This window comes from Oryza glaberrima, chromosome 6, assembly GCF_000147395.1.
Source record: "Oryza glaberrima chromosome 6, OglaRS2, whole genome shotgun sequence".
Classification (NCBI taxonomy): domain Eukaryota; kingdom Viridiplantae; phylum Streptophyta; class Magnoliopsida; order Poales; family Poaceae; genus Oryza; species Oryza glaberrima.
This window is the reverse complement of record NC_068331.1, coordinates 19,144,770-19,216,858: the sequence shown is the minus strand read 5'-3', so window position 1 is coordinate 19,216,858 and position 72,089 is coordinate 19,144,770. Positions and strand designations below refer to the sequence as shown.

Here is a 72,089-nt window from a genome sequence, read left to right as displayed (position 1 = left end):
CCCCCGCCTGCCCCCCGCTGCCGCCGCTGGCCGCCTGCTCACCCGCGCTGGCCACCCCCGTCTGTCCGCTGCCGCCGCCGCTGGCCGCCTGCTCGCTCGCGCCGGCCGCCACAAACCGCCTGCCCGCGCTCGCCCGCGCTGGCCGCCGCCCGGCCCCCTGCTCGGTGCTCGCCCGTGTCGGCCTCCGCCGGCTGCCTGCCCGCGCCGGCCGCCGCCCGGCCCGCCGCTCGCCCGCGCTGGTTGCCGCCGGCCGCCGCCCGGCCCGCCGCTCGGCGCTCGCCTGCGCCGGTCGCCTCTCGGCCCGCCGCTCGTCCGCGCAGAGGGAGAAGGGGGAGTAGAGGGAAGGAGGAGGAAGGGAAGAAGGGGAGGAGGAAGACCGAGATCGGATCTGAGGGGAGGAGGAGATCGAGGACTTAACTGATCTTATTTAGGACTTAACCGATTAGAGATGGGAGAGAAATATTTACTCCCGGTTAGAATTACCAACCGGGACTAAAGATAAATCTTTACTCCCGGTTGGTACTACCAACTGGGACTAGAGATCTAAACGATCTTTACTCTCGGATGATACTATCAACTGGGACTAAAGTGGTATTCTTTAGTCCTGGTTGGTAGTATCAACCGGGACTAAAGATTCTCGGTCCCCTGGCAGGCTTCTGACAGAGGGTGAACCGGCACTAAAGATCATTTTATTCCCGGTTGGTGTTACTAACCGGGACTAAAGATCAATATTTTTTTAACCGGGACTAAAAATAATCTTTAGTCCTGGTTCTTATTATAACCGGGACAATTGTGGGAATCACTCGACCCTCCAAATATCATTTCTCCAGTAGTGTCTGTACAACCGTTTTTGCCGGGCTATTTTTTTTCCTGTTTTAGTTAATTTTTACCTAGCTAGCTAGTATAAAAGTATTTGTCGAGCTAGCTGCTGATCATCACTCTACTGACTACTGGGTCTACAACTCTGAAAGTAAATTGCGCCGACTAAGAGCTTTTTAATTACGCATATAGATCGACAAAAAAAAGTTTAGGATGCATGGTTTCAATTAACAAGCTGGTAGCCCGGCCGGTTCCTTAGCCTGCTTTGCCTGGATTAGATTATTAATTATATTATTGTATCTTGATTGGAGGCCGGTGCTGCAGAGGTGCTTCGCATCTGCGCTCTGCGGGTACGCTCTCTCCGCTTAGCATGATGATGATCCATCTTTAGACTTTATAATCTTTACAACAACGCCTATTTTGTCCTTACTGTGCGTACCTACGTCGTGCATCCGACAATGTTTCTATTTTCAATTTTTTAATTAAGATTTACTGATTTAGAAAATCAGTGTCTGGTAAATAGTTTTCAGGAATAAAACCTTTTCTGTGGCAAGATCATTGTCGGGCCATGGCACATCTTTTCAGGCATGGCAAAAGGTTTATCTTGACAATGGTCAAACGATTTATTTCTATATAAATGGGGGTGTTTATTTTGTATTTTTTATGAGTAGAGTGTTTATATTTCTTATACTTTTGTTAGGAGTTGTTCCATGTTTTTTAAAAAAAACAAAACACTCTACTTACTAAATCCATATATCAGAGTGCAATATGCTATGCAGATTGATCAGACTCTGTATGCTCTGTTAGTTGCTGACACATGCCAAAAGGTTCACACTGTTTAGCACATGGTTGTTTAATTCATCTTCAGTTACCACGAGCATTAATCCAGGAGGTAACGTAGTGAGGAAAATTTTGACCCGGCTTAATTAGCTACCTACCAGCAATATTAGCCTTTGATTTCTAGCATAATGTAGGAAACAGGAAGGAAAAGGGCTGAGTAAACTCTGCGCCTTTTGTCGTTAGAATTGCACTTCAACTTAGACTAGGGTCAGAAAAGCGAGAGTGATATGAGCTAGGATTCCCTTCTAATTAATATAGATTAGTTAATCTTCTACATGCTTATTTTGTGGCCACCAATTTCTGACTGGGAAAGGAAGTGTTTACCGTGATTGACCGATGGATCGTCTCAGTCCACCCAGAGTTTAGTCACTTCTGGCAAAGGAAAATTTGTGGAAAAGAGTGGCATTAAATTAGCGGGATCTTACTTTGACCTAGCCATATTTCCCTTTGCACAATTGATGCACAAATTGTATTTTTCTGTGGGAAAATTCGATCCTAATCAACCCAGTTCTAAACAGGTAATTGAACTTAGCTAATTCTCATTTTTCGTTAACACTTTTTTCAAAACTGCTAAAAACGCATTGGTATGTTTTATGCGGAAACTTTCTTGTTTTACGTGCAGCTAATCAGCTAAAATTTATGGACCGAATAGAACATACCTTAGGCTATGTTCGGGAGCCGGCACGTAAAACGAATCAGCGTTTAGCACGTGATTAATTAAGTGTTAACTATTTTTTTTTCAAAAATGATTAATATAATTTTTTAAACAACTTTTGTATAGAAACTTTTTGCAAAAAAACGCACTGTTTAGCAGTTTGAAAAGCGTGCACGCAGAAAACAAGAAGGAGGAGTTGGGAATAGCTGGTAACAAATACAGCCTTAGAATGTTCCGAATTATGATTGTCCTAAGGATATTGAAATGGTGTTCTTCCTCACCCGCACAAGGAATTTTGTTTGCAGAATAGAAGAATATCATTTCTGCACAACAAAAAGTTAAAACAGAGAGCTCTATGCGGAACAAACTTCATGCGAATGCGAGTAAGAGTAGCCCTTCAAGTATCACGAGGTACTAAAAATTTACCTAAAATTTCAACAACTCTCAATCGATTAGCCATAAAATCTCTCTGTATACAAACAAGATACTCTCGACCAGTTCATCTTTTTCGCTGAGTCTTATTCAAGTCAATTTCGATCGAGCTGTCGCCTCTGAACTCGATCTCCACTGCATCTTTTGCTTGGCTTAAGCCTTAAGAGTTGCATTTGTTTTTCTTTTTCTCTCGCTTTGTGAACCTAGCTGCCATGTCTCAGCTTACATGCATGCATATGCCCAGCCTGCAATTGTGGGCACCTTGTGCATATGGCCTAGCTCGATATCGATCGCCCTTCACAATCTAATACTCCCTCCGTTTCAAAATATTTGACACCGTTGACTTTTTAGTACGTGTTTGACCATTCGTCTTATTCACAAAATTTAAGTAATTATTTATTCTTTTCATATCATTTGATTCATTGTTATATACTTTCATGTACACATATAGTTTTACATATTTCATAAATTTTTTTAATAAGACGAACGGTCAAACATGTGCTAAAAAGTTAACGGTGTCAAATATTTTGAAACGGAGGGAGTATATAAGTACAAAAGAAGCTACGGTTTTGTGCCTGTCCATACCATGATATATTAATTAATTAAAGTAAACAGCAAACATGCTGCTGATGAAGGCATAAGCATGAATGTGATGGATGAATCTTCTTTACATTTGCAAGCTGTGACGCACACATATCAACTGGACCATATTCATGCATGATCTGTGTTTGTTGCTAAGGGTGCTTTTTTGGTTGCTTATAAACAGTTAAATACTAATGATCAGAAATCGCAGCGATGAGCTGAGAGACATTAGAGGACAGTGGTAGTCGCCAGGAACATGGCCATATGCACTACGAAGAAGATGGATGATTGGATATACTTTGTTAATTGGAAAGGTTATGGTATATGCTATCTGTTCCCTTTTTTTTTTTCTTAGATGCTATTTGTGCCTTTTTAATCTTCAGTGGATCGATCGAGCTAAGTAATCCTGTGTGCAGCTTGCTTCGCACGGCCTGAACTTTTGTCATTGGACGATGCAGACACCAACTTTTGCAAGAATTTCAAGAGTTGCTCGTTCGGAACTTCGGAATGCATAAATTTAATTTTTTCCCTCTATTTCCTACCCTGTTTTCCCATAAAACACAGCTATAGAAAACATTATTAGTGTTGATTGAAAAGACTCATCAGTGTTTCCAAACCGGCATTAAACTTTTGGCACTGACGAATAAGGGTCATGCCAGTTTTAAAGCCGGCACTGATGAGTGGCATTGGTAAGGACTAATTAGTGACAGTTAAAATATAGCCGACACTAATATAGTCAGGGTCATCAGTGCTGAGTCGTAAGAATACTCGGCAGTTATGTGAGTGGCATCAATATCGGGTATTCTTATGATCCGATACTGATGAGTTTTTCGGCCAACAGGTTAGCCCATCCTACTTCAATCAGCTATAACCGGTACTAATTGGTTAATTATAAGTGTCGGTATTCTTATAAATCAGCGCTGATTGTAAGCTCAACAATCAGTGCCAATTGTTAGTATGATCCAGAACTGATGCCTTCTCACCCTGGATTTTTCACAATTTGGTCCGTTTTCAAAAACTTATTTCATAAATAGACCCCTAGAAAAACTTAACCCATAAATGGTCCTTTTTGGGGCGCCAGAGTCGCTGGCGCCGCCCTCCTGCCCACCATGGCGGCCAGAAACTGATGTCGTAGGGGGATAAGTTTTTCCACAGGTATATTTGTAATAAGTTTTTAAAAAGGACCAAATTGTGAAAAATCCAGCCTTCTCACCAGTGCTGGTTCTTGTCTCTGCGTAGCACGAGAGTATTTTCTGGGACGTAAAACTATCGTTACTGATGTGTTTTGTTGACACTGATAATAACGACACTGATATGATGTTCTGTAGTAGTGAAAATGTAGGATCGCACAAGACCAAACAAACCTATCAGATAGGGGTGAATGGTAGGAAAAACCAAAAACCCAATCATCTTTTGCGGAATTAAAGATTACCCTCGAACAAAGACGACGATGAAGTCTTGTTGCCACCAGTCGAACCACCCTCCTGCCGCCGGTCAGACTGCCAACACCTCGCTGATCAGACCGCCCAGACACCTGCGGTCAGACCGCCGCTATCCCATCGGTCAGAGCGTGCGGACACTTGTGATTAGACTGCCGGGACCCAGAAACACCGGTAGATGATAAACTTGAAGATGTAGATTGAAACTTTTCGATTTTATTGCATCAACTAGTGTTTACAAAGTGCACCAACAACACTCTTCACCAAAATCTCGAACTAAATTTGAAACTCTAACTTTCTCTCAACTCTAGTCTCTCTAAAACCGATACAGGGAGGCCTCACCCTCCCTATCTATTTATACATGAGGTAGGCTGTGCAAAGCCCACGAATCTAACACATCTTAGGACTCCTAACCCACGTAGGAAACCCTCTCTTGCAAGCAAACAACTCATCTCCTTCATTATCTCAATCAAACTTCCCGAATTCGGACTCCCTTCCAAATTCGACTCCTCTTTCCATACGTACACAATCCCTCTTGTATACCATATGGATTTCTTCATCACCACGTGTATTATCCTCTTTAGTATCCCGCATGATCTCTTGATCCCTAGACATCAACTTCTCCCAAGTTGACTCTGATCTATCACCGACTGTTGGAATTTAATCCAATTAATTAATTGAGTCTTAGCCTAAACATGATCACCTTCTGCTTATGCGGAAATTAATTGATCTAACTGACCTGAGATGAAGCCATTGAAGCCATTGCTCTTCTTCTTTCTTCTTCTTTGTTTCTTCTCTTGTGAGATACCTCACGAACCCCTTCCAGTGTCTAATCGATCGGGCGATTGATTTAGGGTTTGAGGTTAGAGGGAGATCAAGTCATCACCCAGCCTCCCTCCTTCTCTTTTTTTATATATCGACATTGGTGGGGCTCGGGGGTTTATCTCAATCTAAATTCGAATCTATTTTGTACCGATCACACAAAACAGATTTATCTCTCAGTTTGTTTCTTGTTAGGATAGGAAAACCGATGGGTTTTAATCTCAGTTTGTTTCTTGTTAGGATAGGAAAACCGATGGGTTTTAACCTTATCCTAACTAACCGGCATTAGCCGATAAAATCAACCAACATTCTCCCCTTGATTTTGAGACTAACTGACGAGTTTATCAAATAAAATAGCTCCCCAAGGCAATGTGTCTTCGACAATATTATGCGTCACCGAGACAACAAGACCTATAGTTCACTATAGTACCCAAATAAACTCAAGCTTAACTTAGTGGGTGTTGATTGAAAAATTAAGTCCCCCTCATCCAGGATCTTAGTGAGGCTCTTATTTATGCATGTACTGGCCAGAACATATCTTAATTAATCTTAACTTTATGAGCCTTTAGAGTATGGATCCATGAGCAAAAGCTTAGCTTAATAATAATTCGATCCTTGGACATATCTTTCACAACTATATCAATGTGTTAGGCAGAAAACACATAACATGTTGCTACTAGAATAGAAAACTGTGTTCAATTAGTGCACAACTTATAACACAGTATAATTGAGTGGTTTACACCTTGTCAATGGTTTATAAGCGCTATTTACCACTCTTAGTTCTGGGAAATATGATTAATCATAACATGCTTTAAAATCCAACTGCATCGTCGACTATGCAGTAAGAGATTATTTTGGAGCTTTTCCATGGTTATTTCTCCCCTATGTGTGGATATAGCTTAATCCAAATAATCTTTATAAATATCCACACATCTCACAAAATAAGTGTCCAAATGTCTCTAAACTTCTGAGATCATTGGACTTTAGAAATATGAGCATGTTACTTAAGATTGCCTTGCAAATAATACAGAACATTCTTAATACCGGTGGTCTAGTCTGGTTTTAATTAATACTGCCAAGATTCCCAGTAAAATGTATGCCAAATCTGTATGCGTCTAGATTTGAGCTAATCTCAAGCTTCTGTCAACTGAATCATAATTGATTATCTTTATAACTTAATTTCAGCTTGACTAACTTTAACTAAATTCTCTTTCTTTCTGTCAATGTATGACTAACTGATATAAGCCCAGTACTCCTTCAGACCAAAATAATTCATGGAAAAATTTCCTCAGTTTCTAACAGCAATATGCATTGCTTGACAATAAAATGTCATTAGTATAGAGTACCGGTGAATGAAATTCCCACCTTTAATTTTCATGCAGCTGTCCACCTCACTTGGATTGTTCGAAATTTCCATCAGAGTCGGGCTTAATTTCATTAACCCACTTAAATGGCCACTATTTTGACTCATTTAGAAACTTCTACTAAATTCTTTATTTTATTCATCAATCTCAATTATCCTTACATGGTTCGAAAACCATTTAAATGAACACTTTAATGTCTTATTTTGTTCATCCATCTCAATTTATTCTTACATGGTTCGAAAACCATTTGGATGAACGCTTATTTTTATTGTCTTATAAGGTGAACAAGCTTTATTTAGTGTTTACCACCATAATCCGATCTCATAACTTCATTTGATTTTAGCATTAGTGTCTTAAATTTCTTAAAGGAAATCGGAGGTCGCTTATGGGTAAACATAGCCATAAAAAATTATTTGTTGGCTAATATCTTAACTTCGTGAAATTTTCACTTAAAGCTAAACAACACCATTAAAATCTAAGGGAAAGAATATCTCTATCTCATGAGACGTTCCAAACTCCCCTAGGTATGTGACATAAGCGACAATGACACAATTTCAATGACGTCTTACTTCCATCATTATAGAATAATTATTCTCCTCATTCTTATTTAAGCTTAGTTCACTAATGACGCAGCGGAATTTAAAACACCATCAATGTTTGATTAAGTCCACAAATGGATTTCTTAAGTCTGTACCCTATATGTGACTTGTATTTCCATAACAAAACCCTCAAGTTATGTTATGTATATTCAATTGTGCAAGTCACAAATTAAGAGATACAAAATTCTAGCGTCCACATAATGGAGCTATGAATCATAAATGAGGTAGAATAATCTTCTCTTATTAGAGCTCTTGATGAGCTCCCACTGATTGTATTATTTATTTAATGGAAGCATACTATCTTATTTTTCAAAACTTGAATCACTTAATTTTACTTAGTGAATTAGCATTTAAGTAATAATAGATGTAAAAAATTTCTAAGGGTGAAGTGTCTCGATCTCAATGAGACGTCCATTCTCCCCAAGAAATGTGGCCGAATAATAAGGCCATAATTTCGACAACGTCTCATAATAATTCAACCCAAAATAATGCCATTAAATGAGGACATTAAGCATGTCCCTATTTCTTGCAAAGAACTTACACAAGAAAATTTCAAGAGTAGGATACATAGGACATAAAGACAAATTTTATTTCTCCTTGCGAGGAATATGAGCTTTATTATCATTAAATTTGGAAGTTGCAACACTCCCCCTTAGTGAAGCTTCATCTTTGCCATCAAATGGCAAGATTAACAGGATCTTACTTAGTTTGCCTCTTAGTCTTCTATATTTCTTATTGATTTGCGGAATGATGAACTAAGTCAATTATGGTCCACTTTGTCTTAGTATTACAACTCTGAAAATGATCGTAGTCTAATGGGAGAAGAATCATATGAAATGGACAGGTGGCGCATATGAAATGTGCGATGTCCATCTCACTAAGTTTGCATGCCATGTGATTTATTTCTTATGCTACCTTTTAAATTATGGTGCCAAATGTGCATAGGCACTAAAATTGTACTAAGCATTAGTTTTCACAAACTTCTAAAGTTCATCTCAACGTTTGCTAGATACAGTTTCGCAATGTCATGCTCAAAATTCTCCTCTAACACTAACAGGGATGATAATCTCAATATTTATGAGTGACATGCGAAACATAGCATTATATTGGCCTTCTCCCAGGCTAAAGATGCCTCTTGAGTTTAGGAAAAAATTAGTGACATTAGCTGCGGGAGCCACAAGGAATCCTTTGTTAATGCTAAGTCATACTCAAATAGGCCTTAGGCTCAGTTAAGTCAATGAGGAATGATAATAATAATAATTCCATAGACTTTAACTGATAAATAAAATTAAGTGGCACTATTATTGTGGTTGCTTGTGCAAATTACGTACAATAGTACATTAACTTACACAATAATAACTTAATCTTTATTTCGCTTTGTATAACCGTTGGGCAGAGAAAAAACAAAGGAATCAATAAATGAAATTACTTATAATCCAAAATCAAGTCACCGTTGGGCAGAAATGATTAGGGAGTAAACATTAATGTCTTAAGTCACATCACCAAAAGGCAGAAGTGATAAAGTAAATAATTTAAAATCCCAAATCAAATCACCATACGGTAGAAATGATATAGGAAATGACGCCATTAGTGATGCCATAGAATTAAAATTAAAATCCTTAGCCATATCACCGTTGGGCATAAATGGTAAAGGAATTAAGATTACTGATAGATTAGATCCTCGATCACATCACCGTAAGGTAGAAGTGATAAAAGGAATTAATGCACTAATGGCATAAATAAAATTCTAAGTCATATCACCGTTAAGGCCAAAATGACAGAGAAAATTAAAATAATGATTGACAATACTTAGATTTCTTCCCTTAATTACATCACTGTTGGGCAGAAAATAATTAAGGAAATAACAATCTTAATGAAATCATCTTTCTTTCTAGATAAACTTCCCATTGGTTCCATTAATCTAGAAATAATTTACTCAGTATTGCAACTGATTGATAATTGCATATAATTAGTTTACCATGGCTTAGTCAATGATGTGCAAAATAGACTTAGAATTTCATAGTCAAAACACCATTGGTCATAAATAATTATGAATAATCTTAAAATTAATTCCTCAATTATATCACCGTTTGGTAGAAAATAACTAAGGAATAAACAATTATAATTGACATGCAATTATAATAAAGTGGGTTAAATATAACTTTAGATCTTAATGCTTTCTAGTCGAATTTCTCGTTGGTTCCATTCGACTATAATTAAGTTACTAAGGAAATAACCATCATAATGATGTTGACATGAAATCAAAAATACTTTCTAGTTAAATTCACATTCAACTAGAAATAAATTAAATGGCTTAAGGAAATAATAATCTTAATAAATATTGACATGAAATCATATTAACGTTGGTCAAATATAATATCATATCATTTATTTCTTTCTAGCTAAACTTCCCGTTGGTTCCATTTAACTAGAAATAATTTTTTGAGTGATCAAATAATTGACCATAATTTTCCAGCAATTTAAGTGGCTAAGAAAGCTCATAAATGAATTTCTGCAAATAAATAAAACATAAATGTCGGGCTTAAAAATAATATGCGGCCCATCAATTCCTATGCCGGCCCATAAAAACGGGCTAAAATTTAGCTAATAAATATAACAGATTCGCGGGCTTTAAGATTGCTACTGATAAGAGCCCACTCTTATTGAAAAGCCGGCCAAAAATGGACCGGCCCATTTAGTGCGCGCGTGGCGCTTAGGCGGAGGCGGCCCAGATCGGCGGCGGCCCATGACGGCGACGGTCCGACGCGGGAGCGAGGACGGCCGTCTGATCAAACGGACGGCCAAGATTTCGCCCGCGCCGAAGAAATTGCGTGCTAGGGGGGAATGGGTGTGAACCCTAACCCTAGCTCATTCTTGTCCCGTTCTCTTCCCGATTCGGCGTCCGGCGAGCGAGCGAGCGAATCGGCGGCGATGTTGCGACGGCGGTCCGGCGAGGCGGCGCGCGCGTGTGGCGGCGAGCACCGCAGCGGCTCCATCTCGGCTGACTGGGGGGCGCGCCCGAGGACGGCGCCAAGCTGTGTGCTACAACGTTGGCGGCGCGCTAGCGACGGCAAGCGTCAATGCGGCCGGACCTCGTCGGCCAGGGGGGGGAGGGCGGAGCCCGAAGGCAGCCGCCAAGCCAACGCTTCCCATCCCCGGTGAGGGACGGTGGAGAGACGAGCTCCAAGGTGGCGCACGCACGACGGTCAACCGGCGCGGCCCCGAGGAGGCCGGAGTGCTCCGGCAAGCTTAGGGGGTCTAAATCCGGTAATTAACCTGAAATCAAACCTAATTTTGACTTGAATTTGGATTTAATTCGGGTATTTGTGACTTAGGGTTCTTCCCCCCAAAAACTAGGGTTCCTCATTTGGGGATTTAGACCGATTGGATCCGGCTTATTGGGGATTTCGGGAAATTTCAATCTTGTTTATTCCCTTTTGCTTAATAATGGGGAATTTCAATCTAGTTTATCCCCTTTCTTGTTTGTTGAGTGCTAGCCGAAACCTTAGCATTGGTCTATGAATTCTTAGTGTGTGAATTGGGAATTTCAATCTCGTTTATCCCAATCCTCTTCTCATAAAAATCAACGAAATTAAACTCTTCAATAATTTTGCTTCTTCTACTGTTGGCCGAGACCAACAGTATAACAGGGCTTAGGCAATTATGCAACCAAGGCAAAGGGATTAATCTAATCTAATTAACTCAAAATTGCAACATGCCGAGTAGCAATTAGGGTTTAATTGGCATAATGGCTTCACTTAGGGATGATGGGATCAAGAAGGTTAAGACTAGGCTCTGATACCACAATGTTGGAATTTAATCCAATTAATTAATTGAGTCTTAGCCTAAACATGATAACCTTCTGCTTATGCGGAAATTAATTGATCTAACTGACCTGAGATGAAGCCAATGAAGCCATTGCTCTTCTTCTTTCTTCTTCTTTGTTTCTTCTCTTGTGAGATACCTCACGAACCCCTTCCAGTGTCTAATCGATCGGGCGATTGATTTAGGGTTTGAGGTTAGAGAGAGATCAAGTCGTCACCCAGCCTCCCTCCTTCTCTTTTTTTATATATCGACACTGGTGGGGCTCGGGGGTTTATCTCAATCTAAATTCGAATCTATTTTGTACCGATCACACAAAACAGATTTATCTCTTAGTTTGTTTCTTGTTAGGATAGGAAAACCGGTGGGATTTTAACCTTATCCTAACTAACCGACATTAGCTGATAAAATCAACCAACACCGGCAACACTCTCCCGAGGCCTCAAGCAACACCTACACATGCAACAAACAAGAAACCATATTCCGTGCCCAAGTTCGTCCCAACTTGACTCACATTAGTATAACAACAGTATTCATACGCATAGAAACCATTTAGAAGCCAAATCCCCGAAGGAAATATCCAAATCCAACAAAACAACCTGAAACCGACATCGATCAGGATCCTGCCGGTCAGACCGTCGGGCTGGCCGGTCTGACCGCCGCAACACCTGCGGTCTGACCGGCAGCATTCAGCCGGTTTGACCGCTAGGGTCAACCGAAACTCCACAGTTCACAAAATCAACCATCTTATAAAATCTCCAAATTAACATTAGCAAACCACCAATATTTTTATCACAAAATCTAAATCAACTCCTTGATTCTACATAAAATAGTTAAGAAGTCATGCATTCCTAATGAGCCTCAAAGATTGTGCAAGACGACCCATGAGTAATAGTTATTCAACTTTAGTTGTTATTAAATTTAAGTGCGTCTATATTATCCGCTGGTCGGCCAATGCCTATCCCAGCGTTTGCAAATTTAGGACCAAACTGGATTTATTCAGTAGAAGAGCATCCCATATATCCTTAGACGGTTAACCCTAACTCCTTATTTGAACTGGTCCACCTAGCTTGGACCTATTGGAGGCTAATGCGGATATTGAAGACAGGCTATTACACTAATCCTCTGTGAGCCATGCATGTATATATATTATCACCATGATATGATGATGACAAAAAGCAAAAGACAAGCAGATTTTGTTTTTAACTTGCAACAAACAGTCAATCTGGTGCAATCCGAGTCAGCTTATCATCTAATGATCAAGAGGAAGTCTCTGCACCTGGGGAATGGCAAAAGAGAGCCGGCCGTCATCATATATATACACGGAGAGCGACGTCCTCGATCCCTGCAGATATGGACATGATAGATGATGCCATGTCAATTGGGCAATTTGCACTTGGAATAATTGTCAGAACGCACGGTTTCAATTGGATATGCTTAAGTTAAGAAATGACGGATCGATGATGAACCAAATTGTGGGCCGTAATCGAGCTCTCGCGACGCTCTCACGGGCGGCTCGGGAGCGAAACCCTAGCCGTGGCTGGGCGTTCGGCGGCAGTGGCTGCGGTGGTGGTGACCGTGTCTGCGGTCACCGGAGGCATGGCGGACTCAGATGGCTAGCCGAGGGCGTGGTAGACGGCTGCTTTTGGCCGGCGCGGCATCGTTTGGTGGAGGGGTTAGAGACCGGCTTGGCGCAGAGAGGCGCAGCCGATGGCAGCGGAGGCCGGCCCGGCGCAAGAGGCGCGGGCGGCGGAGATGGAGGCCGGCTTTGCGCGAGAGGCGCGGCCGATGGAGGGAGGCCGGAATGGCGCGAGAGGCGCGTCCGGTGGAGGAGGCCGGTTTGGCGCGAGTGGCGCCGCCGGTGGTGGAGGAGGCGACCTAAGTGTGAGGAGGAGCTGCCGGTAGGAGTGGCGCGGTCTTCAGTGCACGAAGGCTGGCCGGCGGGGGACGCCGGTGCAGGTGTTCCACATGTCGGCAGAGCTTGTGTTGTGGTGGAGCATCGGTGTGTCAACCGTGGATTCGCAGGTGGTGAGCGGCGGGTGAAAACCTAGTCTGGCCTCGGCCGGACCGACAACGATGGTTCATTCCCCCTCCTGAGGGCGTTGTCGTGTTGTTTCACCCCTCAAGATGGTTGCCGGGCGAAAGCCCAGTCTTGGCTCCTTTGAGCTCCGACGGACGGCGGCGGTGGTTTTTCTGTCGCTTCTCTTCTTGAAGACGTCGTTTTGGCATCCCCTAGGGGGCGATCTCGCCTGTGTCCCTTTGTTGGTCTAGTGGCGGTCGGTCACGCTTAGCGGCGGCCGTTCCGATGCTAGCCTTCTCCTGGGTTTGTGTGTTGGTGATGTCGGTGTGTGGGTGGTGGTTTTTTTCCTTTTTCCTGGTTACAACCCTCCAGGGTTGTAATCTTGTAATTTTTTCCTGCTCTATTAATAGAACTTCGCACCGTCTCGTGCGAGTCGTTAAAAAAAAAAAGAAATGACGGATCGATCGATCAATTTCGTTTGTATATTTATATCTGTCAAAATTGAAAGATCAGCAGAGACGACAGTGCAGTCTTGCTCATCTTGCAAAAGGGATAGATGATACTCTGAAGAAAAGTCCTTGTTTTCAGTTGGTGTCATACGGTTACATTTTATATTAGCTATATCAAAATATTTTATGCAGACTAATTAAAAGGATCATGCATATATGTGAATCCTGACATTTGCAAGATCTCGCCTATATCATCTACAGTTCAGTCCACTAGTGTGCAGACATTCCTAGAAATTTCGGGCGGTTCTTGAGGCGCCGCATGCATGAATTAACAGAGCTTAACAGGTGCTTGCTCTTTTTGACCTCCTTTAGAAATCTTTTAGAGATGGTTATTTTGTTACGATTTCTAATTAGACACATGCGTTTAATGTGAGGGCAGCATAAATAGGATGGGATGATCCTTATCGCACCTATCCCTGAACAAAATACCCTTAAAATAGCCTCGTACCGAACCAAACGCACCCTACGAGTCCAAACTCGGATTTCCGGAACAAATGCCGTTCAACGAGAATTGGTGAGCTCATCCATATTCAAGTGTATGTCCATGTGATTTGTGGTCCATGTAATATCCATCCAGAGTATTGATAAGCCTTCCCTTTTGATACGATGACCCCATTTGGATATTGTCCATTACCCAAATTAATAAACACATTACTACAAAAGGGGGTTGCTTCCTTTAATTTTGCAACAGAGAAAAGGATATTTTTCGATCCATCAACTTTGTGACCAAATTGAGAACTTTAAACTTAAAAAGAACAGTCACTGCAAAATATAAAAAAAATAAATCGGGACTAAAGAAAAAGGGTAAATTAGCGATTGTGCTTGTATAAAACTGTGTTATCTGCTAAAAATGTTGCATATAAAAAATATATGGATTTTTAGAATTCAAAATTAAATCGCAAAAGAACAAGAAACTAGAAAAAATATGTTTCAAATTAAACTTCCTAGTTATTAATATTTGTGTTTAATTTTTCTCTTTATATATAGACAAACAGTCTAAAATAAGAATATTACAATTAATAAAACATGATGTAATCGTTGGAGTATGAAATATGACATACCTCTATACTATTGGGAAACGTCAAATAATAATATGCAAATACAAGAGGCATATGCCGATTAGGTGTAACATCCCAAACTAAAAAAATGTGAGACCAACTTTAGAATGACTACAAGAAACCTACTCGACTGAACAAGGACCAAACGTAGACTACCTCTACTAGACGAGTTCTCCCAACATATGAGAGGACATATAGGTATCATTATTTTTTTTGATTGAAGTCACTACCAAGTCTTTGCCCAACAGTGTATTTTCATTGAAAAGACAGAATATTTACTGAGAATTAATTACAGAGAGATCACAATGAATTACAAAGTTTGTAACCAATAAAAAACTAATTGTTTCAAGGGATCTTTCATTCTGCACATATGCAGAAGAACTTCTTTCATACTGAATGCTATCTAAGAATGAAAAGCCGGTTGTATATTCTGAAATATCAACCCATTCCTCTGTTTCCATATGCCAAGATGCTATGAAGAATATTTCTAAAAAACCCTTCTGCCCAAACCTCAATCTTTGGTAATACAATCATCTGGAAGAAATCAAGACTGAAATTCCAAACAATTCCTAGATGTTGCTAGGGGTGGCAATTACCCCGTCGTAGGGGCCCCACCCCTACAGGGCCGGGGGCTGGGTGAATTTCTCACTCGCGGGTTCCCGGGGACGGGGCCCCAATCGTTTCCGGGGGCGGGGGCGGGGGCGGGTTTTGTGTTTCACCCGAGGGTGACCCATGGGGCCCTGGATAGAAATGAGGAGATGGCCCATCAAAGCCCACCAATCAATAAAAAAACTCCCTCACGCTGTTCCCTAATCCCTCCGACCTCTTTCACACGCCGCACTCCTCGGCTTCGGCGCTCCTTCCTGTAATCCCATCCCCAAATCGCTCCTACACGCTGCCACTCTCGCCTCCACACCAATGCGCCTCTCCATGACGATGCAGGTGCAGGCGACGTTTCTCGACATGGCAACCATCTCAATCTCATCTCTCTCCATCCTGAAGCAGTGGTAACCTCAACATCCCCTCTCTCCATCCTGAGTTCCTGACGCGGCTATGGCCAGCGGAATCCAAAGAACATTGGACGGTGGTGTCCAAAGGATGGCGGCATGTACCGGCCAGCATCGACCTTCCATCCCTCTATCTTGATGCGGTGTCGCCACTGGCTACGCTCATCGCCTCCTCCCAGGTACATCAGCTCTTCTTCTTCGTTTCCTTTTGTGTGTGCTTGACTGCTTGCTCCCTCAATCTGCAGGGCCCCGACCGGGTTCAGGGGACCCGGCGGGGGTGGGGACGGGGAGCAATTTTGACTTGCTTCTATGATCGGGGCCGGGGGCGGGGGAGGAGATCGGGGACCGGGTGCGGGGGCGTTCTTGCCCAACTCGGCCCCGCCCCACCCCGTTGCCATCCCTAGAAGTTGCCAGCATCCGATACTAAAAGGACAAGTAAAGAAGAGATATTGCCTTGTCTCCCTATGCGCCCCTGAGCAGAGAACACATGTAAGATCATCATCTTACTTTGCACAATATCTTTTGTCCAACATCTCCCAAGTATTAAGCCTATCACTAAACATAGCTAAAGCCCAAGGGAGGATCGATCAATATTTAGCCCCATGGAGGACTGATTAGGGACAACTAAAGCCAAGACACAACAATCTCGTTCCTCATCACAAGTTGATACGATGCCGAGCCATAGATCAATGAAGCCATAAGATCCATCGAGCTTGAGCTGATGACTTCCTCCATATATACATCCGCCGATCAGCTATCACGCCAAAATCCTTGGGCGAGATAAGCACGTAGCCTAGACTAGTCCACATATACCATTGTAACCATATTCTTTTCTTATAGATAAAAAAACAGCCACCAGGTCGACAGGGCGTAGGGTTATTACTCTGAGGAAGATTGAGCATATATAAAAATCTCTCTTCTCTGACAGGTATCTCCCTCTGGAGAGACAACTAGCAAATATAACCCAAGTATACAAGTTTCTTATTGTGATATATTTATTTATGACAGTAATATTTTGGGTTAATTAGAGCTATGCCATTAATATTTTACTGGTTTAAAAATATACCATTACTATTCGTGTATTTGTAATGATGCCACTGCTACTTATTTATAATTTCAGTGGTGCCACTAAAATACGTATTTTGCATGTATTGGACGAGAATATCCTCATCTTCTACCTCTCTCTCTTCCGGTTGCTTGCTGCTTTGATGAGGACACAACTAGCTCAGATATAACCATGAATACCTTATGTATTAATCAACCAAAGGTGCATATATTTGAACAAACGTTGCTACACAATGAGTTTTGTGTGTTTTCATTTGCAGAGGTACTTGCTTGGGCGAAAGAAAAGAGACCGAGCGTACAGAATGCATGGATGATTGAAGAAGTTGATTGGGAACCAAACCCAGACCTTCTCCAAGTCTTCTTTCATATCACCATGTCACTTTTGGTCTATAGACGACGAGAGATAAAGTTCTACACGTTTTGGATTCGGATTCGGGCCTCCTGACAGCATCAACTTCAAACGAACCTAGTCGCTGATCTAGAAGGAATTTGGGGGCCCATGAGTACTTGATGGTTATGGAGTCTACTTTCAGATGGTTTTGGTCCCACGTCAAAATTCCTACCGAGCTGCCGGGAATCTGCAAAACAAGCCACGTACCTCATCCAGTCCGAATCTAATTTGTGTTTTGCGCATTGTAGTTGTGTCGTGGGTTTAGCCCAAGGGGGTGTGCGCTCTACGGCAACCCTAGGACGTCCCTAACCATACTTATTCAGTAGCCGTCATCGTTTAGAGTCGAGTTTTGCTTAGATTAATCTATCAAGAACAATTTTGCTGCTAGATCAGTTTGTGGAATCCCAAATTCGAGTGCTTAATCATTCATATGCAATTTGGTTGCAATTTATCTTGTTCTTACTTGTGTTCTTTGATTCGCATGCAGGGATTAGCCTTCTCGGCGAGGTCAATCGGGTTTCAGCACGATTGATAACCAGAGGAGACGTGGTGCTGCGATTGCGGGGCTTAGTAGCGTGTTCGTTCAGAAGCCGGATCGAGTTGTATCGCGACTCTACCCAAATCGACTGTTTATCAATACCTATCGGAAGGTCGGGACATGACATCCTCATCATGCTCCGCCGCCGCGCCACTCACTCCGTTGTTGCCGCTGCTGCCACTCGCCACCGCGCGCTGCCGCTGCTCGCTCCGCCGCCGCGCTGCTGCTCCACCGCTCTACCGTCGAACAGGAAGAAGAAGGGAGAAGGAGAGGAAGGAAGAAGAAGGGCAATTTTGTCCAATCTTTTTTATAAATGCATCCAAGGGGTAAATAGTGGCATGTCTCAAATATGTGTAAAATTAGAATAGCATAGTTCCAAATAGTTAAATACTAGTGGCATGGATCTAATTAACCCTAATATTTTAGGATCTGAATCAACATTTCAGTGTTTTAATTTAGTTCTGTATATATCTAACATTACTACTGTAGTTACTCATGCAAATATTTCTTCCATGCAGGGTAACTCCATTTCCACCACATATAGTAGTTAGATGTTTAATCCAACATAATACATTTTGAAGCCAGACAAATATTTAACAAAATCATTTTAACATGATTTAAATTAATATCTATTATAATTATAAAAATGAATATAGTATCGAGAGCCCATATATATGCACATACAAAAGCACATTAATTGTGTCCTGTAAAACAAAACACTATTGAAAAACGTTTGTCTAGTTTACACATGCGTTTTTCGCTCTGCATGCAACCAAGGGCTAGCAGAAATTCTGCTAACGCATCAAGAACTGCCTAGGAAGATATATTTCCATAAGTTGATATCTTCAAATTCAGCCTATGGAATATATTTTGCACAAGCTGTTGCTGATAAATCTGCCTGTGTAAACTCTTTTACACAGGTAAATCTAAACTATGAACCACCTACATTTTTCTATTATAGAAAAAAATCGAGCTGTTATGCAGCAATGCATGCCTATACAAAACTGGCATTTTCTTATTATTAGCATATAGAGATATCAACACGTTAAAAATTCGTAACCACATTCACAGAGATAAATTGGTAGTATTGCAAATTGATCGTACACATCACTTGGAAGCAAAATACATATTGACAAATATATATTGTTTTTAGTCATACTAATTAGGTATCCACCCCTGAATCGCATGAGACATATAGTGTAATTACTATATAAGATATGAACTCCAAATATGTCCTTCATAGTAGTTAATGCATATGTGTAAGCTCTTTCTTTTGCATCAACATACCGATCCATTATGTGTTTGAAGACTATGAATTGGTGTTGCTCTGAACAAAAATAGATGGAGTGGTGCTTGAAGTCATCAACCAAATAGGGCTCAGGTGGAGTGAATGTGTAGCCAAGCTCATTCATCGTCTAAAGTAAGATGTATTGCAAACTAGCTTCTGTCAGCACCTGCTGACACCTTAGGAGCTTCACCCTATACACAGGACAAATATAATTACTATTAGTATCAATATAATTTGAAAGAAGGTAACTGGATATTACGTGATTAATGTCCAATTTCAATAGGATGTGCGTTGGAAAGTTCAAGAGGCATATCTTGAACATTGTTGTCATCTTCAAGTCCTTTTAGTTTGAAAGAACTAATGTCAAAGGAAGAGTTGGTGACTTTGTACATCATGCTGGCCAAGGACATATATCTCGATGGCCACACTCTGCCCATAGCTCACAAAACAATTGGGGTATTGCCATCTCGATATTGATCAATGGTGATGTACACCTTGTACATACCATTATTAGTAATTTATGTCTGTCATTTAGGATAACTGATATGTGCTTTGTTGCATACATATCTTAACTATCCTAGAGGGTCAATATGCTACAAGAGATGCAAAACCAAGCATTATAAAAGTAAACAACGATTCCTAATTCCTACAAGATATTTTTATATTTTGACACTTAATATTGGGCACCTCATGTCATCATCTTGGTAGAGGCAATCCCAACAGGGCCGCAAGAGGGGCTCCCCTTGTACCATTGGGCAAACCAGTGCATATGTTCTATTCTTTAAGACATGTTTATGCTTGCTAGATACGTAATGATCATTCTTTTAGTTTTCTTGATAGATACTTATAATATACCATGAATTTGTTTTGGATTTGTCTTATATTTAATCCACTTACATTAGTTTGCTTCATTCTATTGGCACCCCCTAAAATTTGGTTCGGCGTTCGCCACTACGTCCTAGAGTGGCCACTTGTGGTCATCATCAACTAAGAGATCGAGTGGATGGCTTCGTACAGGAGCTGCCATTTTGTGAAGCAAACAATGCAAAACAAGATAACATACAATTTTCTTAGTGCGTCATACTATATAATATGCGACAACTAATTTGATAAATTAATCAACTAACCCTGTCAAAAAAATGACACAACTCTAGGTCAACTTTATCTCCCAATGTCTTAGTCAATTAGTGTAGACATTATACCGTCCAAACCACATGGAGATGTTGTTGATCTGCCATTATGTGATCGTAATTTGACAAAATTATACTCTTACATCGTACACAAGCTCTTATCTACATTTTAATAAAATGACACAATTCCATGTCAATGGCATATCACCGTGTCTTACTCGGTTAGTATAGGGACCAAACCATCATGTTTATGTCATTGACACAACGATATGTGATAGTTTGACAAAATAATCAATTAGCATTCGTACAAAAAGGTCACTGCATGTCAAAACCCTAAACCCTAGAGAAGAACTGAGTAGATCTATTGCCATACCCAACATGCTGCAACCCAAAACCCAAGGCAAAAACCGAGTAGTTCTATTGTTACACCCTACATGCTGCTAGCCGAAACCCCGAACCGTAGGCTAGAAACCAAGTAGATCTATTGAAACCCAATAAGAAATAAACCAAGAAAACTGGATGGTACAAGCGGGACGGTGTATACCTAGATGACGAGGCATAGGTCTACTCCGCCGCAATGCAGGTCAAGGAGGTGTAGGTCCACTTTGCCGCAGTTCAGGTCAAGGAGATGCAGAGAAAGAGCAAGAGGACTTCAGATCTACCGGCCAACAACATCGACGCCTGCGGACCAAGCGAGCAACATTGGTGCCTACCAGATCTAGTTTGCACTGGCGACACTAGCGATTTCGAATGGAATAACTGTCCACTACTGCAAAGAACTTAAAGCTCTCAACAATATTGGTCTATTTATATATCTATATGATTTACACATGTGACAGCACAAGGAAAACAACAGTGAAAACAATTTTCGTACGTGGTTTTAAGCATGCCTGTGGAAACACTATCCATAATTTGAAATATTTGTACGGGCGGACCATACAACAAGCAACCTGTGGAAATAGTTTTCGTGTGGTTGTATATATGCACATGCTTCCCACGATAATAAAAGTATTATTTTTTTGTAAATTCATATGAACTCTAATGGAGGTAAAAAAAACACATCTATGTTTTGTTTTCATTACTATGTTTTGTTTTCATTACTACAGGGGATTCAGTTTGACTGTATCTTCAACCTTAAAACTCTTGCATAGCAAGGTTTAATCACTATTGTTAGCTTGCATAACATTTGACCTTAGTTTGTTAGATATCATGACATTAGTTAGGATCCGTACAAAACTGAGTAGCTCGGGTGGGATTGACCTAATCAAATCATAGGAAATGTAGTAAGGATCACTGTGAAACTTTTTAATTCTCAATCGGCCTTGGAATGAACTTTTTACTTTTTTTTTTCAAATAATAAGAAAATTCTCTACAAAGGTCTATATGAGCCACCCAAAAAAATATGGGACCACATGTCAGCGATATAGGCAGCCCATGTCCACTTGTCAGTGAGAACCCAAGTTTGTAGGAACTACTACTTTACAAACTATCTATATTAAGTGATTAAATATGTAAGTTAGGATCCACTTGTTAGTGAGATCAAATAAATAAAATATATTAATTTTGACATATTGTAATTGGACAAAATATTCTAACTGGACCCACTTGTCATACTTAACAAAATACTACTAGGGCCAACATGGCAAAAGTATTACATACCAAAAGTAAAACCCTATACAAAATACTACTTGGGCGTATTTATCATACTCTACACTAAAAAATAAACAAAAAAAAATTAAAATAAACTACTTGTGACGGCATCGCTCAGCCACTGACTTTACCGCTGACAAGCTGGGGGTCGGTGCCGGTGCACTGGTGGTCGGCCAATCTTGACATTGGCGGCGGGGGTCGGTGCTACACTTTCTCCTTCGCCTCCGCCGCCGCTGGCACCTCCTTCCAGCTTGCCGGTGCCCCAGCCAGCGGCACATCTAGCGGAGTCACGGCCGTGTAGGCACACCCCTCCTACACCATGGCTGGGCAGGCACCAGCCTCTTGTGCCTTGGTCACGCTAGGGCTGACGCCTTCTCGTTTTCCTCCGGCTTCTGCTTCAGTAGTGCCTCCTCCTTGACGGCCTCGTCTGCACAGGCCGTTGCCATCGCTGCAGTCATGAAGACCGAGGCCACGTCCTCGGCTTATGCCTCAGTGACCTCTCAGCCATGTCTTCTACCACACCTACTGCAGCGACCATCGTCCTCATCATCATCATCATCGTCCTCCTCCTATTTCGATGACAAGTCCTCGCCGTAGTCCAGCTTCGGTGGGGAGCTGTTGCACCAATGCTCGAAGTTGTTGTCCACTTCATCATCAGGTGTTTCGCCTCGCAACATTGGCAACAGCGAGGTCGTGTCGGAGCTGCTCTTGTCGTTGTTCTCCTCCTCGCTAGTGGTGATGTATTACGGCTTCCACAGTGAGTCAGCCATCACCGAAGCGAGTGGAGAAAGGTGAGACGAAAAGATGGAGATTGTGGCGAGAAAACCCATATTACCCTCTATTTATAGGAAAATAGACGAGTTGTATGAGTAGATGAGCCACGCGCGTGGTAGTGGAGGACATGACCGGTGTCCAACATTTCGTCTTTTGAGGAGTGATTAGAGTCCATGAGAAAACTGATGGAAGTGGAATTAGTTGAAGACTTGAAGTAACGATGCGAAAAGGATAAAACAACATCACCACAAGTGAGTATTTTAAGTATGCACTACCTAGAAATGTATTTTAACGGCAGTGTAAAAATATATGAAGTTCTAGTCGGCACCTCAAGGAAACCGTCTATGTGCAACATGTTACTATGTATGGCGGTCTAATTAAGTCACACTACCCAAGTAAATTGAAACGATTTTCACAGACGACATAATTAATCACCATAGATGTGAAGCAAGGGCGATTCTTTAACCATCTACCCAGATAGATGTGAAGCAGTTGTTTCACATTTTTATTTGCATGTGAAATTAATGATGAGAGGCTCGAAAATGGTTTGTTAGCTAGGTGATACCTTACGCTTTGTTGCTGAATGAACGGATGAGTATATGTTAGTATATTATAGAAACTATTAATTTTCCCTTGCTAACGCTACAGTGATATTTTATAGTACAATAGTGATAAATAGAAAAATCCCCCCGGATGTTTTTGTTGTTCTATTTTCTTTTGAAGAGCAAAATGACATATTAATTTGCATTCAAGAAATTAACATATAAGCCCAAAAATAGTCTAATATAAACACATTGTTTAATCTGTAATATTCCGTGTAATTAATCTTGTTCACATGGCCCAGATATTATTAGTAGGAGCAACACCATTATTCTTTTTGAAAATCGGCAAATCCATATTTCGGGTTGGCGCTGATCTGGGCGAGGGCGTTGTGGCCTGAGGGGCGAACTCGGCGGCGGATGGGACGGGAGCGCAGCCGCGGCGATGTGGGGAGAAAGACGTGCAAAGGAAAGAGGGCGGAGCGGCGTTAACACGATGCGTAGCGGCAGTGCCGGTCAGCAGCGGCCGCGGATGATGCGGAAGTCGGCGCCACGCCGGGGATTCGGTGGCGGCAGCGGTGGAGTGGCGTCAGCGCGATGCGTAATGGCCTAATGGGGATGCCGGTGTGTGCAGCGATGCGTGGGGATGGGAATGGGGCGGGTGCGTGAGGGAGAGGCACGATCGGGTGGAGGAGGCGCAGATGTTGTCAGATGCAACTCATCAGATCATTTTCGATCGTCGGATATGTCACACGATGAATGAGTAAAACCACTTGTTGAACTATAGGGTAGATAATGAATGTTGAAATATTATGAAAACAATGTGAAGAAGATGATTTTGCATACTCTGCAATATTATATTCTAGATGATGTGTCATGCTTGCATGTGATTTAAGATGTTCTAAAACGGTAATTGCTAATGGATGATGATGTGGCATACTTGCAAATTAAGTTTTAGTTTCTAATAATTGTTAGTGGGGATAACTGAATAGAATGTAAATACTCTGAACTAGATATCTTTTCAATTAGCAGCAGATCTTTGATTAATTGGACGAGTAATATATATTTTCGTTTCCAGCATCCTAATGATCGATCGACATTTGTTGGGACCAAGGCCACCAAGAAATCCATGATACACCGAAAGCAACTTCTACTTATAACGTCAGGACGAGCTTCTAGTAACCACATAAGCTAGCCCAGCCGGGAAGAGTTCAAAGGAGGGACATTCACCAACTCGATCTGGACCAGGACATGATCGCCCACTTTTGTATGCTTGAAGCACATGGTCTTGCAAAGTTCCAGGCATTATACCTCAATAAATATACCTACTAATTACGTGGCCACCTCAGTGGGCATGCTGTTGGAAGGATCAGAAAGCTCGATTGTTTTCCATTAGTCAAGTAAACTGTCGGAAATGGTTGAAATCGGTAGCATCTTTTCGAAAATGATGCTCGGTCAATCAATAATTAATCATATTTATCAATTTAACTACTTATTATTAGCATCAATACGATGTTAATTTTTTTTAAAAAAATCATATTTTATATATTAATTGCTAAAAACGGAAACAGTGTGATTTATAAGAAAATGATGCTAAGTCGGTTGGGAATTTCTTTTGACCATTTATATGTTTTACTAAATGCCATGCATGGTTGATAGCTGGAGGAATGACCATTACTTAAAAAGAACCCACATAGGGACCGACATCTATTGACTTTTTCCCATCTCCCACGAGATAAAAAATAGGTGCCATTTCTAAAAAAACCGGCATCAATACTGTTACCGGTTTTTTAAAAAAAACAGCATATGTAACTTATAATGTATTATATGTGCCGGCTTTCTTAAAAACCGGCAGCTAAGAATTGAGCTGAGCCGGCAAGAGCATGGGTCGAGCTGGCAGGGCCCACCACGAGGGGATAAGGTCACCAGCTCGCGATCCATTGACACAAACTCGCTCTCCTCTCTCTCGCTTGGTTTTCTCTCTCTCACTCTCCATCGATCCCGTTGAGAGGGGAGGCGGCGGCAGCGAAACCTCCCCTGGCGGGGCCGAGGGGCGAAAGTAGCACGGCGTAAAGAGTAAGCGAACTACTATATCTACATGGACATAGACTGGTGAGCTAGGCTGACGAGGATTTTGGAGGCTTTTTGGTATTATATATAACTTACCTTGTGATATCATTTCTCCCTTGCATCCCACGTAAGGAGACAAACCTGCAACCAGTAGAGGAGAGAGCAGAGTGACACAAGGGAGGATAGGAGAGAAACAGAGAGCGACCGTTTTTTTTTTTTTTTTGTTACACATACAACATTCTCAATCCGTGTTTGAAGTGAATCTGTTATTAACTTTTGCGATGACAATGTGATCGATCATGTCTGCCAACAATGTTGTCAGGGAAAATATGTTTGTACCCTTTAATTAATTAGTTCAACCTACTACTATTTTTCATTATGGCTGTGTTTAGATCTAAAGTTTGGATCCAAACTTCAGTTCTTTTTCATCACATCAACCTGTCATACACACACAACTTTTCAGTCACATCATCTTGAATTTCAACCAAAATCTAAACTTTATACTGAACTAAACACAGCCTACGTTTCATCTTCTTGGCAATATGCAAGAGTAGTCAAATCGGGGACACAGCAAACTTAGGCACAATGCATAGTGCTTCAGTAGTACTGTAGTCGGTATATGTCGCCTTTAGTTTGGTCAGAATTCGAGTCACAGAACAACTACTGTCGACCCGGTACCTAGCTATCACCAAAAGGCGAGAAAGAGAAGAGGATCAGAGGACACACATCTTGCATGTGTGTCCATACCCAAAGATTAGGCAAGAAAGCGATCGCCGGTACAACGGATAAACCATAGAATCTAAGCTAGCCAGAGCGTCGTCAGATCATGCAGATGTCGACCGGCAGAAAAAGCATACATGCACACACGAACATGAACTGTCTCCTCCGACGACGATCCCCGGTCCATTATCTGATCAGCTAGCTTTCTTTTTCCTCCCAGCTAATTAGCCAATTCTTTTTCATGGTCGGCCAACCTAGCTACTTCCACCGTTCCGTATGTATGACTTTTTAGTTTTACTCTAAGCTAAAACATCTCTAACCTTATCACAAGATATATACTCCCTCCCTTTCAAAAAAGAACCCAATACTAGGTCTAAACCTGGACACATGCCTCCAAAGGCTGATCAGCCAACAAGTATACTCCCACCATCCCAAAAAAATAAAAAAATAATTCTTGGTTTGAATCTGACATATGTGTATCTAGATTCATTTACAGTGCGCGTAATCTTGTGCATGCATTTATATGAACGCTTGAGTATGTATTCTATTTCGAAAGAAAAGTCTCTAACTTCAGCTGAGTTTGTAAAGAAAAATTACACCAATATCTACGGCAACAATAGATATCCAGTGATTCCCTTAAAAAAATCATATGAAGCAGGGTTTAAATTGTGAAGTCGCCATATAGATTTTGTGGAAAACCAACACTCCATTAGTTGTGCCTAATCTAAGCTCCTAGTCTTTAAAATTCTTTTTGGCTATGCCATTACTACGAAGATATGGTAAATTTAATAAGACTAATTTGATGCTGTATATTTTGGTGGGGTTTTCTATAGACCGGATAAAAACTAGAGAAGTTTAACATATATAGTACAATAACATAGAATACAATATATTGGACAGAGGAAACAGCTAACAGTAATCAGCTGCCTCGTGCCGGAAAATCTGGTCGAATCTTTCGGCCGTGCCGTCGCCGTCTCCAGAACGGCAGCCGGTCGAGACGACGATCCATCCATCCATGTCAGCCATGACATTAGCCGGTACTGTTGGGCCCCTGTCCCTGCCTGCCTGCATCCATCGATCTCTGCTGCATATGCATCAACTTTATTAATTAGCTAGGGTTCAGTAACATGCATGAATATATATGCAATTTTGCATATGCAAATGCTTTGCAATGGCATGGGCCAGAGCATGCATTCTCTCCTATATCTATCTTTGCAAATAGCTACTACCTTTCTGCTTGCAACTGTACACCGGCCGGCATCCTGCATGCTGTGATCAGGGTGTCTCCCTCCTCTTTCAATCAATCTTTACATGCATCGATCCATCGACCTGTCGACTTCCATCGGATACTACATAGGATCCTACTTACTTTCCTTTTGCTTTTCTGTTCTTACATCCCCTTGCGATCGATCTGCTTATCCCATGCATCCCAAGCTTCTATTCTTTTTTTTTTTTTTTGGTGATATCTCATCAGCATATTTGCGTGCAGCTACTCGATCGATCGAGAGTGGCTATATATATCCCTGTAGAGTATAGTAATTCTTAATTTACTACTCCCTCCGCTTCAGGTTATCAAACGTTTTGACTTTGGTCAAAGTCAAACTACTCTAAGTTTGACTAACTCTGTAAAAAAAATACTCCCTCCGTTTTAAAATATTTAACGTCATTGACTTTTTAGCACATGTTTGACCGTTCGTCTTATTAAAAAAATTTAAAATATGTAAAACTATATATGCAAATAAAAGTATATTTAACAATGAATCAAATGATAAAAAAATAATTAATAATTACTTAAATTTTTTAATAAGACGAATGGTCAAACACGTCCTAAAAAGTCAACGATGTTAAACATTTTGAAACGGAGGAGTAGTAATATTTACAACACCAACATAGTTTCATTAAATCTATAATTGAATAAAATTTTATAATATATTTATCTTGGGATAAAATATTACTACCTTTTTTCTATAAAAATTAGTTAAATTTAGAGTATTTTGAATTTGACGGAGGGATTAGTTTCAGCAACGTTGGCGATCGAGGTAACTAGAGCTTAGGTAGGGTAATGGTGGTTTCCTGAGGCTTTTCTACGTGGAGGTGAGTCATCAGCTAGCGGCGCTATGATCGATCGATCGAGTTGTTGGGTTGTGTGCACGTGGTTGCATATCCGGTGACGACGACGACGATGGGAGAGGAGAGGAGACTTAGTGTGGTGGATTTCGTTTTTTTTTTTTTCCCATCCAGCTTTGTGTTTTGCTAGCTTTACATGCTGCTACTACCAGACTACAAGAGAGATCGATGGATCGAGATCGATTGATAGATGATTCGATGGTCGATTAGGTCTTTGATAATTAACATCTTGTCATGTGTTCCATGTATGCATGCGTGGCTTTTTGAGAAAGAGTAGTAGTGTAGTAGAGAGAAAATGTGTTGTTTTCTTATGAGGGGACCAAGCTGGTTTGCCTTATGTTTATTTGTTTCTCTGGGGGTCAAACCACACCGCACTTTATATTTCCTTTTATATATATACTACAAAACATTAATCCACTAATTATACCAGATACCACTGATAAATTTCAGTTCCACAACATTATACCGGCCAGTTGGACCGTTTATTTTTTTCGCCCATTACCGTCACTCAATAGTTAGTCAACCTTTGTTAATTAGGCTGCCAGTGTTAAAGGTGCATGCTTACCGCTAGGATGTAGTGATGTACTACTTCCTCCGGATTAATAATACCTATTGTTTTTTATAAGGGCACCGTCTTTAAAACTTTGACAACTATTTCTATTATAATATATATAGAAATATTAACAAATATATTATTTTATTGAAGTACTTTTTAAAACTAATCTAAATATATAGTTTTCATATTTTTAAGTCTTATAACAACTGAATCCAACTAATAACTACATCTTTATCTCTCTTATTCAACCTAAATAACAAAAGAAGGAGTTCACCCTTAAGGAGCTGCCTCCAAGAACACAAGGAAGGTAGCTTATTATCAAAGATAAAACCGTCTCTTTGCTTCTATTTATGCCAAGCTCCGAGAAGAAATTTCTCCATAAAAAAATGACCTTTGCTTGCAGAGTTTCTTTGTGTGAGATTGTTGACCTTCTTTGAAACCACCAGCCTAGTAGAGGCAAGTGATTGGCTGCATGCAATTAAGAAGTTGGATCTACCAGCTGCATGGACTCTTCTAAATGGTCGGATCATTTCCGCATTAACAAGGCTGATGGACAACCAATTGCTTGGGCTAAGTTCTCTAAAGGATTCAAGAAGGCCCATAGACCACCATGAATAGATATATTGAAGAAGTGTGAGTTCTGTGCACTCAATCAAAGGGAGCATACCGTGACAAAGTTTCTTACCAAGTTCAATCGTCGTGCACGTTATGCTCTAAGAACCTGCTTATACTGATGAGGAAAGACAAGAGAAGTTCCTAGAGGGACTAAATAATGAGTTTTCAATTAAATTGATCTCTGGTGAGACTATGCTGTTGAATATGTTGATTTTCATATGTTACTGGACAAAGCAATTCGGTAGGAAGATAAGCAAAACAGGATGGACAATCACAAGAGGAGAATGGTTGCTTTCAAGGAAGCACGAGGTAGCAACCAGAGGCAGCGTGTCAAGCTACTTCATATTGATGGATCATCTTCTCTATCTTACAACATATTATAACACCACCATTCATAATAATAATAGTGGGGGCAACGATGTCAAAAATGTTATTGAAGGTCCTCAACCGACGTTGATTTAGCAGGATCAGTCTCAAGAGAGTGATAATAATGGAGAGAAGCAGTTGTTGTGCTTTAACTGTTTTGAGCCAGGTTATTTTGCAAGACAGCGTCCGAAGCTGAAGCGCCAATGATCACAAGTGCATGTCAACAACATCATAATCACAGGAGCCAATGCAGCGCCAGTTATGTCTTAAAGTCATCCTGGTTCGACGTGTTAATAAGTAGTGAAGGTTTTTTCGAGGAGCAAGGGACTATGAAATATCCATGTATATATGTAGAGTGCTATTTATGAGGTATTCATTTACAACTATAACATCCGAATAGATGCTAGTGATTACAACTATAACATTCGAATTAATCATTTTGTAAGTATTCTTTTTTTGATGGGAGGTTTTGTAAGTTGTAGCGACATTAGATAAGAAATTTCTCATTGGAAAAAAGATAGAGAGAAAAGAACACCAGAAACTTGAAAATTCTCACCCGCTTCCAGTCCATGACGGGTTTATTTGAATTGGGCCCATTCCGGCCCATCGAAGCGAAACGAGGCTCTTACCTGCACGAAGAACCCAAAGCCCAGCCCACCTCAGCATTCATCCCGCTTCCTCTGCTCTCTCTGGAACTCACCGCCCTCACTTCCACCGCCGCCGCCGCCGCCGCCGTGTACCCCCTCCCCCGCCGCTTGACGCGCCTCCTCTTCGTCGACCCAATCCCTCCGTCGGGTACGCCGCCGCTGCCCCCCTACACCCTTGCCCCTCCTTTCCTATTTACACAGGCGGATCGATGCCGTGGGAGAGCCGGCTGCCCGCGGAGGTGCGTGGAGGCGGCGGCCTGCGGCGCGGGCGGGGAGGCATTAAGGCGAGGTGCGGGGGGGGGGGGGGGGGGGGTGGTCGACTACTGCAAGCGAGCTGCGAGCAGAGGAGCTCTGATTTAGTGATCTTTTTTTTCTTTTTTCCGTTTCTGATTTAGTGATCTCTGAAGATGGATTCTCCTCGTTGGTTTGCAGCTAGGGCTCTGACACTGACCGTGGTCCGTGAGGTAGGGACGTAGGGTATGGTATTGTGAAATTTTTAGGCCGATTCGACAAATTCTATTTTCATGTGATTTGATTATCAATGATTATGTTAAAGTGATTTGTTAATTTCCGATTTAGTTCTGTTAACGCGCATTGATGCATATTATGTTCCAAAGATTATTGATATATCTATGTTCTACAAATAATATGTTCTATAAATTGGTGATCTATGTTATTAATATTCATTTGTTTGGACAACGATGTTTATTTTACTTGTTTTTGCTATTCACTCCAGCACTTGGCCACTAGTCCCTGCTCTGCCACTGGGTTCAGCATATGGATTTGCCAGGTCCAAGATGGAAGAAGGGCAAAGATGGCAAGGACTTTGCGTCCCTAGCAGCAGCTAACCCCATGTCAGCCATTGTTTCTGAGCTCAAGGCCTCATTCATAAGCTCAAAGCCCGTGGCAATTTTGTCTGGTCCGGGTGGTAGCGCCGTTCTTGGAGTTGGGCCAGAGCAAGCCGTGATCCTAAACCGTGCTGCCTTTGGCCATGCCATCGAAAATGCAACAGCACAGAAGCATTGGTTCCAACTCAGCCCCGAGGAGGTCTTTTACCTATGCCATGCTCTGAATTGCATCAGGGTTGACTCACTGGACAATAAGCAAATGAGTGAAATTGAACTGTGGGATTACTTTAGGTCTGGATCGGAGTCATTTCCGGAGATGTACAAGGCTTACGCACATCTGAGATTGAAGAACTGGGTGGTGAGATCAGGGCTGCAGTATGGTGCGGATTTTGTAGCTTACCGTCACCATCCAGCGCTCGTCCACTCGGAATTTGCAGTGGTTGTAGTTCCAGAAGGTGCAGAGTTTGGCAATAGGTGTGGCCGTCTGGAGGTGTGGTCTGATCTACTATGTGCACTCCGGGCTTCTGGCAGTGTAGCAAAGACATTACTGGTTCTGACAATTAGCAGCAGCAGTAAATGTGAACTGAGCTCCCCAGATTGTTTGGAACAGCTTGTTGTTCACGAGAGAACGATCACAAGATGGATACCGCAGCAATGCCGTGAACAACGATGTGAACCAAGCAGAGATGAAGTGAATAGGGAAGAACTGATTATTGGAAAGGAAAGTGTAGTATTTAATCACTGGGGTGTGATACTAGGCTTCACTGTTCTATCTGGCTTGCTTGTGTACAGGTTGAAATTCAGACAATAGAGTTAACATTTCTGTGCACCTGTGTTGTTGAGGTGTTAGCTTGGAATTTGAAATCCTGAGTTGTACTCTTTTGTGAGCCTTGCTTCTGGTTTCTAGTCTAGATATGACAAATAATTATAGCCACGCATCTGACTTGGACAGCAGAGAAACGTTTGAATTTTGATCTGTCTTAGATCTTGAATACAGCCCTGGATTGGCATTTTCAGTACTGTATTACTAAGGACTGCATGGACTTGGAGTACTGTATTACTCAAGAGCTGCATGGACTTGGAAGTGACATCCAGGTACACTAGGAACTGATGCATATTATCAGCATGTGAAACTACCATCATGGTCTAAGGTGCCTACATGATCGTAAACTTACTGCAACAGAATAAGTAATCAGATGGATCGTTTACCTTTGCCTTTGTTTTTAGGAATGCATTTTACCTTTCTCAATGCAGGGAAAAGTTGGTGTTGCATGCTATTAATGCAATTAGAAGCATTATTATTTCTATCCGGCATCACCGTGTTACAAATCATGAAAATATAGACAAGAAGTTTCAAAACTTCTGTCTAGTTTGTTTTGATTTATTTACAAATAACTTACAGTATTATTTACAGAAAAATCCCTTCGGTTAAAATTTGCTACAACATTTGCTTTTTTTTTTCTTTTTGCCATGACTTTGATGTGGCACGCACATAAAGAAAAGGAATTACTAATAACATTCGACAGTAATCTGGAGCCAAAATCTTGCAAAGATATGACCTTGTGATAGGAAATTGCTATGCATCCGACTCATATGTACAACTTACATCCGACTAGTGTATATATAGGTATAGATGCTGCTTGTTTGGGTCCATATGATAAGAAACAAGTTCAGTGATTAGTATATATGACATGGTTGGATACAAGTCGGATGGCTTGAATGTACGTATAGCAGGGTTCCTTATGATATGCTACGCTATTTGTGCTAAGACTCCAACTCTAGTGATCCTGACGAACTCCAAGAATCGACGGTGACCTATTAACTATTTAGGGTTTAGCGTTGGAAGTGAGGTTGAGAGTGGGACGGAGTGGTGGGATGGAGAAGAGGGGGTAATTCCCGAGGCTAAGAAGAATGGACATGGCAGGTGGCAAGAACGACAGTGGGCAACAGCTCCACCAAAGCCACAGGGTCAACAATGGGTCGTGGCCTAGTGTTGGCGACAGGCACAAAGCGGAGTGAATGGATATGAGCCGGGGGAGTGGTAGTGTCTCCAGCAACCAGGGGCGGAGGAAATATTTCACCAAGAGTAGGGTTGAACCATGCTGTTTTAATTTCTTTTTACTGAAATTCTATCTAAAATTTGGTCTATATCCATTGAAATTCTTTGCCATGTGTGGGGCTTAAGCCCAAGCTGTTCCACAAGTGGCTCTACCTCTACTAGTGGCCAAGAGCACCTCGTCATTACCAACTTGAGGAGAGGAAGAGGGCGAGAGAGTGGAGGGGGAGGAGGTCAGCTAGGGGCCTCTCACTGATGTTATTGCCTTAGCCTCGCTGGCAAGGTTGGGCAACACTTACGGTAGTGGTAGTAGGGGCATCAAGCTAGGAGTCAGGAGGGGTTAGGAGGTACCGTAAGAATCTCAAAGCAATATAATGGTTTAGAATTCACGAAATATTTAAGATGATTTATGTGCAATGGCAAATAGTCGGTCCTAAAAAAATCAATCAATCAATGAGAGAGAGAGAGAGAGAGAGTAAATTATGAAATTATTTAGGATGTGCATACATCTCCATGGCCATCGGTCGAGTCAATTAGATCGAATTCGACAGTTGAAAATATGTATGAGTAAAATCAGTTTCTGTATTATCCATTCTCCATTTTTGTGAAGTTTGAAGAACACGCAATGTGTTTGAGATGTAGAGATGAACAGATCACGTAGTTATAGCCTATGATATACATATACTAGTATTCCAGCAGACATCCTCAGGTTGATCAGAAGAGGCTCCTCTGACATAAAGTTAGAGGAACATAGTCAATGACGTATGGGCCTATGAAGGTGAGCCCCACCGGTCAGTGACCCACCTCCCTCTGACTTTACATCAGAGGAGCTCCGTCCAGGTTGATCGGCACAACAATGGCGACTGGCAATCACGGCACGACTGCTAAAACCAACAAAAAAGAAAAGAAAAAATCAAAGATGCGCTGTACGCGCCAGCACGACTCGATCAGTAGTACGGGTAGCCGTAGCCACCGCCGTCGACGCGCCGCCCGCCGCCGCCGGCGCTGGTCGGGTAGAACAGGTCGGAGAAGTCGCGGAGCTCGTGGAGATCCTCAAGGTTGGGAGGCGGCGCCGCCGCCTCCTGCTTCACCGGCGCGGCCATCGTCATCAGGCCGCTGCCGCCGCCGTAGCCGCCCGCCCACCCCACGGCGGCCGCCGGGCAAGCCGTGACCGCGGCGCGCGCGCGCGGCCTGCTCGGCCTCGCCGAGGTCGCCGGCGCCGAAGGCGAGGGCGCGGACTGGCCCGTGAGCCGCTGCACGACGGCCTTGAAGCTGGCCGCGTCGGAGCTGACGAACTGCGTCTCGATGAACTTCACCTTCACCCCGCCGCCGCCGCCGTCGTGCTGCTGCTGCTCCCTGCTCGCCGCGCCGTGGACCTCCATTGCCGGCGAAGCACACGTACGACTCGTTCTTGCGCCGCCGCCGTCGCCGACGTGCTGGTTTAGATGACCTTCGCTGTTGCTGAGGAACGGCCACGAGTTCGGCCGTGGCTTATATAGGTTTAGCCGCCCACGACCACTCGCCGGCGAACACAAGCCCCCTCCACCCACCGACACGTGGGACCAGAGCCCGGTGGGCCCCACCGTCAGTGTCTGTATGACGGAGGGGTTGACCGGTCAAAGGTAGTAGGGGGGGATGAGTACGGGGGAGCGGTCAGCGGATGGGTGCGGTGCGGTCAAGCGCTCGTGCGCAATAGCTATCGATCGAGATATCTTTCTTCACGCTTGGGACGCCAACGATATTGGATAGCGAGGGAGCTAGGGGCGCTGCTCTGCTCCTTCCTGCTGCGTGTCATCTTATTCCACTTTGTGGACTGACCGCGAGCTGCTTAATTTCAACAGCAGCATCTACTCATTATTTAGTTTGTCCCACTTGTCTCCCTTTTTTTCCTTGCAAAAGTGTGCTAGAAAAATTCACTATGGTTGGTTAGTTATTTAAAGTCGTATGCTTGTGGTCCATTTGTATTTACTTTCAACATAACCATTTAGTTACGTTGGATGATACTTCATTCCTCTCATAATATATCAACCTAGTTAGTATTAGATTGGACACATCCTAGTATTTTATCTAAATTCATAATAAAAGAATGTGTCTCATTCAATACTAGCTTTTTATATTTTACGACAAACGTAAAGTACTAGTCATCTAAACTTGCATACAGGAGCGGAGCCCCAGACTCGCCGTTGAATACTCCATTGAAAGTTTGGTTGTTGAAAGGGTATGAAAGAAGATAGAAATCATGTAGCAAATATTAGGTTTTGTTGAGTTTGCTCGATCGGGTTTTGAAATAATTCTCTCTGGCTCTATCACTGCATGCATAACGCTAAAATGTACGAGTTTTAATTAGGTTGCTTTGAACAGATTATCGATCAAAATATATTTTATCTTCTTTGATAAAAATAAAAATGTACTGCAAAATTACAGGGGAACTCTCTCATAGCGGAAAAAAAATTTACAGACAGACATCTTTCCGTCGGAACAAAAACGAGGGAAAATTACAGGTATTCTGAGGTTGTATCCTACCTGTGAGAGTGAGATCGAGAGAGACGGTGAGTTTGTTCTGGTCACTCTGGATGGAATGTTGAATTTGACCGTGGAAATATTTACCGATGTCCCCATCATCGATCTCCAGTTGAGGGCCGGGGTTGTGCACGTGATTTGTAGTTGGGCCACTTTTACATGTTTTTAACCATTGATTGCTTGTGAACACTTTTATGGATCGGATTCTTCAATGAATAGTTATCTTAGCCCTGTATTATTGTAAGGCAACCTCGAATATATTGACTTGATGGTCAACCATGATATGTAGGGTTTTTCTAAAAAAACCATGACCTGATATTTAACCAACGAAGTGTTAGTTCATGGTTTAATTGGTTCAACCGGTTAGACCACTGGTTCAATACAAACTTAGTAGTTTGAAAAGCATGCCACGAAAATTTTAATCTCCATCCAACTCTTGTTGGAAAAAAGAACGGAACCTAAGCGCAGTTTTTCATCAGCAATTTAGTAGGAAAAATCCGTTGGTTCGGTTTTTACCGGTTGGATTGCATAAGCGGTCCTTTTATCGAACCAAGCCGGTGAGGGCTCTTGGACCGGACCAGTGGTTTGCGACAAGAAATGGTGAACACGACAACTCCATGCAACACGCCCTAGATCTACACGGGGGAGAGTGGTTTGAAACAAGAAATGGTGAACGCGGCGAGCCCAACGACGATGCAGACACAGGCAGCGGTAGCAAGCTAACAATAGCCATCAGCAAGGTGGAGGCGGCCAGAGGCCACTAGGAATATAGCAGTGTGTGGGGCAGGGGGTGGAGGTGGCATGGGGGTGATAAGAGGCAATTGGTGTTGACCAAGGGTGGCCAGCGGAGAGGCCGCATGGAGAACTGCTTGCTGAGGTGGAGTTAGTGCCCATAGAGGATGCCGGAGAAGAATGGCATTGCTGAGCATGGCTGCTGGTTTTCTCGTTGGCCAAAAAGCCATGGGATATGGTGAACAATGGAACCGGAGGCCATCCAGTGGAAAGCGAGCGGGTCTCTTTCGAGTGGTTTGGGTCTCCTCACTTTCCTTGGAGCTCCTCCCCCTAATGGTTGGTCTCGAAACAGATTCCAGTCATGGGGAGCTCCATGGAAAGGGAGGAGGCATTGGTTGGTTAGAATGGCTATGCTTGGTAGACAATGGGCGGCCCTTAGCTCTGACAACGCTTAGAAGGAACTCACAGTAGCAAGGTGTTCACGATGGCGCAAAGGTGGTGCATGTGATGATGGAAAGGTGGTCCCCAGTGTAGCAAGCTTGGCAAGTGATAACCCTCGATTTCTTTTGTTTAGGGGCAGTGCTGAGGCAGGTGGCTTCCATGGCATGGTTACGCGTTGTTGTTGAGCAGAGGCAGAGTTGCTTGCTAGGGTGACTTTCTCAGCAACGACTACCGACAACTACTTAATTTCGTCTCGGCGGTGCTGCGTCAGCTTTGGAGTTTTTCTTTGCAGATGGTGGGAGCTTTGGGTCAAAGTCTTGCCTGGTCTTTAACCAATGCTAATGACGTTGATGCCCTCTACGAGCCGTTCTCCTTGAAGGTGTCATTGTTCTACTTCCCACTTTGTTTCGGGTAGAGTCCAAGTTCCGTTGTTTGGACGGGCATTGTGTGTGTCTTTGGCATTGCCTTCTTAGAGGCCTAGCCTAGAAATTTTTGCCCCAATTTATGGATGTTCTTTTTGTTGACTGGTGCGTTCTTTCAAAGGAGATTGGGGAGAGATTGGAGATATTGTCACTCGTTTTCCGCGCGCACGCTTCCCAAACTACTAAACGATGTATTTTTTGCAAAAAATTTCTATATGAAAGTTGCTTTAAAAAATTATATTAGTCCATTTTTGAAATTTAAAATAGTTAATACTCAATTAATCAAGCACTAATGACTCACTTCGTTTTGCGTATCTTCCCAATCTTCTCAATCCACTCTCCCTCAAACACAGCCTAAGGTTTGTGCATAGGATGTCAGAATGGAGCCATCAATGTCTTATGTTGAACATTAGTAGTTGTTTGCCGCAAGCTTTTTCTTTATTTACCGTGTGGGTTTTTATTGTTTCTCCTAATTAACCGTCACATTATGAGGTTTTAGGGACTTTTTTTAAATAAATTTTATCAACTATGTTCTTCTTCTTGAATACACTCCATGTTTTCGTTCAAGGCTTAAAAAAAAAGGATATGTAGTACCTACATATCTAAGAAAATAAGGGAGAGTTCATATCACTGTTGGCTGGTTCAGGAAGATTGCTTTGTGCTTTCAATTCTGCATGGCAACCATCAATTCAGGGAAGTGGAGACATGTTAAAAGGTCAAAACCACTAGCTTTACTTTGTAACAATCTATGTATCTGTTTACTTAGGCCCCGTTTAGTTCCCAAAATTTTTTCCCAAAAACATCACATCGAATCTTTGGACACATGCATAAAGCATTAAATATAGATAAATAAAAAAAACTAATTGCACAGTTAGGGAGGAAATCACAAGACAAATCTTTTAAGCCTAATTAGTCCATGATTAGCCATAAGTGCTACAGTAACCTACATGTACTAATGACGGATTAATTAGGCTCAAAAAATTCGTCTCGCGGTTTCCAGGCGAGTTATGAAATTAGTTTTTTCATTCGTGTCCTAAAACCCTTTCCGACATCCGGTCAAACATCCAATGTGATATCCAAAAATTTTCTTTCCGCGAACTAAACAGGCTGTTAATGTCAGTTTTAAATTTTTTTTACCAAAGTTGCTACTAATAGAATTATTAGAGTTGCTCAAAAAGTAATTAGTCTGACTCAAACAACTTTTATACCTGAGAGAAATATTATGGAAGGGGAGTCATTTTACATGAAACTATACATGAATTGCATCACTAAAAGAAAAGTGGGGTGATTTTTAAGATTAACTTTGAGAAAGCTTACGTTAAGGCGAAATGGTCTTTTGTACAACAAACATTAAGAGGGAGATTGGTTTTGATTAATTCTGTGCTTTCAAGTTTAACTATGTTTATGATATCTTTTTTTAAGATTCCAAAAGGGGTTCTTCAAAAAAATGATTATTATAGATCTCGTTTATTTTGGCAAGGAGATGATTATAAAAATAAGTATAGATTTACAAGACAGGATATTATATGCCAACCCAAATATTAGATGGATCCTGGAGTTCATAATTTGGAAGTTTAGAATAAATGTCTTTTCAGTAAATTGTCATTTAAGCTAATAAATGAGCAAGGTGTTTGGATCGGCTTATTGAAAAGAAAATATTTTAATAATCAATCAATATGTCAAGTTGATAGGAAACAAGGGGATTCCCATTTTTTATCAGGTCTCATGAAAGTTAAAAGTACTTTATTAAACATGAGTTCCTGGATAATGAATAATGTTTAACATGTCAGATTTTGGGAGCATAAATGGATAAGTAATTATAATTTTAAAGACAGGTACATGTCTTTATAAGCTATAGTTCGAAGGAGAAATTATCAATCGCAAATGTTATAAGTTCAGTTCCGCTAAATGTTTCTTTTAGGAGAGCTTTAATAGGTTAGAATCTGGCTAATTGGTGTAATTTGTGTGCCTCAATAGTTCATATTCATTTGTCTAAAGAAAGTGATATATTTAGATGGAATTTTTTATCAAAATGGTCAGTTCTCAGTTCGTTCAATGTACTTAGGTTTAATAAATAATGATTATATTGAGAGAAATAAGATTATCTGAAAACTTAAGATGCCTCTGAAGATTAAGATGTTTATTTGGTGCCTACTTAAGGGGTAGTGTTAATAAAGGACAGTTTAGTTAGGAGAAACTGGAATGGTAGTTTGAGATGTTGTTTCTATATGAAAAATGAGACTATTCAACATCTTTTTATAGAGTGTCATTATGCACAATTCATTTGGAGAGCTGCACAGTTTTTTTCTAGTTTATATTTCCCACATAGTATATCTCACATCTTTGAAAATTGGCTTGTGGGGTTGATAAAACAAATCAGTAACCTATTCTTATAGGAATATCTGCTATATGTTGTGCTCTATGGTTGAGCAGGAATGATATGGTTTTTGACAAATCACCATCTATATCCTATATGTAGTTTTTTTCAAGACAACATATTTGGCTCCTGTCCTGGGTACAACTACAAAAGTATGATGATGAAGTCATGCAACTTTTTGTCAATTTGTAATGAAGGTTCACAAATATGATCCAATAGTTGTTTACTCTTTATGTTTTGTTGGCATTTATTAGTTTGTATTTGCTTCATGTTTGGGAGCTTTTTTTTTTTAAGTTTCCTTTGAGATGCGTAAGTTTCCTTTGATCTTCAATAATTGGTTGTAGCTCGTTGAGTAAAGACGGAGATTATTTTCTATTCTATTATCTCTACTATTATAAAAATTAAAGATGTTTTTGTCGGCACTTTGGTAAGTCATCCGTATATGACTCGGTTTTTAAGTTCGTTTGCTTTTGAAATACATATCCGTATTTAAGTCAGTTCTTAAGTTTATTCGCTTTTGGAAGTATAGAAAGAGTCATATAAGAAAATATTTTTTTTAAAAAAAAACTTGCATGCTAACTTGAGTCGATCAGATTTCTAGTTGCAACTCATGTTTTTCTAAAAGAATATATATCCAAGCGAATCCCCATAGTAAATTTCACCTTAACTAAACTGTATAATAATAATAAGATTAAAATAGCCTTCATCCATTGCAACGCACGAGTACTTTTTTCTAGTCTAAAAATAAATGTAACTAACCTGTCGTTCCGGACCACGTTTCAAATATTGCACCTGTTTACCGAAATAAACGTTGGATTTTTAATTTTTGCAATGAGAAAAGAGTACATATTTATCCAATATTTCTTGTCTTCTTGATCCTTGTATATTGTACGTATATTTAACTGGCAAAAAGTGTAGTTGGTTGTCATATGCTATTTAACAGAAGATGTCAAAGATAGGGATAGCTAATTAAGAAATCATAATATTATTACTGCTCTTTCTGGTCATGAAACAAGTGGTAAAAAAATAGTATAATATTACTACTCTTTTGGGTCATAAAACGTATAAGCATTATCGGACTCCCTAAAATACGACATCGGCATCTTCGAACCCCCGGTTCCCCAACGCCGGCCGCCGTCCAAAGAAGGAAAATTGAAAATTCCTAAAAATTCTTTATACATATATAAAGAATTCTTTTCTCTATTTGTATATATTTTTATAACAGTCCCCAGCGTTCTATACATATATATTGTCTGACGGCCGAATTGGACATATAGTCCATCGGTCAGTCAATGTTGCCCTGCTGCTGTGCTGCAGAAGCCAGTCGATATATAATCAGAGATCTTTTAGGATCAATGTCTCCATTTATGCACATGTCATGCATTCATGTGATAGATTGACTATATAGATGAACAGACAAGATTGTTGGGATATATATTATTTGTTGCAATCATAAGTCGTTTAGGGAGACTATGACTCGATTGATGTCGTTGTAATTACTAGATTCAGATGAGATGCTCGTGAGTGGTTCACTGGCCGATCAATCCAGTGAGACCATCTAGAAACCGAAGCAGATATGATAATGAGCTCTCTTAAATATGATTTTAGTACTGGTCAATGGATTTGGCACATGCATGAGCGCATCTGGATTGGATTCGGTTGTTAATTTCTTTCTCCGTTTTCTTCCCTAAGTTTGACTTGACTCTAGTTCATAGACCAAATAGCGGCTGCAATTTTGAAAAAGAGAAGAACTGAAGAAGAGAAAGTACAGAAGAAGATCAGAAGGAGATCGAATCATTTAAATTTTGTTCTGTTCACCGTGCTGCGTGGCAGCAGACCAGCGGTTATATTCAACAGTCAAATCTTCTCTAATTAAGCACATGTGTTTGATGTTATGGCCATCTAGTCAAGCACACCATAACGTTAATTATTCAGGGGTAAGTTACTGAACCGATGGAGACTAGTAGCTGATACACTCGTGAAGTCGATCGAAGAACAATCCAATCGATCGATCGATTCCTTGACTGAAGAAGTGTGCATAATTCTTCATTGATGACGCATACTAGCTACTGTTGTGCAGTGTCAGCTCTTATAACCCCTAAAAGAAATCTAGCATCGCTTTAATATGGTATTAATATTTGAGATTTTTCTTACGTACCTGTAGACATACTCCATATATATATATATATATATATATATATAAATATTAAAATCTTAGAATAATATTTGGTCAAAGGCCGTTAAAACCGTTTCAGATGCTTATTTAGTTGTTTAATTGGTATACAAAACTAAGGGTGTGTCGGCACCCCTTTTCCCAACCCCTTTCTCGTTTTCTACACACACGCTTTTCAAACTGTTTAACGGTGCGTTTTTTTCAAAAAGTTTCTATACGAAAATTACTTAAAAAAATCAAATTAATCCATTTATAAAATTAGCTAATACTTAATTAATCACATGCTAATGAACCGCTCCGTTTTCCATACGTAATGTTCCACGCTGGGAACGGGGAGTAGCGAACACACCCTAAGAATGGTAGACGTTCTATGAATATAATTGACCAAATATTATCGTGCATTAAATATTTATAATTATAACTATATGGTGTGTTTGCAGGTATTATCTACAAGAGTAAATTCTGTGAAACCCTAGGTATTATATATGGTCATAGGACTTTTGTCATATGACACATAACATCGGTATTATGTTTATGGTGTAAACCAACATGCATTGTTAGATCAATTGATCTTTGACCCACCGTACTTACGAGGCCTAAAATTAAATATGAAATTTATGAATTTATTTATTTGTCATATAAATTCCTAGCCAGCTAAGTTGAGTTTTTTTTTATTTTGCTATAGCAATAACTCAAATTAATTAAAAATGTCGTTTCATAAAACTATAAAACAATAATACATGGGTTATATGCAATATACGAAAAACATATATGATTTTGTGCGATTTAGACTATAATACCCAAAATTTTATGAAATTTACTTTATCTACAATTACACTGAATTAATTATTTCACTGATACTTCCCCTTTTAAATGGTCTGATGTTTCAAACAAAAACTTGAGAGAAAACCTATATATAAGAGGTGCCATAAGTAGCCTACTTTTTTGGTTTGGCTTTGTAGAATTGATGTAATATTCAATGGCTTCAAGTTTAACTCTGTCTTCTTCTTCTTCTTCTTCTTTTTTTTTTTGCAATGTTTAGGAGAGCATATTTGACTCATCAATATATGGCGTTTGTTGCTTAAGCAGGATGAGGGTGAGATGATGAAGAAGGGGTGCAAATTGATGGAAGCTAGAATTTTTGCAGCTTTTATCAAAGTCTGGATATATAGAACTTGATGATTTACGAAAGGGCATGTAGCCTAGTGGTTGCAGTGACCTAAATAGTACCATAAAGTCCTGAGTTCAAATCTTCATAAAAGTGATTTTCATATTGGGTTATTTGCGGGGCTAAGTTCCTAATTTAAATGTACCCCAAGATTCTATGTTCAAATCTTCCTTCAAATCTTCATAAGACTAAATTTCATATTGGGTTGTTTGCGGGGGTAAGTTCCTAATTTAAATGTACCCTAAGGTTCTGAGTTCAAATCTTCATAGGAACTGAATTTTAGATTGGGTTGTTTGTGGGGCTAAGTTTCTAATTTAAATGGCTGTATATATCCGGTTGAATGTAGAGGCCAGATAAAAAATACCCTTCTCAAAAAAAAAATATATAGAACTTGATGAGGAGATTAGAAGCATAGCTTTATGGTTATCATGTACGAGGTTGACTTTAAGTGCTCAAGGGTAAGGATGGAGTCTTTGTACTCTGTTTCGATGTCGGCTGTGTTCAACCATTTCGATGGAGAAGCTAGAATTTTAATCTATTTTCTAAAAAGAAAAATAATTAGCCTACTTCTTTTAGAAAATTTGTTAATACTTACTTTCTCCGTTTCACAATGTAAGACTTTCTAGCATTACCCATATTCATATAGATGTTAATGAACCTAGACATGTAAGACTTTCTAGCATTGCTCATATTCATACAGATGTTAATGAGCCTAGACTATCTAGGCTCATTAACATCTGTATGAATATGGGCAATGCTAGAAAGTCTTACATTGTGAAACGGAAGAAGTATTAGATAGATGGACCAAATATATACGGATGCATAAATAGCCTAGTTCTTTTAAGAAAATTTTGGCAAAGCTATTGAAGTGTTTTATTTGCACCTGAGTCCACAAGACCAAGCTCAAAGAAGTGCTTTCAATCATGACCCAAGTAATATTAAGGCCTTTGCAGCCCATCTGGCTAATTAATGACTGGAGTGTGCTCTAAACGGTGGACTTCAATAAGGGAAGCCCAGATTTGTAGATAGGCAGCCCAATATGAACTGAATGGGCCGAATGTGCTTTTGCTGGACCAGTAGCGATGAAATTAGCGTCATGAGACCTTCGTTCATTCCTGCAGCAAAATAAGAAGATTTCAATTTTCAGGAGTTTAGTTGTGTGAGCAGTAATATCTAAAAACCATGATCTCCCTCGATCGATAAACAACTAAAGCTATGTATTTCTACCTTCATATTATTAGTAGATGATGTCGTTGAGTTTTCGACACATGTTTGACCATTCGAATTAGTTAAAAAAATACTTAATTATCCTTTATTTTATTGTGAGTTTTTTCACTAAAAGTATTTTAAACATGATTTATATTTTATATGCAAAATGTTTTTAATGAGAGGAATGGTTAAACATGTGTCAATCAACGGTGTTATTTGTTACAAAAAACAGACGGAGTAGTATGCTTATAGCTTAGTTGTTTCTTTAAGCACCTATTTAAAGCGTCTAGCATTAGAATACTCGTGCCTGTATTGTGGCACACTGGACGCCGAGCTGGCATGAGTACTGAAGATGATCAGTAAACACCCGTACGCAGATGTTTACAGAAGTATCCTGTGAAGTTACATGGCAAACATGTGCAATAAACTTGAAACAAAAAACTTTTAGCTGCATGCCTGCTCCTCCTGAGTTGTAAAACTATATCTAAGCTGACAGTTTAATTTTATGATTTTAATTGATGACATGACGGCCAGAGCCCAAATTTGACCACTCAAATCTCAGTAATAAAGCTATATATATCTGAATATCAGGACAGAAACACCCAATACATATGAAATTGTTTAGATGTGTACATCCCTGTTGCTGTAGAGGCCTGGTTTTAAATCAAATATTAAAAAAAAGAACATATGAAATTATTGATCACTCATATGTACCACTATTAGCCGTACGTAATTTTTTTTAACGGAAGACACAGCGTGTCCATTCATTGAATATAGAAGGAGTGTTATTTACAGGTAAAACAAAACAAGGAGATATTTACAGACAAAGCAGCCTTCTATGGCAACATCTCATCTAGACGTTTGGCTCCCGCTAGTGCCCAAGATCTTGACTCCTCCTTAATTTTCGCAATAAGATCCACATGGGATAGCTCCTTATTCCGAAAGATTCTCTGGTTCAGCTTCTTCCATATTTCCCAAGAGATTAGGACGACTAGGGATCGAATACCTTTTTCCGGGATGCCCTGGTGCGTTGCTAGCTTTTTCCACCAGTCGTAGACTGTTGTCGCCAGTACCCAGTTGGTTAGCCTCATGGGGTCATAGGCTATCCAGGTAGCGATCGCTTCCCAAACTCTCTTTGTGTATCTACATTCCGTCATTAGGTGAAGGGCGGTTTCCCCTGTGCAACGGCATAACGGACAATAACCGTTGTTTTGCCATCCTCAGGTTTCTAGTTTGTCTAGCTAATGTCCATATCCTGTTTTGAATAATTAGCCATGCGAAGGTTTTGCATTTTCTCCGGGCCCAGACTTTCCAGATTAAGGTATCGAAGTTTGTTTTGAGTGACCCGAAGAATTGCACTTTGTAAGCTGAGGAGGCGGTGTATTCCCCATGGCTGGTGAGCTTCTAAGAGATGTGGTCGATCGGCCTCGCCCGGTGGTAGTGATATATGTTGAATTGCCGTCCACATAGTGACCAGCTGGGTTGAGCAGATTCGTTGTCACCCCTAGAAGAGAAATCAAACTAAGTACTGATACTTTTACTTACTGCATCAATATATCGTCACTTTAGACAACAAATAATCTTCACAATTACATGTACTGATCCAATATTTTTTAAGAGAACTGTTGTTTGTTGTTATCTGAATGCATGGTCACCCTTTTCATTTCTGAACGAACAGCACTACTCGCCACAATTTTCTGAACAATACAGAGCTCCTAAACATTCAGAAGAACACAGAGAACAATCATCAAGGGAACATTGTCTTCTCTACAAGTGGTTACTCATCTCCAGCTACTCGATCTGTCGGCATCAGATAAAATCTCGCACACCAATCGTCACTCATCAACACAAAGCAGGAGAAGTGAAGATCACTCTCTCTCGTTTACAATTAGCCATATAGCATCCTCTTGCATATAGCTAATAGTTGCATCGATCCAGACGAAGATATATATAGATGGAGCTAAGCTATAGCATGGCAATGGCATGTTGCTTTGTTCTCAAGACAGCATCACTGACAGGTCCCTCTAGTAAAACCCTAGCTGCGCCTGACTACGAGGCGCATGGGCGGGAGGCATTAATGGCGCCGGCACGGATGCCGAGGAGAGTTTGCGCAGGTGGCCGGCCGGCCTGCCGGCGCAGCATACCGATGCACGACACGCCGATGCTTCAGCAGCAAGCGTCGTCGGTCTCTCACATTGCTGTCGTGATATATTGTTGGCTGCAGATCGAGATGAGATTATTGGTATATATCGATTGGAGCAGTGCATACATATATCTAATGATGATGAGGTTGGTCAGCCGCTGCGTCGACATGAAGGAAACTGCATTATTGCATGATCAATTCGATCGTCATGCTGCTGCTGCGGCTAATCGTTGGAGTTAATTTTGCACATTGCAGTGCAGATCGAGGGGCCTGCAGGTGCAGGAGACATTGTGTGTTACGGTTCTAGGGCAGTATGCATCGATGCACCAACAATAATCTATAGCTAGCTAGCTAGGGCTCTATGTTCGATGAACACAGAATTGCAGAAAGTTTACAAATTAGGGCGCAGCTTGATTGATTTTGGCATGCTAGCTTCAATGAGATTTGATGTAGGGGATCAACTAACAATTAATCTCCAAGAATTCATACTACTGATGCAGGAGCTCTCAGATGTATATCTACCTGTTCAAAGACATGCATGACAATCGAGAGCAGAGAACAGGAGAACAGAATATCTCTGAAATTTGGCTAAACAAGCAATCATTATCATTTATCAACCCGTACATTCGTTGTGCTGCACATTTTAAATAATCATGGCAATATTTAATCAGCTTGGAATTTACTAATCAGATTTTGCAATAATTAAGTCATGAAAATATTATAATTGAGATCCCAAGCTGAGCACAACAGGGAATTTATTAAATTTGAATTTTGAAATTATTAGCACATAAGAAGTTAAATGGTAATCTAAACCAAATATACAACTGAAGTTCTATTAATTAATTACTGTTTTATTATTTCATAATTTTGCATTTTTCAAAATCAAGAAATTATTACCCTCCATTGTTAAATGTATAGCACCGTTAACTTTTGGACATGACTTTTTATTTATCCATATTATTCAAAATGGAGGTAGTATAACTGAAATTCCAACTTTAAATGCCTATTCTAATTTAATTTGTTTGATACCCATCGATACGTACCCCCACACACTATATATGTTTTGAGTAAGGCTTAAACATCACAGCGTAACCTTTACATTTCTTAATGTGTTAATGTATCACCGAAGATAAGTGTTACATCCACACTAGGCATGACCCGATTATTGCGAAGTGAAGGCTCTACATCTTAAACCTAATATTCAGAACTAATCGTTCCCTCATGGTACATGCACTACACCATTAATATACTAAATCACAAATTTAGACACCGTGTCTCAGGCACATGGATAGCTCCTTTTGGATCATTGCCCATGCTACTTTAGCCTACCAAACCTACAAGAAAGGTTTGGCAATAAACAAGTTGATAAGCTAATGCTTAGCAGGGAAAATATACGCTGAAAACTACAGGAGCCATTGTTTCGCTTATTCGCGAAATAAGCGAAACGACATATTTACAAACGAAAAGTAATTTGTGAATACAACTTTTATATATGTGTTCTTAGCGATCTAAAAGCAAAGGCTGAAAAATAAACTTCTATGAAAAAAACACAAAATCAGCTCCAAATTTAAGGTTAAAAATTCAAATTTTGGCTAATAAGCATAAGCATAAGTGAAAAGATGAGGCTCTACATATGTAATGGATACCTGGAAACTACTGTTGTATCGAAAAATAGATATCCGAGATTTGTCCACGTCATCACGAGTAAAACTTTTACTCGCATTCACTCATGAGTAAAAATTTTATTGGGAGTAAAATTTTTCATTTTACTCATGGTGACGTGGATGAATCTCGGACGTCTATTTTTCGATCCAATGATAGTTTATGAGTTTCCACTATATATATGATTTGCACTACATATTTTCTCTACTTAGCCTATTGACATACAAGAGGTTAGTTACACTGTAAATATTAGTTGACGATGTGGAGTCTAGTTCTTAATTGATCCGGGCAAGCACTCCTCAAATTAGGATGAAATTACGACAATATATATACTACTTACCACCCTGGTCTAAAACATATTTTCAATCTTTTTTGTTTCACAAATAAACAGAGGCAACCCATGTATATATACTACGTATTCACAAATATCCCATTTTTTAAAAAATGAGTGATCCACAAATTTTATTTGTTATTATTTGGCAAAGCAAGTAGAAATATTAGTAGCTTGAATGTATCCATGCTAGCACTGAACCAGAACACAACTCATTATAAGTTTAGCAACAACAATTAAAGGATATAAATATTCAAGGTAAGTAATGCAACAAATATGATAATTGTACCAACCCAAATTTAAACAAACATTTCGCACAATCAGATGAAATTTATAAAAGAAAAGGATTTTGCTTTTTTCTGGTGGTTCCTTATATACCTGACTTTTTGTTTGCTCACGTCAATGGTCGAGCTCAACGTTTTTTAAAAATTAAACCTGGTAGAAAATGGATACCAAATTAAATTCAAATGCTCTAACATTCACGAGGGCTTATAAAGTGTGTAGACATTGATTTGAGATGAATTCAGGAAACGAATTACAATTACTGAAGGTAGAATGCTACAGATATTGCTGGTAAAAGTCTAGGTACAGAATTTATATACTCCCTATTGTTTCAAATTTCAGTTCAAAATTTTTGAAATTTTTGGAATTTCATACCCCCATCCCACGAAAAAAATTATGCTGGGTGGAATTTTCAATCTTTTAAAAAATTTAGTCAAATTCAATCACAATTTCTTCAAATTTAATAATAAGTTCATTTGAAACTTTTGAGATTCTGGACCCCACGGTAGAAATGCCCATTTCGAAATTGTAAACCCTGATATTCCCCTAATGAGTTGGTGACATTTTTCATAATAGTGATACACGTTTTGTCAATATGGTACTAAATAAAATATTACAATAAACCTAACAAAACTTGGTTCACCTCATTTGGTGTTAAAATGAATTAGTTATGTATATTTGAATTTTCTATACTTTTGAGTTGTAAAATAATTCATGTAGCTATTTTTCTCATGATTTTTTATACTCCCTTCATTTCATATTATACTCCCTTCTTTAAGTTTGATAGAGCTTATAGAAAAAATTAGCAACATCTATAATACCAAATTAGTTTTATTAAATCTAACATTGAATATATTTTGATAGTATTTTTTATTGAAAATGTTAGTATATTTTTTTTCTATTAATCTGGTCAAACTTAAAGAAATTTAACAAAGAAAAAAGTCAAACGACTTATAATAATATGAAGCGGAAGCGGAGAGAGTATTTCCTTTAAAATATATTCTTTCGTTCCAAAGGATAAAATAGCTAAGCTAAACCATACTCCTAATTCACTAAAAATGTGGTGTTTATGTCCTTGGGTCCTAATGTCATACGATATAGGGGTCCTACAGGTAAAACTGTGAAGTCACGATGTTCTTTAACAAAATTTATCTTTGAGAAATTTAAAACCGGTCATCATCTAAATAATTATGGAATGATCTTCGTCGTACTAAGAACCAATTTGATAGTAATTGATACTTTAAGTTTTGATTGTTTATAGCTGTTCCTCGGCTGCCCTAACCTCGTGCTGACGAGTGCCTCGGCAGCCACTCCAGAGCAGTGGTGTACTGGTTTACTTAGAAAACTAGTAAAATCATAATAACTCGTCCGATTTTTTAAACATATTTTAATATAAAATTAGTTGTTGAAGTTTCAAAAATTCGATAAAATCTTGTTGTAAACGTCATATATATGATCAAATAAGATGTATAAGCAGTTATTATACATTCATATATGTAGTTCAACGAAATATGGATTCAATTAAAGGAAAATAGTTGAGGGGGTGCATGGCAAGTAATGTGTGGAGTTTTGGGGTGACATTGTAATAACAATGTCGATAGTTAACAATTGCATAAACAAGAAGGTAAAATTGGTTGAAAAAGTTATGACAGTGAAAGGACTACTATACACAGGGCCCACGAAACCCTGACTTGCGATTCCTGACTATTGACCATCAAGTCGTGCATCCTGAAATAGTTGAGATTCCATGGTCAAACAAAGAGGCTTATTAACCTAGTTGCTAATTAGCTAATACAAAATTATTGTTGCACGCATGCACACACATATACAAATATTAAAGCAAAGCATGCATGCATCTGTCGGTGAGCAACAGGAGACAACACGGAAAGCTAGCTTTTAGAAACAGATTGATCACACGAATGGGGTAGTTGGAGAGAATTTGGGAAAGGGAAATCTTGGCTTGCTCTGAAGAGAATAGGTGTAATTTGTAATTGCATACTCTGCTAAAATTAATTAGGCTATTAGTGCAAAAGGAATTGAAGGAGGATCGGACCATCTTAATTACCCCTTTCCTGTGTTTGTTTAATTAGTTTTATTTACATGAGTCATGTATGATGATCGAATGGATTTGGCACCATATATAACAGCAAGACCAATACAAATATTTGGTCCCATACTCACAATGCATTCACCAGATGCAGCCAGGCGAACCCGGTTACCTGGCCAGTGGCCAAACTTGCCGTTGAGGCCCAATGTATATAAGTGCCCCTGCGCCAGTATTATACCGACATCAGACATCGATCACCCATGCTCTATATCAAAGTGATATATCTTATTGTGATTTATAACTTTGTGGTTACAAATTTTATAGGATAGACAGCCCAGAGTCGGTGGTACCCGGATCTGATCGGATTGGCCAACCTAGAGGTGGGGAGACAAGGAGAGGAAGGAGAGCGGGAGGGGAAGGGGGCGGCATCAGGCTGCAAGATGGTCTCGCTGGTGGATGAGGTGCAACATGGAGGAGGCATCGGTGACTGGCTACAGGACGGTGATGAAGATTGGCAGGTGTGCTCCTCAGCACCTTAGCCTTGCCCCTTGTCTCTAGACAGCCATGGTCTCTCCTTCGTTAGATCTACTCGGAGCAAGGGGAGGTGGGCGACACGTCGATTGGCAAGAGAGAGGGAAAAAGATGGATGGGAGGTGGAGGGGCTAAATTAGGTGACTAAAAATATTAATTATGTCTCTTCCTGGACATGAGGTATGAAAAAGAAATGGATGATGAGTGTGGGAGGACTTTTTTTCGCATTGATGACCACCAGATATTTTATTGTTATTACTTTAAATCTCTAGCACTGTGTTTAGCCCATAAAATCAAATTCCACACATAAGACAATTCAGTGCTAATGTGAACCCTGGTGCTACTTTTCATAACTCAGGTGTTCACATTTTAAGATGCATGAGTGTTCACGTTCTAAGTAACATAGAGGAAATCAGCTATAATATTTTCATACAGTGACCGATTTTGATGTTTTTTGGCTATTCGGAAAGCTGCGGAAAAGTTACAAATCTATGCATGGGTACAAAGCCAAACATAATGACTCAAAACACCACATACATATGTCTATCTATTATGAATAATCTATAAACTAAATGTCATCGATGACTACTATAAGATCTGGTTGGTTTAAATCTAGTTTAAAACAAATTGTTTTTTCATTAGCATAACAACCATGAGAATAAAGAACAATAGGCTCTCTTGAAAACTAGAAATCCATGTTTTGCAAGAAATAGAATCACCACAGAAATTATGAGATGCTAGGGATTTGAAAGGACCTTTGTTTAGAAAAAAAAACTAGTTCAACTCAGATATCTTGCACAAGGATTCTCTATCATTATCCATCTTCAGGACTCCGATTTGAGTGTTTTAGAACTATATGGTATTCTTTCTTTAGTCTTCTTTTACTTGGCTAAATCCTAGCTAGATGCCTCTAAAAATATAGAAACTATTAAGTTAAATTTGGGTGAAACTTAACTAAACATTGGAGCAATGAAAATGTGAACACCAAAGTTATGAATACAAGCACCTACTTCAATTATCATCAGTGAAAATTCTAGGAGTGACCTAGCAGAGGCCCTACTCCGTCCCATACAACGTGACTATACAACATGACTATGTTCATTAGCTGTTCATTCAAGTTAGTGTTGCCATTGGATGGATGAATGACATAGTGCACGATCACAGTGTCATGCTAGCCCCGAGGCTCTCAATGATGAGTGTCATCACACAAAAGATGTCCTTCCAAGCAAGAAGCATATCGAGGGTAGCTCTGGCCTCCTTCATCCAACCCTTGCGAACGAGCAAGCATGGATACCATGCCACGCCGAGCATGACATGTTAGTTGTACTACAATGCAAGCGTCATGGTGAAGATCATGAAGTATGATAGGAGCATGCCGTCAGATGAACTGCGGCAATGTGCCGATCCAACGTATCTCCAGTTGTAACATTCAAGAGATGTAGATATAAGTGAGCATGACAACAATGGCAATGCTAAAACCATCAATGAGGATAGATACCCCCCCCCCAAAAAAAAAATAAAAAACATAGCAGAGGCTAGGATGGCGAAGGTAGTGATTATCATGGCTTTGATGTGGGGCAAGGTGATAACGAGGCCCTCATTGTTCCTCGATATGGAACTCCTGCGTGATGTAGAACATGGCACCGAGGATGGTGGCTGCGATGGTCACCAGCGCGGCACCCCTTTGTTGATTGAATTTATTGCAGCAATTAATCACGTCGTATTCTTGCATGATAATGAACTATAAAAAACAAAAACGTGAGATTTTCTGTCACATGCACAATGACGTGGGGATTTTCTGGTTACATACATCGGCACCATAACACCAGCACACTCCTTGCATGTTTCCACGTCAAACAGTTGTGTCACCCAACAGATGCCTACTCATTTCCATACAAAGTGACTATGTTTCTCGATTGCTTGTTCTCACTAGCATCTCCCCCGAATGGGTCAATCACTCTCACTAGCATCTCCCCGAATGAGTCAATCACTCTCACTAGCATCTCCCCTGAATGGGTCTATCACATGGTCCTCAATCTCCGTGTCGTGCTAGTGCCAAGGCACTCGATGATGAGTGCCATCTCTCTAGAGATGTCCTCCTGGCCATGCAGCATCTCGAGGGCAACCCTGCACTCATTCATCCAAACCTTGCTAATGAGCTAGCATGGCTAAACTGGTAGGGAGAGAAATCGATGACATACATGTAGAGCAGCAAAGGCATGAACAACACGACAAGCATGATGCCTCGGTTATGCTACGATGCAAGCATCATGATGAAGATCATGAAGTACGAGAGGAACATGTCATCAAAACTGATAACTACGATAGTGTGTTGAGTCATCCACGGATAGCATAGGTTCAAGTTGACCTTCTACCTTGCTCTGCAACACCGCTGTCTTTGGGCCTAGCTAGCAAACCCGGTATGGTGATCTCATTCTTCACGGTCGAACGACAATATTGGCTTTTGTGCCATCATCTTCCCCAACAAATGGCGTGATCGTATCACCATATTCGTCTTCTGTGCGTTCTCACGCACCTTAGTCAATGGTACCACCACGTCCCCTCGCGAGCACTCCATAGTGACGGCCCCTTGCATGCCCGATGGCTCGGCTATCTCAGTCATCCTCAGCAATTGAATTCGATTACATAACTATCTCTCTCTCTCTCTCTCTCTCTCTCTCTCTCTCACGCCCTTTACTTTGGTTTCCTCGATGGCACAAAGGGCTACAATAATTGAGCCTCGTCTGCCCATTTCTATTCGAATCAAAGCGCCCACACTGCATACTCTTGGACCTTGCGGGTGATTTAGAATATATGATAAACACAGTAATGTTAGCATATAATTATATCTCTTTCTACCCTACATATACCAGCCTAAGAGACTCAGTATGTACAATAATTCGGTTATAAGACATATCTATTTTTTGTATCCACGCTTTCATTTTTTTTTCACGATCATCTTCGTTTCATTCCATGTCCTCTCATAAACCCTCCCCCCCCCCCCCCCCCCCATCCCTAAAAAAAAGGCTCAAGGTATTTATTAAGTAAGTTGGGAATGACTTTTTGTGCCAGATTTTAATAATTATATAGCAGGCAAAACTTTACGATCTTTTTAATTCTAGCTTGCTTTGAACTAATAGCAATCGAACTGAAGTCAGAGAGATGAAGAAATATCACCGTACATGCACAATCAGTTAACCAGCTCAATCTCTCAACACGTCCGTGGTTGACCAGGTTCCTGCAAAGAGCCATTCGTTCGTGCATCGGAGCCAGCGCATAATTAGGTAGCGTAAGAATCCCTTCAGCCAACAACACAATCGAGAAGCACTAATCAGGTTAATTTGGTCAGCTCGCTAACCGGCTGGGATGCATATGAAATCATGCGTGCGTGGAAGTTCGAGTAGAGACGATCAATATATAAAAATAACACGTCAATGCTGACACTTAATTTTACATATCAAACAATCATTTCCAGTTGATCACAGTAGGTTATCCAGCTCTTGTTTGCACGCATATTTCATCATAGCATCAAGCTATAGGCAACATTTTTCCTACTTAATTTAGCTTTCTCAATTAACGCTGGAGTACGTCTCACATCTATATATATAAATCAATTGGCTGTTGATATAAATCGTCTCTTTCTATACATTTTCTTGTTAATTTTTACGAAATTTTGTATGTTTTCTTGCTGACTTGTGAAGATATTAAGTGTCTCTATATATATGTAGCTTTTATGAACAGCTATCTGTATAATTTTTTTAGGACGCTGATCCATAGAGATTTTTTTCTTTTCCTTAAAGAGATTTTTTTTCTTCTTTCACAGTTTTTCCCTTTCCATTTTTTTCTTGTACCTTGGCGATGGCATTTCTGACCGATTACGTTGTGTAACCAAAACTCTACTCTCTTTATATTGGCATACAATCGTTTCGCGCATTCGGAAAAAAAGGACGCTCCATATATACAGTATGTTATATAATTATGTCTTGATAAAGCACGATCATCTAAATTAAAACAGCACTACAAAACAATGCATCTCAAAAGCAGGATTAAATTTTGGGTCAATTTGCTTGTAAAGGATTTTAAAAAAGCAATAATATGTATTAAATTTCTGTTTTTGCGATACAATAAGAGAATAATGCTACTGCATATACATCTCTCTCCCTCTATGCTGTATGTGTAATCAAGAAAATTGATGTTCATCAGTTCAGATATATTTAGAGAGATTATTTTTCGTTTGCGATGTAGAGCGATCAATTAATTAAAGCACACTACGTCGTACATTAGACCATTGATGTTGCGTGAACACAAGGCAGATCTCGAATCTGATTCATGCATGCGTACGTGGAAATTTTCATGTCTTCCTTTCTATATAGCTGCTGTGACTGTGTCTCTACGTTGCTTTTGTTCCCAATGTGACCTTGAGCAATGTGCATCCATGTAGCCCTTCAATTCAAATACGTATATACCCCCTCCGTTTTCAAAATGTTTGACACCGTTGACTTTTTAGTATATGTTTAACTGTTCGTCTTATTAAAAAAAATTGTAAAATATGTAAAACTATATGTGTCCATGAAAGTATATTTAACGATGAATCAAATGATATGAAAATAATAAATAATTATTTAAATTTTTTGAATAAGACGAATGGTCAAACACATACTTAAAAAGTCAACGGTGTCAAACATTTTGAAACGGAGGGAGTATATCTCAATGAAAGTGATTTTCAGAATCATATATAAACATTTGGATGCACTATTACTACTTTACTAGACATCAATTAATATTCCAAGTACTCTATGCATGTATAATTCATGTACTGCATGATATACTAGTATTTTCAAGCTATATATCGGAGCTGACATAAAATTTTTGTTGGAAATTAATGTTGGAGATCTATCACGAATTTCAAATGAAATATTCTCAAAAATTGGAAAGCGAGGATTTGATGTGGGAGGCAGAACTTTTGAAGGTATTTCTGGAATAATATTAATATGATTTCAAACAAAATTTGATCAAAACACACAATTAACCAGTCACTATCTACTGATGAAATACAATTTGGATTGCAAGATTTTTTGGGTTGACAATGACGAACTGCCTAGCCTGTCAAAATTTTCAAGATCAGAGAGAGCATACAAAAGTCAGTAACTTGTTTCAAATTTACCTAGCTAGCTATCTAGCTATATAGCAGTAGATCCCTAATTGGGAGAAGTAAAGTAACCAATGCCAATAGTACTATGCACCAAAGATCAGATTATATAAATCAGTAAAGAATGGTGAGATAAAGTAAGGGAGCATCGCAGGGAATAGAAGAAGAATGGAGAGATTGGGATTTGGAGCAAGTTGGAATTAGAGGTTTAATTCCGTTGTTCCCCCTGACTCCCACGTGCAAAGTCCAAATAACCAAATAATTCCACCTCAGTCTATACTGAGGACTAATGCTATTAATTTGCACATACACACCCTTGCTTTGTCCTATTTTAGAACATCAAACAATTAACAAGGCAAATTATCTACCTTTGTTGACTATGATTGTGAACATGTTATGTTTGGGAAGGGTAGATTTACAAAAAAAACAAGCAATAATGATAATTATGATACACTGCTGCAGATGGAGACACCTAATTGCTCTTTCTGAGGCCAGTTTTGGGGCAGGGTCCCCTATTCAAGGGACACAAGCACCATCTTTTCATTTAGTCCATCCAAAACCATGCCCAAGACATGCATGGACACTCTTACTGTGACCCTATCTGAATGGTCAATACCTCACTAATTAATTTAACTAAGCTACACTAATGGACAGCTCAAACCCACTCCTCCCCAGCACAGTCATGTATAGTAGAACATAGTTTTATACACCTATAGGGCTTGTCTTTGCTGAGAGAGCATCTTGGACTTCCTATCCTTCTAACCCTATCCCCTCTCCTTTCCCATATAACCCATACACATCCTCTGCCTTGCTCCATCATCCTCTTCCTCTTGTTTTTCTTGCTGCTTGTCCCTATCTTTTTGTTGCATTGAGGAGCTGATGAGCTGAGCTAATCAGGGCAGAACAAAGGCAGGAGGATATAGTTTTCCAAGGTTTGTGCTCTTCCTTTTGTTCTGTTTTAGCCCTATGCATGAAGAGGAAGGTATATAGTCAAGATTGCATGCACTTCTCTGATTCAAAGGTTGCTTTTCAAGCTAGTAACTCAAGTAGATGATCTTCTGGTGTTTTTCTCCCAAATCTAAACAATGTCTGAATCTCATCAGATCCTAGGGCCGGCCTGCATCAAAAAGAAGGATGCATCCGAGCGGCGGCGCGCTGTCGGTGCCACCGGGGTTTCGGTTCCACCCGACGGACGAGGAGCTCCTCTACTACTACCTGAGGAAGAAGGTGGCCTACGAGGCCATAGATCTCGACGTCATAAGGGAGATCGACCTCAACAAGCTCGAGCCCTGGGATCTCAAAGGTAAAATTGAAATTGAGCAATCAATCAGTCAGCTCATCTAGCTAGCCGGCCGGAGCTAGCAAGCATGCAACAGTGAGATTTAGCTGAAGTTTAAACATGGTGATTAATATTTCATGTGGTATATATACAGATCGGTGCAGGATAGGGACGGGGCCTCAGAACGAGTGGTACTTCTTCAGCCACAAGGACAAGAAGTACCCGACGGGGACGAGGACGAACCGGGCGACGACGGCAGGGTTCTGGAAGGCGACGGGGAGGGACAAGGCCATCTTCCTCGCCAACGCCTGCCGCATCGGCATGAGGAAGACCCTCGTCTTCTACGTCGGCAGGGCGCCCCACGGCAAGAAGACCGACTGGATCATGCACGAGTACCGCCTCGACCAAGACAACGTCGATGTCCAGGTATATATATATATATTTGACATCAGCAAAAACCATATGCAACATTAAGTTCATGATATACATACTTAGCATCCATGAAATGCCAAAGTCATGCATGATATCACGACTCATGAGTACTGGTACTCCCTCCGTCCAAATATATAAGTATTTCTAGCTATGAACTTGAACAACTGCGTGTTTAGATTCATAGCTAAAAGTTACTATATTTTGGGACGGATTGCAGTTTTGCTAGTTTTGCTATTTATCAGTCATCTAGAACTTTGTTATTTTGTCAGTTACCTACATGAATTTGTGTGTACTATGTATATGCAATTGGTGGTTGATCCAAAGAGAATAAAGTTTCAGGCTGAGAATTAGTAAAAAGGGATATGTGTGTTGTACAGAAAGATTCACCTTCATGGAGCCTTGCATATATAGCTCAAGGGTTTCTTGCTACTGAGATTGATGAACTAATTAACAGCTTAATTAATTTACTGAGATTCATTGTCTGATCTGAAAATGAAAATACATCATTGCAGGAAGATGGTTGGGTGGTGTGTAGGGTATTCATGAAGAAGAGCTACCAGCGAGGCCTCAACCCGGCGGACATGGCGGCGGTCGACGACGACAACCTCCTCCACCACCACCACCACCCCTTCCCACCGGCCCAGCTCCACGGCGGCGCCGCCGACCACAAGCACGACGGCGCCGGCGGCCACCACCACCACCACCTCATGCAGCCGCACCACCACTACGAGGACTTCCCTTCCTTCGACCCCTCCATGCAGCTCCCCCAGCTCATGAGCGCCGACCAGCCGCCGCCGCCACCGCCGTCCCTCCTCCCCGGCGTCCCACCCTCCGCCGCCGCTGCCTTGAGCTCCCTCGACGTCGAGTGCCCCCAGAACCTCATGAAGCTAACGTCGGCCGCCGCCGGAGGCGGTGCCACCGGGCTGCTCCACGCCGGCGGCGACCACCGCTTCGCCACCGCCGCCACGGACTGGTCCATCCTGGACAAGCTCCTCGCCTCGCACCAGAACCTGGACCAGCTCTTCCAGGGCAGGGTCATCGCCGGAGCGTCGTCGCCGGCTGCCATGGCTGCTCCTAGCCACCACCAGCATCTCATGGATCAGCTCGCCGGCGGCGGCGGCGGCGCCGCCTCGTCGTTGCAGAGGCTTCCACTGCAGTATCTGGGGTGCGAGGCAGCCGACCTGCTCAGGTTCTCCAAGTAGAGAGATTATCCCTCCATGCATGCATGGATCACTTGAACTAAGCTAGCTTAATTAGCTGCCACCGATAAATGAGCAGTTGATGATGGTGATGATGATCTGAATGATCAGCTCATGTTTTTTTGGTTAGACTGGTTAATTTGATCTTCCTTTTGGTATGGAGCTTAATGCTTCCAAGTGTATATACACTCTATGCTATGCTATGCTATGTTTTCCCATGTGCATGCATGCAAATGTGGCTTTGAAACCTAATTATACATGCATGAGAATACTTAATTAATATTTCTGATGTTCCCATGCATTTTTGGATTTAAGTGTTGCTTCTTAATTAGGATGCTTCATAATTGCTGGCTGATGAATGAGAACCGATATTAATTTACCATGTGCTTTGCTTGCTAGAGTTCATTAATCAAGAACTGTCATTATATATTGCACATATATGGATTATTGCTCATGTTGTGTTTAAACCTTTATGCAATATTATGTTGGGTTAAACATTGAGGTAAGCTCTTGATAATAATTGATAGAACCAAGGAACTGCATGGATTATATTATTTATCTTGCTCTGGATTATGCTTTTATTTTTATGGAGGTAGGTGTCACTTTCCCTCTTTGTTCGTGCATGAATGGTTTGGACGTTTGGTGTCTATTCCTCTACTGAAATGAATGAATATGTTCCCCTTCAGATTAAGGATAAACCATGTCAAATTCGTGTTGAATTATTGTCACATCTACTTCTTCATTGTTGGTTGTTAGACCTGATTGAAGAAGAAATCGTTAGACCTTATAAGAGAAAAACCAAAAGACTTAATTTCTTTTTTTCTCTTAGATGTGCACTACTCTTCCACAAGGTATCTTAAACTCAGAATCATATCACTAATATGCATGGTTTAAATTTCATATTGACTCTATACATATCAACCATTTCATCAATCAAGGAGGAGCTAGTTTAGTTATTTAATGAAATAAGACGATATATAGGGAGAGGACTACAGTCGGGTGTCTGACGTTTTGCACGTCGGACAGTGTTGCATGACATTGATTCCAAGTGTTTCACATGTTTCATCTTTTGATGGGAAAATATTCAACAAAATATGGAGAAAAAATGTTTCATCGTATGAAAACAATGTTTCAACTGTTGAAAAAACATGTTTCGACATAAAAAAAATATGTTTCAACAATTTTAAATTATGAAACACAATCAAAACAATACTGAAACATTTTCTTACAACACATGAAACATCAATTTTGAAACATCCAAATGATTCGGGAAAACAATGAAACACACAAAAAAAAAAACCACTGCAACATTTTAGTCTAAACTAATGAAACATCCAAATATTAAGCTAAAACATAAAAAGAGAAAAAAGCGGTCTAGATCTATTTCTTCCTCTTCTCCAGTGATAGGTAGGCCACCATGTTAATGTTGGGATACCTATACTCCATGAAGACTCTCTATTACCTTCTCCTATTGCTGACGAAGATAAGGCAGAGCTTGGCGCCGCGCCGCTGTCAAGCAAGCTAACACTGAGTTGCTCCCCTCATTGATAGTGTCCACTCCCCTGGATCTAGTGGCCCTTAGCTCAACGTATACTGGAGACGGTGCCAATGAGACACCGATAGGTGGTGGACGTCAGGACGCCCCCTACTGCGTGCCAGCAATGTGGCGGAGAGCGAGATGAGTCGCTCTTGCTTGCCGTCGGTGCAGGTCTCTCCATAGCTAGCCGTTCCGGTGAATATGGGGAGAGAAGAGAGGAAAATGAATGGTTGGGAATGAGGATAAGATTGACTGTTGAGCAGAAAAGGATGAAAAGAGTGGTTAGGTAGGACCCACTAGGTAAGCGTCAGATATTTAATCACACTCCAGACGTACGAGTTAAAGCATTTCCGAAGTTATGGTGTCCGATTTTCTTCTTGAGATCGAACGACCGGGTTGAAGCATTTTCCAATATATAGGGGACATAATTAAATATAGCTTCATTCCAATCCAACTGGCCTTTAATTTCTCTGTAAAGCTAATCTTCATATTGTGTAGTCCGTTAGGGAAAAAGCAGATTAATTTCCAATACATTGCGTAGGTGTTCGCATGATATATAGATATTTTGTTGTTTGTTATGACTTTTTTATACTCCTTGATTATTACCCCTCCGGTTTTAAATAGATTGCGCCGTTGATTTTCTATCACATTTAACCATTCATTTTATTTAAATGCAAATATGTGAAAATGCAAGTTATGCTAAAGAAACATTTAATATATGATAAACCAAGTCATAACAAAATAAATACTAGTAATGTATTTTTTAATAAGACGAATTATCAAATGTATGTCAAAAAGTTAAATGTGTCATTTAGAAAAACAGAGACAGTACATGATATGAAGTTCAAATTTCAGTCTAGGATGAAAAGGTTAAACCCTCTATGTTCAGTCTAAAATGTGAACACCACAATAGGCGACCTCCAAGCTTTAATTCCAAGAATATGTACCATTTAATTTATCAATATTATTTGTCGTATGTAGAGATCGATACCTAGCATAAAAATATTATTAGAGAGAGAGAATAAATTGCACCATGTAGATGAGTTTAACAGGGTTTCAAACTGTAACGTATGGCGCCAACAATGGTGAATTGTCCCACTCAAAAAAGAAAAAAATAAAAGTGGTGAATTGTGATCCTCTGCCGGCGTAGCATGCATGTGGCTACGGCAGCATACTTCAATGGTGGACAACAGCCTAGTGTGGTGCTTATATTAGGCACATCATCTGCCATCCGATCGATGCATGATGACAGGTCCAGATTGAAGTTCTATATCAAACAGTCAGAGTTGTTTGATTATAGATTAAGATGAAGATAAAATCAACGCATAAAACCATTAGCACGTGATTAATTAAGTTTTAATTATTACAAACTTAAGAAATATATCTATTAGATATTTTAAACTAACTTTTATATAGAGAGTTTTGGAAGAAACATACCCGTTTAATAGTTTGAAAAATATGTTAGCGAAAATCGAGGTAAAATTTGTATCTTAACTAATCAGAAAATAACGAGGATCCCTCTACTTCGAAACACTGTTCTTTGCAACTCTCTGTTTTAGAACATAATGTGTTTTGATTTTATCCTATCAAGTTTGACAGTCTATAATTATAGGGGCTGATTATGGCATTGACTAGATACTGTAGCAGTATCACGCAGCATGCAACGGTTCCAATCTAACCTTTCTCTGCAAAGCTTCAACTTGCAGCACGAATTAGCTAGTCACACTGCAAATTAATGACAGCGGCATATATAGGAGTAGCTTGCAAATGACTTGCATATCAAACTGCTGCCTTAATTTTCACACACAAAATCTCAGAATAAACAAGTATTTAGCATAATATAATTAACTAGCATGTAGTAGTATATATAATAATGCAGTATACAATCTGACGCCTATAGCTAGCCAAGCCTCCCCATGGTTGTTTGGCTGCATATATAGCCCCTTTGCCATAAGCTGCACTCCTCTCCTTTGTTTACAAGGGCCAATGAGTTCTTGAATGCAGGAAATTCCACAGAGATGTCGCTACCTAAGCGACGCCAGATGCGTTACGTTGCTGCTCCTTCTTCATCCGTCAGATCAGGGCAGCAGCAATGCAGGGCCATGACTAGTAAATTGTCTCACCACGCTCATCAAAGTTTGTGACCATGCATGGAGAAGATAAATAAATAGAATATGAATATACATGGGTAATTTTTGTGGATAATTTTACTACCGGGGTTTTACTGTCAAATTTCAGTACCTACATGTGCTCAAGTGCTTTCTCAAGAACCGTAAAATGCCCATACATTTCTTACTGAATAAATGAGTGCAGAAAGCAAGCTAATTTTGTGGTGCTAACTGTGAATTCCTCGTGTAATTATATTGATTGTTGAGTAAACAATCTATATAATGAACTGAAGAATGTGAAGATGATAGTTGTGTTACAGTGTGGCATAGACGACTAAGGTCACAAGGAAGCCTAGCAGGGCACCAGCTGCAACCTGCAGCTCAGTGTGGCCGACTGATTCGCTCAGCCGGTCACATTCCTCTGTGTAAGCCTCCTTCAGCTGTGTAAATTCAGTTACCTCTGTTTCTGAACTCTGAAGGGCGTTCAATCTCGACGATTTGGTCCCGGAACTGTGGATTGGGAAGGGGTTCGCAGATGAACCTTGTGAGGAACCAAGCTTCTCAGCCACGGAAACGAGCTCGGCAACCGTCTCGGGCTTTGAGGAGTGGAGTTCAGAGGTGGAACTCGACAAGGAATTGCTGTCCGGGTTTTGAGTGATCTTCTCGCGAAGGGTCAATAACTTGTTTAAAACTCTTGCATGATTGCCCACCTCTCTTCTTACTCCCTGTTGAGATTATCCAATGGAAATGACATGAGCAAAAATCTAGTATTAAAATTTATAGATCAAAGCACATACTAGTTCTAACTTCTATAATCATCCAGGCAGTGCAGTTACGAGCAAAAATAAAACTGTCATATTTGAGGCCATCGTATTGACTGGGACCGGCCAGACATTAAGCTAAGATGAAATTGACCATGCCAAAAGTAACTGAATCAGAATCTGAAATGAAGAAACTATATGATCCCCTATACCAAACATAACTGGCTATTACTGACTGTAAGCATGGACCATGTTCACTAACATTCAACTTTGGGAATGAAAGTTATTGTTTTTTTCAGATGTGGATGTATATGCAAGCAAAGGATTAAGACATAAAAACAAAAAAAAAAAAAGAAAGCAAGGAAGGAAAGACAAAATCCCAGACAGATATTCCTGCTCACTTCACCAATAATAAATAAATAATAAAAAGATAAATTGAAGTCACACTTGACCAAATCTGCAATATAGGAAAGGGGCCTTAGCAGAAAATTTTTAGTAAGTGTTCCATGAGTCATATGTATCATGACTATTCATTCTACAAGTTCTAACAGCCTTGTAAATATGCTAACTAGAACAGTATCACCTACCAATTTTATAAACAGAAAAACATTGACCAGCAATGGGAAGTAGGAAAAGTAAGATCAAACTGGTCTGACTGAATGGGAGTATCTCTGCCAACACAGTCATAAACTACAAATATCAAATCAGTGAAGAGTTTAATCCTTCATAATGATGAAGTTCTCATGCTCCCATGTTCTTTTTAGATAAAATGGTTATCTAAAATTGAGTTTTGCAATACTTTTGCACATTGCAAAAGGACTGGTTAACGAACCTATCAGATTTTAGATTAAAATTAGGAGACGCGGGCAGGATAGGTCATTGTCAAAATTAAGATATTGGTTTAAAAGGCACCAAATTATGTGTTCACATCATGTTCCCGAAGAGGCAATGATGATGCACAACATATATTCCCCTATCGTTCTTCAATATCTAGTTGAATAGTTGATGTTCTTTCCATCTCCTTTTGGAGGGAATTGGGGAGGCATTAATACCACTGATCAAGGAGCATTTCAGTAAATCTAGCAATCCAAATATACAGCCTACAGCTTAATTAGATATATAAAACAGGGGAACCCTTATATGATGCGAAAGCTCCAGAAGAATGCGCACTACTGTAAGCCACATAATTGGGGGCACTTAGTACGATCAATAAGCTGGCCAGTACTAGTTAGTGACTACATAACTGAAAGATAGAAAAGAGATGTACAAGACAATAGAAAAGCATCAAAGCGCACCATACCTGAGCATCATACATTACGATTGCTGCGAACACCACCGACATACCAAAAATGGAGTCTGCAAAGCCCCTGCATACTAAACACAATAATCAAGAAAGAAGTAAAACCACAGAATCTAGGGACTAAACAAGAATAAAAATTTAAGCCTCAAACAACGAATTTTTAAGATGCTAACCTTTCTAGCCCAAGTGAGGTAGCAACTGCCACAACAGCCTAAAAACATTGAAAATAAATTAGAGTCCGTCAGAACCGCCAATTTCGATAAGAGATAAGTTACTTTATATCCCTACGGCTAGATATGATTGAACAGTACTATATTGTAATACATATTACAAAGCAAAGCACAAGAAATATTTTGACGCAACTATTTTGAGTCTCTAACTGAATTCAACAAGAACAGCAACCATCGTAGCATAATACTTTGAGTGGCTATATGAACATTAATCACCCAACATCGAATTGTACCAAATTTCAGAGTTGTCCATCTAACAAGCAAGATGAAATACTTTACCCGCATCACATCACATGGCAACCCCAATCCACTACACAAGCAAGCTATCCCAAACACAAAAACAGCCTAAAATCAGCCTAGGCGCAATTGATTACAGTATAGCATTAAAAAAAAAAAAACTAAGGCAGGGTAAATTGCAGGCAAGGCAAGTATCATGGTCGTCTCACCGCGGAGTGGGTGGAGGGCATCCCGCCTGAGCGGACGGCAGCCCGGAGGTCAAAGGCGCCGGCGGCGCCATCCTTGCCGGAGGAAGTGAAGGGCTTGCAGAGCTGGCCGACCGCGCTCGCCGCCGTCGCCGCAATCAGAACCTTCTCCAAAGAAAGAAATTAAACAGGATATCAAGTCAACCCCCGTAGGGGAAGAAGCGGCCACCGGGCCAGGCTGACAACCTAACCTTGTTCCGGACGAGCTCGGCGATGTCCTCCGGGGCGAGGTGGAGCGAGGACGCCGCCGCGACGGCCCGGCGGCGGCGGCGGGATGGAGGAGACCAAGAAGAAGAGGGTAGTGGAGGTGGAGGGATTGTTGTTGGTGTGGGTGGGGAGGAAGAGGAGGAGGAGGGGAGGAGGCGAGAGAATGGTACTCCTAGAAGTGATTGCGCCATGGCCATCGTGCTCTCTCCTCTCCTCTCTCTCTCTCTCTCTCTCTCTTCCTCTCCCGATGGAATGGACGGGAACGGGAAGGGATGGATCAAAATCAAATTTTGACTATTCAACATTGCAACTCTGCAGCATGGTGGAAAATGTGCTTGCCATTTACTCCGTATTTGCTGCAAAGACTTTTTTTCCCCTCTTTTTAAGAACGACGATTGGAAGTGGAGAATGTCTCCTTGGAAACCAAGCATTTTTTTTTTTGAAAAAGATTTATGGAATCAAATTACACCAATTGCAAGTTATTATGTCTGGTTGGAACCCACCAAACAAGCCCTAGTAAGGTCAAAGATCTATTCTCTTACATAATAACTTTTATCAGTCCCAATCCCAGTGGCTGTTTTAGAGGTATTTTTAGGGTGGTCCTTTGATCATCCTCCATTTTGACATAGGAGTATCCCATCTTTCAAATCCTCCGAAGATTTTGATAAAATAGATGTAATTTTGATATTACGCAATTTCAAAGTATGAGATAGAACCACCCAACGAAAATTCCTGGAGCTGCCACTACCCAATCCATATAGTGTGTGTGCATCTTCCTTGTAATTGGAAAAAATAACTTGGGGAAGACATAAGTTCCTAAGAGTGCTAATCTCTTCGTCCCAATATAAGTGTAACATATGTAATTATTCAAATGCTCGTTCCCAACTAATCCAGAATTACTGCCATACAACTATCCCCACTCTTATAACTGGCATTAACATGGGGGCAAAGCACAATCTCATGGAAATCCTTCATGCAACTCTCCAAATCCATGTACCACCCTATTATGCACACGAGCAACCCAAGTGAACAATTCCTGTAACATTGAATTTCATGCACGCATCATGCATACCACAAATCATGTGTTTTTCTTGTTTCAAATGGACCTTCGAGTTAGAATCTACGGAAACAAAATAGAAAACCGATAGTCACCTAAATCCTTCCAAGTTCCAACAGAGCATGTGACCATGTGGAGACCATTACACCATACCAACAGGGGGAAAAAAGAAGGAAAAACGTGCAAACAAAAAATTATCAGAACTATTAATGAGAGCTATTCATATGTCCATCACATGGGATTACTTACTTACACGGCACTGGGACAGCGAAGTCTCCCACCAGCGAAAAAGAGAAGCACATCAAAGCGTGTCTAATTAATGACTATTTTGTGTGCTTATAAATTATCTATCGTTAATATAGGAGCATCATTTCGTTCAAATGGCAGATACACGATATTTTGATGAAAGCATTAATTGCTGAAGCAGCATGGATGAGCACAAATGTCTCAGAACATTTGGAGCAATGGAATAAGACAATTAGTTGAGTTGCATGGCATAACTCCATGATCAATGTATTTTGGCAAACAACCGATGCATTGCATGTTCAGTTTTCACGAATTGGTCATTTTGGCAATACTAAAAAAAAAATGAGTATCAGGGCAGCTGCTTCCTGACACCAAGAAGGGAGTGCAACGAAAAGGTCCATATGGACATGGCTCTAATGACCCCATTCAAAAGGTTTGGTATCTTATTCATCGGATGCAATATCAGTAGATACCGCCTTGCTGCACAAAAAAAAAAATACAAATACAAATTTTCTTGTTAGAGTAGAACATAGTTGGTAAAACTGTAGAACGAACAGCACAACCAAAATACAAAATAATTGTACAGGATAACAATATTGAAGAGTTGAGTGATGGATCTTTAACGATGCTATTGAAAATTATCATGCATCAAAGCTACAAATAAAAAATAAAACTACATATATCAGCATAATAGTATGAAATATTATGCACGTATTACAGAGGTGTGTCAACGGAAGGTAGAGAGCATTTGAGGTGATAATACTCAAAGTGATGGTGAACGCATGGTGTAGCATTTGTGCAAGAGGATGATGCATGAGATGCTGCAGAAAAGAACCAAAGGCTTATAATGAAACTCCTGTTAGAGGAGGCTTATATGAATATACAGTTGATGACAAAACTTTGAATGCCATCATGGAGAACAATGCATTGATGAAACAAATATGATAAATATTTAGGGATACATTGGTGAGTACACTAAGCCTCTGACTCCTGTCAACAAGTGCAAAACACATCAAATCCAATCTATAAATGATATAAGCGGAGGATTACTGACAGCGACGGGGTTTAGTTTGAAGATAAGACCTATGTTTGTAATTGTCCAAGAGTTCCCCAGTGGATAATGGATGCACTTCAATAACTTAAACTCACGCGTGGGTGCAGATTAAACAGTAGTTCTGGACATTCCATCTGTAAATCCTTAATTTAGCTTGGATCTAAATCACTCTTGGTTGCTGGCATATCTAGTTTGAAGGGAACATATGCATTTCTTGTGGAGTGTGCCATTTATGTTTAAATGGAAAAAACATCTAGATGTTTGAAGAATTTTCTTTGTCGAGATAAGTTTACTAACAGTTTTGCTTGCATAAAGCATTTATTGATATATTCCAGTAGCTAAGTTAGTTCTCTTCTTGAATTTAAATCTGAACAATCTAGCCTATATATTTTACAGGCATTAGTGTTTTCACAGTTCTTACAGGCATTAGTATCGTATTTCCTAAAGCAAAACGTTACCATACACCTCAACAATAACCATAAAACTAAATATTTACAGGCATTAGTATTTTTTTCAATGACATATACTACCATAGTCTCTCCATTGCCTTTCTTGCCATTCAGACAGCATCACGGTAATATGATAATCAATGCACAAATTTGACAACTGCTTTTTTCAAATTATGTCATGGGAAAATTATAGTGCATGAAAGCTTTTTTCATGAGAAATCTACTGATGTCACTTTCACATGAGAAAATTTTGATTTTTGCACAAATAAGTTGTTCAAGTTCTAAAATTTGTTTGCACGCATTCGGAAATGACATACTTGAGAACAGGTACATACCATGATAGCCTCAATTTCTTCCTCTGACAGTGGCTTGCGTTTAGGAAGGAGTGAAGCTGGCCCTCCAACAGCCGTATAAGAAGGTGGGGAAGGCACATCTGATCTAAAGCGGTAATTCTTAATCTCCCCGGAAGAAGATGGTGCCTCTGATTTAACTCCTGAAAATGAAACTTTAAAATGTTATGAACACATTTTTCCATCAGAATTATGAAATGACCGATCAGTGGAATATTTCCATTCAGTAAATCAGTATATGTGGTTCATACCCAAGAAAAATAACAAACTTAGAAAAAGGTAAAGTTGAACTAAAATGAATAGCTTGTGGACAGAAATTTGTCGATCGCGATGCACCAGCACCTGTATTGTCCATGGGACAACAGCACAGCTATCCAAATAACATTTGGCAACCATACATTGAGGAAACATCACACTATCACAGTATAGAAGAAGTATAATATCTATCCTGCGAAAATGAGAAAAATAAAAATATGGTGTGGTAGATGGGCTCTGGGAAAGAGAAGCATAGCCAAATCAGCCAGCAAGGCATGGTCTCCGAGCGAGAAGGCGTGCCATAGAGAATTGAAGGTGGTGGTGGTGGGGTGCATATTTAGGTGGGTGGAGGTTTCTAATTTTTCTACCTCAGCACATCCAGGCCTATAGAAGTAAAAAGTAAATTTCATACAACTGTAAATACTATGACAAAATATCACAAAACTACATATTTAAGCCATAATAACGTAAAACTACACATCTAACATCGAAGTTACCACAAGACTTATTTAGAACAGATTTATCACAAAAATACAGATTTTAGAGGTTCTGCTCTAAAAAAATTATCCTCGTGGAACTTTTATAATATATAGTTTTTGGAAAGAGTCAGTGCTAAACCTAATGTTTTGATATATTGTGACTTAAACTGATTTTTTTTTTATATTGCCTTAAACCTGGTTTTGTGATAAATTCAATTGGGAATAATTAGTTGTGCGATACAGGCATACAGCAGTTTAAACTTGTAGTTTTGTATTAGTTTTGCCAAAGTAATTGTAGTCTTGCGAAATTTGGTCCATAAAAGAAATGCAGAAATCAATGTAATGATAACAAATGTAGTAAATAGGCCAATAAAACAACTGTCCACAGAAAAAATGTCACTAGTAAACAAGTAGCTGAACAGATCAAATTGACCAGCAGCCGTGCTGCATCTGAATGGCATAACTGGATAGTCATGATAAAAGACTAAAAAAAACCTTCTTCATTAATTATTGGAAATTCATCTCTGTCCAGTGTTTCCGAATCCCATATAATGTATATTCTAGATAGCAAACAAGAATCAACACAAGAATATCTTCCGTTTGAACCATAAGCCACAAAACATTACTCCGGACTAAGCTCGGATCTATCGTGAAACCACATCTACACGAGCAAAGGGACAGACGCAGCAGGGGGGGCAAAGGGGGCCAGAGCATCCCCTACTGCAGTCCTTCCCGTTGGTTCACCTATATGCATACATGTAGCCACACAGCTAGACGGCAGGATCACAGTTTGTGCAGGCAAGCCATCGCTCCTGTACATGCTGCTTGATTAGTTGAGCTTAGACATGTTATATCTTGGTTAGTTGGTTATGAGGAAGGCACTCAGTTTTATTTTTTTGATCTACCATTTGATGCTTCGGTTCTTATTTTTATAAAACTCTGAAGTAGTATTTTAAACTCATCAGTGAGTTTGACAATACTAATATACAAATAGCTCTCTACATGTTTCATTAGTCTATAGGACCGTGCTTCGTATTTACCAAGTACTTTCTTTAATTTATTTTGTATTATTTGGTATGTTTATATGCAATTCATGTATAATTTTGATTCGAAATATGTTTTCCCTATTGCCTTGTGTTTCTTTCATAGCACCCCCTAAATTTTAATCCTGCGTTCGCCACTGGCAGCAGCCATACATTACCCATATCAATCAACCCCAGGTCGAGGAGGCACGACAAGGCATACCCACACAAATCACTACCCAAAACAAGGCGAAATTCAAAACAAGCATCGACCGCTCCCGGATTCAAAGAATCATCATTTCTTCCACTTACCCAATCGAGACAGGAGGGACGCGTGCTGATCTGCAGGTTGCGCCGCTGCAGGAAGAAGAAAATCAAAGGGATTTAGATTCCAAACGAGACATCATGCCCCCACTATAAACCTAGACAGAAAAAAAAAACAAGAAAATAAAGGATTGGAATTGGGGGAAGAAGAAAGGGAGCAGCACCAGGTGGGGGTGGGGATGAGGATGGGAGCTTGAGATTCCTCTTGGGGAACTTGATCAGCGGAATCCGCGGCATCTCCGAGCAGCAAGAAATCCCCTCGCGCAATCGCGATTCTTCTCCCCCCAGCAAGAAAAGTCGAGAGTCGAGGCTGCGCGCAAGGAGGAAGAAGCCGAGAGAGAGAGAGAGAGAGAGAGACCGCAGCAAAAGGTGAGGTGGGTGCGTGTTGGACTTGGACCGGAAGCATTTCGCTTGCTGGGCCGGTGGAGTAATCTCCTTACTGGCTCGGCCCAACAAAGGCTTATCGGGCCGGGCTACCCCTGTAAAGATGCATTTCGATCAAAGCTCCTCTCCTCTGCTCAGGTTGCTCATCTTAGCTACAACAACATGAAGCAATAAAGGAAAAAAAAGTGTTTTTTGGTATAAAAAGTGAGGAATTAAATGGATGATATTTCAGTTTGGATTCTTGATTCTTGGAGCTGTATTTGAATGCCAATTTTTTTTGGGGGAGTTTTCGTGGAGTAGAATTTCATAATATTCAAATTGAAGGCAGTGGCGGGCCCAGGATTTTGAATTTGTGTATTCAAAATGGGGAGAGAAAAATTTTTTTGTTCATACACCTAA

General features: G+C 40.3%; 5 protein-coding genes across 6 annotated transcripts; 2 read left to right on the top strand and 3 right to left on the bottom strand.

Annotated features, from left to right (window-relative positions):
• Positions 1-30,466: 30,466 nt before the first annotated feature.
• On the top strand, positions 30,467-32,854 carry LOC127775845 (probable tRNA-splicing endonuclease subunit Sen2). 2 transcript variants are annotated; one of them, XM_052302151.1, is made up of 2 exons: positions 30,467-30,592; positions 31,181-32,854. In XM_052302151.1, the coding sequence occupies exon 2, from the start codon at positions 31,222-31,224 to the stop codon at positions 32,101-32,103; it is 882 nt and encodes a 293-aa protein (XP_052158111.1). In that variant the 5' UTR covers positions 30,467-30,592; positions 31,181-31,221; the 3' UTR covers positions 32,104-32,854. The 2 variants fall into 2 exon arrangements, with proteins under 2 accessions (XP_052158111.1, XP_052158112.1); XM_052302152.1 differs by lacking the exon at positions 30,467-30,592 and adding an exon at positions 30,755-30,908.
• Positions 32,855-33,947: 1,093 nt separating this feature from the next.
• LOC127777673 (VQ motif-containing protein 10) lies at positions 33,948-34,799 on the bottom strand. The gene has a single exon (XM_052304282.1). It carries the CDS (start codon positions 34,728-34,730, stop codon positions 34,296-34,298), a length of 435 nt encoding a protein of 144 aa, XP_052160242.1. The 5' UTR covers positions 34,731-34,799; the 3' UTR covers positions 33,948-34,295.
• Positions 34,800-57,355: 22,556 nt separating this feature from the next.
• On the top strand, positions 57,356-59,693 carry LOC127777414 (NAC domain-containing protein 76). Its single transcript, XM_052304001.1, has 4 exons — positions 57,356-57,467; positions 57,639-57,838; positions 57,969-58,240; positions 58,759-59,693. The coding sequence occupies exons 2-4, from the start codon at positions 57,670-57,672 to the stop codon at positions 59,446-59,448; spliced, it is 1,131 nt and encodes a 376-aa protein (XP_052159961.1). The 5' UTR covers positions 57,356-57,467; positions 57,639-57,669; the 3' UTR covers positions 59,449-59,693.
• Positions 59,694-62,795: 3,102 nt separating this feature from the next.
• Positions 62,796-66,435, bottom strand: LOC127776812 (uncharacterized). Its single transcript, XM_052303363.1, has 5 exons — positions 66,055-66,435; positions 65,828-65,968; positions 65,325-65,362; positions 65,152-65,218; positions 62,796-63,815 (listed from the first exon to the last, which is right to left on the bottom strand). Exons 1-5 carry the CDS (start codon positions 66,373-66,375, stop codon positions 63,405-63,407), a joined length of 978 nt encoding a protein of 325 aa, XP_052159323.1. The 5' UTR covers positions 66,376-66,435; the 3' UTR covers positions 62,796-63,404.
• Positions 66,436-67,560: 1,125 nt separating this feature from the next.
• On the bottom strand, positions 67,561-71,659 carry LOC127776814 (uncharacterized). Its single transcript, XM_052303364.1, has 4 exons — positions 71,471-71,659; positions 71,295-71,339; positions 69,212-69,369; positions 67,561-67,853 (listed from the first exon to the last, which is right to left on the bottom strand). The coding sequence occupies exons 1-4, from the start codon at positions 71,541-71,543 to the stop codon at positions 67,836-67,838; spliced, it is 294 nt and encodes a 97-aa protein (XP_052159324.1). The 5' UTR covers positions 71,544-71,659; the 3' UTR covers positions 67,561-67,835.
• Positions 71,660-72,089: the final 430 nt, after the last annotated feature.

Excerpts from the sequence above, each read along its gene's own strand:
- LOC127775845 (XM_052302151.1), top strand. The coding sequence starts at position 31,222 with ATGGATTTGCCAGGTCCAAGATGGAAGAAGGGCAAAGATGGCAAGGAC.
- LOC127777673 (XM_052304282.1), bottom strand. The coding sequence starts at position 34,730 with ATGGAGGTCCACGGCGCGGCGAGCAGGGAGCAGCAGCAGCACGACGGC.
- LOC127777414 (XM_052304001.1), top strand. The coding sequence starts at position 57,670 with ATGCATCCGAGCGGCGGCGCGCTGTCGGTGCCACCGGGGTTTCGGTTC. Across the intron at positions 57,839-57,968 it reads CGAGCCCTGGGATCTCAAAG|ATCGGTGCAGGATAGGGACG; the intron begins GTAAAATTGAAA and ends GTATATATACAG. Across the intron at positions 58,241-58,758 it reads AAGACAACGTCGATGTCCAG|GAAGATGGTTGGGTGGTGTG; the intron begins GTATATATATAT and ends ACATCATTGCAG.
- LOC127776812 (XM_052303363.1), bottom strand. The coding sequence starts at position 66,375 with ATGTTGAATAGTCAAAATTTGATTTTGATCCATCCCTTCCCGTTCCCG. Across the intron at positions 65,969-66,054 it reads CCGAGCTCGTCCGGAACAAG|GTTCTGATTGCGGCGACGGC; the intron begins GTTAGGTTGTCA and ends TCTTTGGAGAAG. Across the intron at positions 63,816-65,151 it reads TCGTAATGTATGATGCTCAG|GGAGTAAGAAGAGAGGTGGG; the intron begins GTATGGTGCGCT and ends TAATCTCAACAG.
- LOC127776814 (XM_052303364.1), bottom strand. The coding sequence starts at position 71,543 with ATGCCGCGGATTCCGCTGATCAAGTTCCCCAAGAGGAATCTCAAGCTC. Across the intron at positions 71,340-71,470 it reads CTCATCCCCACCCCCACCTG|CGGCGCAACCTGCAGATCAG; the intron begins GTGCTGCTCCCT and ends TTCTTCCTGCAG. Across the intron at positions 69,370-71,294 it reads GTCCCTCCTGTCTCGATTGG|GAGTTAAATCAGAGGCACCA; the intron begins GTAAGTGGAAGA and ends TTTCATTTTCAG.